Source organism: Heterodontus francisci, chromosome 25 (genome assembly GCF_036365525.1).
Source record: "Heterodontus francisci isolate sHetFra1 chromosome 25, sHetFra1.hap1, whole genome shotgun sequence".
NCBI classification, from domain to species: Eukaryota; Metazoa; Chordata; class Chondrichthyes; order Heterodontiformes; family Heterodontidae; genus Heterodontus; species Heterodontus francisci.
Genome location: NC_090395.1, coordinates 44,293,529 through 44,365,617, shown reverse-complemented (window position 1 = coordinate 44,365,617; position 72,089 = coordinate 44,293,529).

Genomic DNA, 72,089 nt, shown 5'->3' with positions numbered 1-72,089 from the left:
CTCTGACTGACAGGACATGGGGGCAAAAAGTCAGGAGTGGAAGCGCTTTGAGCAGAGTCCGCACTTCCATGTGTAAGCCCTACTACCTGGTCTAAAGATTCTAGTCTTTACTATGGGTATCAACAACACACAACTATTTGGACACCGTTCCATTAGATGTGGTACACCTTTCTTATACCACTAAGCACTAGTACATACTCGTGATAATACCAGTTGCTTAGCAGTCCTGCGAGCCTGAGTCCGTTTCAGTGGTCAATCCGCCAACGAACCTTGCGTGCGCCTCTTCCGGATGGCCGACCACGCCACCCTAACCACTGCACCAGAGATGTTCCTGTGGGGTCTTTCTTTATACCTTTTTTTTGCTATGGCTCTGTTCCATATAAGGTCAAACCTGTTTTTAACTCCTTCAGTTGGTCTGCAAGTCCCTCACTGTCCTTTGGAAAAACAAGCTATATGGCTACAGGCTTGGGCCTCATGTAGGAATTTCAAGGCCCACTGCATCACCTCCAAAGCAGTGAAAGCAAATTCTCAGAACAGGTCCTGTGAGCAAAATCCTTTCACTTAGGCAATGAAGCAGCTGTCATACCTCAACATTTAAAGGTTTTGTTGTCTGTCAATTGCTCAGACCCATCAATCTCTGCTGTCCTCTCACATTGTTCAACCCAGTGAGTTCGAGAAAGCCTGGGCTACCCATTTGCTGAGAGTTAAAGGCAGAATCTAGGTTTAAAACTCCACTTAATTGCCTTTTAACTTATTCAAATGTCAGGCTTGCCTGTGCCACAGGGGTTTCCCATGCACTAACACTTTTGTGTTAAATGCAGAAGTCAGTGGGCTCCTGCCAGCTTACTAACAAGCCAGCATTTGTTGCTCTTTTAACCTGCTGCCCATATAGACACCTACCCAGGCTGGCAAGTTCAAATTTCTCCCCAATGGGTGGGAGCCAGCAGGAAGAGCTGAGGTACATTCAAATGATTTTTTTTTTGCCCTGGCTTAAAGGATCAGACAGAATATTTGTACCACAGTCAATGACTACAATAGTAAAAATAACAGTCTATGGAAATGTGAGTCTAATAACTTTGGTAATGTAACCTAAACTGACCCAGAACCAAATTTATCTGCTTTATGTTATCTGCTGCCACTCTTGCATTCAAAACATGGCACATGCTCCTCTCTCCCCTACCAGTATGTACACACTTCTCTTAATGGCTAATGTGTTCTTCATTTAATATTTACTTCCTCTGATCTTGGTATATTTCCAAGTCTGTGAAAATTTACAGTTATTTGCAAATGACACTCATCCTTTAAATAAATATTATTGATCTTTCCTACTTACCCCAGTTGGCTCATGAGTTTACATTAGTAAAGCAATGCTCTCATTGATAATAGTGCAGGAAATTTCATAACCTTGTCATGTGCAGTAGTACATGAAATAAAAAATAACCTTGTGGAACTGACAACCCTAAGATGAGCAATGGGTAAATAGGTGCTATTAGCATTACCTAGGCATCAGTTATGATCTGTCAGTGAGTTTTGGTGCTTTGAGAGTTGTCAGAGTGCTACAATGGTTCTCAGTGATAAATATCTGTTCAGTATGATGTTCCCATTAATGTTATGAAACACTTGAAAAATTGCAAGAACTAAAAGTATGCCATGCTATTCTGCTTCGAGGCCTAAGCTGTGCTTAATTCATATCGAAACTTCTGGCTATTCCACTGCTTGTACAATTATAGAAAGTCCACTCTAGAAGGACCAGTCTGTCTATGCTCCTGCAAGCTCCACATCAGAGTTAGCAGAGATTTGGCTAACTCCTAAAAACAGGCATGGGGATCGCATTATTCAATTGACCCATGGCTATTCATTGCGATGCAGGCAGCACATCAAATTCTTGTTGCCTGTATTTTCTAAATGATTGCTGCATGAAGCCAACGTGACCCAGCCTCTGTTCATTGGCTGCACGAATCAGCAGGAGGCCTGATATCATGAGTGGCTAGTGCTACTTAAAGCTAGACTGCATCTTTTCCAGGGGAGGTGCATTGTAACTGCAAGAAATGTTGGGAGTCCTTTGAAAAATTAATCTGTGCAGCAATCTTGCAGGAGTGGCTGAACATGCAAGAAAACATTTACAGAGATTTTCTGACAATGCCCTGGAGGTCTTAGTGCAAGCTTTGTAGAGAAAGAAAGACATCCTTTATCTACCGGGGGACAGGAGGCCTTCCAGGCAAATACTCAGTATACAGTGGGAAGAAGTAGCAATGAAGGCCAATGCCAGGAATGTAGCTCCAAGAACATGGATACAATGCAGGAAGAAGTTTAATGATCTCAAATGAATTGTCAAGGTAAGTGAGTCCAATCTTCAAATAACATAGTGTAACAATTGCGCCAATAGCCTCATCCACTGCTCAAATCATGAAACCCCCATCACCCACCTACCACAATCCTTATTAATCAGTAGTCAACTCTTCAATTCATAAGCTTAGCCTCACACCCACAACTCACAGCTTCCACACACTATCTTTCAACCATGACAACCACAGGCAATGCAATCTTTGCCTTGCTTTGAAATTGCAATTGTGGCTCCAGCAGTTGGCAGATTTCAGACACGACCCTTATTGTGAAATGAAGGCATCTTATGCATTAAGCCTCACTGAAGTTGAGGCAAGAGAATTCCTCCCTGAAGACACTAAGCAGATATGGCCTCCAGCTGAGCACCCTTCTCCCCCTCTTGCTCCTCACTCTTCTAGCAGCTTGTCCTACTCTGCCTCTCTTCATTCTCCCAGTCATGTTCAATTCCCAGAAGAAGCCCGACCATGCCACCATTCTGTTGTCCAGGTCTTGCTATATGCGGGCATGGACTGCTTAAGTATCTAAGGAGTTGCGAATAGAACGGAACACTGTGCAATCATCAGTGAACATCACCACTTTGGACCTTATGCTGGAGGGAAGGTCATTGATGAAGTAGCTGAAGGTGGTTGGGCTTAGGACACTAACCTGAGGAACCCCTGCAGTGATGTGCTGGGGCTGAGATGATTGGCCTCCAAAAACCACAACCATCTTCCCTTGTGCTAGGTATGACTCCAACCAGTGGCAAGTTTTCCCCCAATTCCCATTGATTCCAGTTTTGCTAGAGCTTCTTGATGCCACACTCTGTCAAATACTGCCTTGATGTCAAGGGCAGTCACACTCACCTCACCTCTGGAGTTCACCTCTTCTGTCTATGTTTGGACCAAGGCTGTAATGAGGTCTGAAGCCGAGTGACCCTGCATCAGTGAGTAGGTTGTTGCTGAGCAAGTGCTGCTTGATAGCACTGTCACCGACACCTTCCATCCCTTTGCTGAGTTGACTGATGGAGCAGTAATTGGCCAGTACTGTAGCTGTATTAGAACAGCTTGGATAGGGGCACAGCTAGTTCTGGAGCACAGGTCTTCAGTACTACAGCCGGAATTTTTCAGGGCCCAGAGCCTTTGCTGCATCTAGCCTTCAGCTATTCCTTGATATCACGCGGAGTGAATCAAATTGGCTGAAGACTGCCATCTATATTGATGGTAACCTTAGAAGGAGGCTGAGATGGATCATTCACTCGGCACCTCTGGCTGAAGATGGTTGCAAATGCTTCAGCTTTGTCTTTGGCACTAACATGCCGGGCTCTGCTATCATTGAGGTTGGAGGTGTTTGTGGAGACTCCTCCTCCAGTTAGTTGTTTAATTAATCCATCATTCACAACTGGATGTGACAGGACTGCAGAGCTTTGATCTGATCCGTTGGATGTGGAATTGCTTTGCTGTGTCTATCACATACTGCTTCCGCTGTTTAGCATGCATGTAGTCCTGTGTTGTGGCTTTGCCAGGTTGGTCTGGTGCTGCTCATGGCACGCTCTCCTGCACTCCTCATTGAACCAGGGTTGATGTCCTGGCTCGATGGTAATTGTAGTGCAAGGGATTTCCAGGCCATGACATTAGTTTTGATTATCCATTTGCAACATCATGAGAGATTGACTAATGTGTATGTATTGTATGATAACTATTTATGGCTTCACAGATTGAAACAATTAATGAAACTGAAGTAGCCCAAAATGGAGTACCAGATGAGGCCAGTCTGATGATTTTTAGTAGTGAATTGACAAATACCAATAGGGTCATCAAATCTAATACAGCGGTATCAGCCATATTAGCTAAGTTGCTTATTACTTAATACCGTACCGCCTCAATGAGGTGAAAGTCCCTCCTAAGATCAATTAAGGGCCTGAAGACTGTAAAATCCGAACTGGATCCCCAGACCCGGTGGAGGCGGGATCGCCACCAACTTTTCGGTCAGTGTGTGGCTCTCATCCACCATGCGAAAAATTCTTGCCATAGACTACTTATTTCCTCTGAAAAGCAATAGCAGCGATATATTTGTGATTTTATTGTGCCATATGACATATGTTACAAATTGAATTTTGCCTTACCTGCCTTTTCAAGTTCAGTGGCATCATCACAACCTCGATGAGCAACTTAATTTTATGGGAGATGTGTCCTACTACCCTAAATCTACTTGTACAGTAGCATAACTTGGGGATATAAAAATCACAGCCCATTGTGATCTAGACTCAGAACTTGTTTGTTTTCCACAGGTATTTCTTTCATTTTTTCCGATAGCAAACTGAGTTAAGATGAGGCAAGGCTCAATTTTTTGCAGTAAGGTGAACATGCAGAGCAACAGTTATGATTGAATTCATTTATTTCCATCACTACAACTCGCCTTCGGGTAATATAAAAACAATAAACACATTACCGCCATTGCATTTTAGTGGGTCACCTTGCAGGTCTTCTCTCTCATGTTCTATTCTTCTTGCAGTGCTTTGCTGCTTAAACACCACATTTCCAAAAAGCCAGCATACCTTCCAGTGTCTGGGTTTCTGCTTTATTTTATGGCTGGTCAAATCCAGTAAGAGATCAGAGCCTTTCAACATATTAGGCCAGAATTTGCTGGCGAGTTTACTATGCATGCCATTATTAGTGTGTAAATCGTCCAGCAATTTGTGGTGAGGAAGAATTACCCAGTGAGTTGTGAATTGCCACAAATTGCTGGATGAGTTGCCATTAGCTTTGTGAAAGCAACAAATTGCCCTCAACTTCCCCATGAGACTCAAGGAATTGCTGTTTTTGCACATTGATTACCAATTGCACTCATTGCAGAAAATTAGAGCCGGTACTTAACAGAGTAATAACCTTTTCAATGACGAGATTTACATTCCTGCAATTTCACTTAAACTCTTTGGCCCAGAAAGGGAAAAATTGAAATCATGGTGTCTCATTCCTGCAGGTAATAGCCATTTATGGCACAGAAGGAGACTATTCAGCCCATCGAGTCTATGTCGGTCGGCTCTCCACAGTCCTATGCAGTCAGTCCCAGTCCCCAGCTTGATCCCCATAGCCCTGCAAGCCCTGCAATAAATTGTTCCTAGAGATTTTAACATTTATTTTTTTCTTATTTTTCCTTTGTCTCTCTCTTAAGTCAATCTTTCTTCCCCTCCCTTTATTTCTCTTTCACTACATTGTTATGACCAGGTGAGATAGGGGTCTAGGGGTTCCCTCTCAGCCTTTGCCTTGTCTAACTGTAACAGGGTTTACTTTTTAAAAACACCGTGTTTTAGCTCCCCCTCAGTGAATCCTTGTTCACCTCTTTCCAATTGTAAGGCAAAGAAATCAATTAATCAGGTTTTCTTAGACTTAAACAAGAAAGGTGGAAGTTTATCAATCTTAAACTGTAATTCAGTTAACGACTATGAATATGTGATGTGACCATGTTAGCAAGCATACGCGATTACCACACATGCATATAGAGACAGAAAAAGTAGAAAAGAATAAAGTGAAAATGTTTGGGGCAATAGATGGATTGTAGTCACAGTCCTTTGAATTTGATGTTGAGTCTTTGGTTGCTGGTAATTCTTGTTGTTCGTTGGGGCCCAGTGCATGCTTTAACTTGTTTTGATGTAGAAGTCTTTTCTCTATTGAGATTTACGTGTCTTCAGTGGGTCCAGAGGCTTGTGAGAAAATGAGAGAGAGCCAACCAGGCGAGAGGCTTTCTTGTTCCAGCTTCAGTTACAATCTACAGTCTGAATTCAAACTGTCTGTGAGCACAATTCAAACCTCCAAATTGGCCAGCAAGTTAATCATGTGACTAATTGTCTTAACCCACTCCTGCATTTGTGAATTTCAAAACTCTCGGAGTGGGGGTGGGGGGGGGGGGGGGAGGTGGGGAGTGGGGGGTGTAGTGCTGTCTCTCACCCCAACAAGATGTGGATCACCATTGCCCAGCCCAATCTCTGTTAATTGAATCAGTGAGCAATTGTTTTGTCTCTCCAAGCACTGTCTCTTAGTATGCAGATGTCCTCCAGCCAAGTGTCTGGTGATCTCGTGTAAAACAAGTCATTTCTTTATTCCAGCAACAGTTTAAAATTAATGTTCATATGACAAAATTAATATGCCTCATTCATATTATCAGTGCATGGGGAAACAACATCAAAATTAATATATTTGCATCTTAACTGCCCACCATCTCAGGCAGCCTGTTTTTTCTTTACAGCAGGAACGTACTCAGCTTTACAATAAAGCATTTAGAGTAATTTTTTTTCAAATCCTGTCTTTGGAAAAATGTTCAAACAATCCCTAAACAAAACAGCGCATAAAAATTGGATCTCTGTGTGATAAAGAATTGTAGCCATGTGGGCCTCTTCAATTTCTTCCTCTTTCACAGTTACAGCTCAAAAATCAATAGCTTAATAAAAAGAATTAAACAATGCCCCTTAGTTGCTTATAAATGTACAGGTGTAGTGCTTGCATTGCCGTCAAGTAAGAATTTAGTGGGCAGAACTCTATGTAAAGTATCTTGTGACTAACATTTTTATCAGTATTGCATTTAAACAAACATCAGCACCACTTTCCTTGCATTCTGCTGCCACCTTCAGCCATACATCCAGTTTTTACCATTCTTTTTCTGACTTGTCCACTTATTTGAAGTAACACCACCCTCATTTGGTTGTAAAAGTTCTTTGAGAATTTGACTCAAAGCATAGTCAAAAAATTACCCTGAAAAAAAATTCTTTCAATCCACTGATCACCATATAAACATATAAAAAAGGCGGGTAGTTTTTGATTAAATGGTACATCAAGCTCATCTCATCGTGGCATGGCGCAATTTCTGCACAATATCACACTCATTCTCAGCACCCACCACTGCAACCACACTCATGCCACTTATTTTGACAATGATCTAAGAGAGTCAAACGAGAAACACTTTAGGACAATTTAAGAATAAAATCTCTGAAGAATTCCTTTCCAACCCTTAAAGGCAATCAAGCAAGTTCCAGGAAACCACTGCAGTCAGGTGAAACCCTTGAAGGCCCACCTACTTTCTATATGTAGGCATGATAGTCACTTACAAGACCTCATCCAGCTCCCTGTAAATATTTGTAACAAATCCACACTCACTGCATTTGCCAGTAATGGTTAATAACTCCCTGTAAAAAGAAGTATCTTCCAGCATCTAATCTAGTTCATTGCTTTTATAACTTCAGTTTACGTCTCCAATTCTACCTAATCTATCTAAACTAAATAGTTTATCTTGGCCTAGGTCTAATCTTTTCATAATTTCAAAGTTTTTAGATGACACAAAACTCAGAAATACAGTAAACAATGAGGAGGATGGTAAACAACTTCAGGAGGACATAGACAGACTGCAAACCTTGAAATTATGCTCTGTATGCCAAGTCAAAGTCAGTGATGCTCACATCCAATGAACAAATTTAAAAAGAAATTAATATACATCAGAAAGAGCAGTGGTCCTAAGACTGGAGAATACCACTGTATAGTTTACTCCAGTCTGAGAAACACCTGTTCACCACAACCCTCTGCTTTCTACCCCTTAGTCAATTTTGTATCTATGCTGCTCCTGTCCCTTTAATTTCATGAACGTTAATTTTATTAACAATATGAGGTGTCACCAAATGCCTTTTGAAAGTTTATATATACATCAACTGCACTTCCCTCTTCAACCCTCTCTGTTACACAAAAAGTATTTCAATGTATTTACGGCATAGAAACAGGTCATATGGCCCAACAGCTCCATGTAGTTGTTTATGTTTCACATGAGCCTTCCGCACCTCCCCACCTCCCCCACCGCCTTCATCTAACCCCGTCAATAAATCCTTCTATTCCTTCCTCCCTCATGTCATGTACTTCAAAGAACTCGATCCAGTTAGTCAAACACAATTTGCCTTTAACAAATCCATGCCAACCTTCATTTATTTGCCCATAATTTTCCAAACGCCAATTAATTTTTTCCCAGGTTATTGTCTATAAAGGTTTTTCTATCACCAACATTAGTCCGGCTGGACTGTCCTTGCTGGGTTTATCCCTCTTCTCTTTTTTCAACTGAATTGTAACATTTGCTATCCTCCAGCCCTCTTGCACCACACCCATATCTAAGGAGGATTGGAAGATTGTGACAAGAGTTTCCACAATTTCCACCCTTAGTTCCCTCAGTAATCTAGGAAGCATCTTGTCTGGACTGGGTCACTTTTCTACCTTGAGGGCTGTCAACCTTTTAAGTCCATCCTCTTTATCTATTTTTTATTTTATTCAATATCACTACTGCTTCCTTCTTTACTGCTACATTGGCAGCATCTTCTTCTCTAGACCAGAAAGATGCAAAATACTCATTTAGTGCATTAGCCCGACCCTGTGCCTCCACAAGAAGATCATTTTGGTCTCTAATCCGCTCTACTCTTCTTTGACTACCTTTTAAAAAAGAAGTATATTATCTAAATGGTGAGAGATTGCAGAGTTCTGAGATGCAGAGGGATCTGAGTGTCCTAGTGCATGAATTGCAAAAGGTTAGTGTGAAGGTACAGCAAGTAATTAGGAAAGCTAATAGAATATTATCATTTATTGCAAGGGGAATTGAATACAAAAGGAGGAAGGTTATGCTTCATCTATACAGGGCATTAGTGAGACCACATCTAGAGTACTGTGTACAGTACTGGTCTCCTTATTTAAGGAAGGATGTAAATATGTTGGAAGCAGTTCACAGAAGGTTTACGAGATGGGTGGGTTGTCTTATGAGGAAAGGTTGGACAGGCTAAGCTTGTATCCACTGGAGTTTAGAAGAGTAAGAGGTGACTTGATTGAAACATATAGGATTCTGAGGGGGCTGGATCGGATGGATGTGGAAAGGATGTTTCCTCTTGTGGGAGAATCTAGAACTAGGGGTCACTGTTTAAAAATAAGGGGTCATCCATTTAAGACAGAGATGAGGAGAATTTTTTTCTCTCAGAGGGTCATGAGTCTTTGGAACTCTCTTCCTCAAAAGGCGGTGGAAGCAGAATCTTTGAACATTTTTAAGGCAAAGGTAGATAGATTCTTGATGAGCAAAGGGATGAAACGTTATTGGGGGTAGATGGGAATGTAGTGTTGAGATTACAATCTGATCAGTCATGATCTTATTAAAAGGCAGAGCTGGGTTGAGGGGCCGAGTGGCCTGCTCCTGCTCCTAATTCGTATGTTCATATGTTTATTATTAAGATGGTAGATTTATTGAAGGAGAACAGCGTAGAAAAGCACAGAGGTTATGCTAAAACTTTCCAAAACATTGGTGAGGCCTCAGCTAGAGTATTGTGTTCAGTTCAGGCCACCTTACTTTAGGAAGGATATCAAGGTCTTGGTTAGGGTGCAGAGGAGATTTACTAGAATGGTACTAGAATGGTACCAGGGAGAAGGGACTTCAGTTATGTGGAGCAATTGGAGAAACTAGGGTTGTTCTCCTCAGAGCAGAGAAGGTCAAGAGGAGATTTGAAGAATTCATCGAGGTGTTCAGAATCATGAACGGTTTTGATAGAGTAAATAAGCAAAAACTGTTTCCACTGGCAGTAGCCAGAGGACACAGATTTAAGGTGATTCACAAAAGAACTAGAAGCGACATGAGGAAACTTCTCTTTTTTACACAGCAGGTTGTTATGACCTGGAATATACTACCTGAAAAGGACTATGGAGCAGATTCAAACGTAATATTTAAAAGAGATTGGATAAACAATTGAAGGGAAAAGAATACAGGACTAAGGGGAAAGAGCAGGAGACTCATGGCCCTCCTGCCTTGGGCACTATGGCATTGGTAGGATGAATGAGAATGGACAGAGACTGCTGGAGTTGTGTGCCGATCACAACCTCGGCATCACCAACTCATTCTTTCATCCTGTCACCAGGTTTCTTGTAGGCACCCAAGATCATGTCATTGACACGAGCTGGACCTCATCGTCACAAGGCGAGCCTCTTTAACTAGGATTCAAATCACGCACAGCTTCCACAGTGCGGACTGCGACACCGACAACTCCCTGGTGTGCAGCAAAGTTAGACTCAAACCAAAGAAGCTGCCTCACTCCAAACAGAAGGGCCGCCCGCGCATCAACACGAACAGAATTTCTTATCCACAGCTGTTACATAAGTTTCTAAATTCACTTGAAAAAGCCCTTCAAAACACTCCTACAGGGATGCAGAGAGCAAGTGGGCCCACTTCAGAGGTGCCATCTATGACTCAGCAATGACCACCTATAGCAAACTTGTGAAGCAGAATGCAGACTGGTTTCAATCTCACTTTGAAGAACTGGAACCTATCATAGCCGCTAAGCGCATTGCACTGTTGAACTACAAGGAAGCCCCCCAGCGAGCAAATATCCGTAGCACTTAAAGTAGCCAGAAGCGCTGCACAGAGAACAGCCAGGCGCTGCAAATGACTACTGGCAACACCTATGCAGTCGTATTCAGCTGGCCTCCAACACCGGAAACATCAGAGGAATGTATGATGGCATTAAGAGAGCTTTTGGGCCAATCATCAGGAAGATCACCCCCCCTCAAGTCTAAATTAGGGGACACGATCACTGACCAACACAAGCAAATGGACCGCTGGGTGGAGCACTACCTAGAACTGTACTCCAGGGAAAATGTTGTCACTGAGACCGCCCTCAATGCAGCCCAGTCTCTGCCATTCATGGATGAGCTGGACGAACAGCAAACAAAATCAGAACTCAGTGATGCCATTGATTCTCTAGCCAGTGAAAAGCCCTTGGGAAGGACATTACCCCTGAAAAAATCAAGAGTGCCAAGCCTGCTATACTTACAGCACTCTACGAACTGCTTTGCCTGTGCTGGGATGATCATAAGAACTAGGAGCAGGAGTAGGCCGTCCGGCCCCTCGAGCCTGCTCCGCCATTCAATAAGATAAGGGCGGCACAGTGGCGCAGTGGTTAGCACCGCAGCCTCACAGATCCAGCGACCCGGGTTCAATTCTGGGTACTGCCTGTGTGGAGTTTGCAAGTTCTCCCTGTGTCTGCGTGGGTTTCCTCCGGGTGCTCCGGTTTCCTCCCACATGCCAAAGACTTGCAGGTTGATAGGTAAATTGGCCATTATAAATTGCCCCTAGTATAGGTAGGTGGTAGGGAAATATAGGGACAGGTGGGGATGTGGTAGGGATATGGGATGAGTGTAGGATTAGTATAAATGGGTGGTTGATGGTCGGCACAGACTCGGTGGGCTGAAGGGCCTGTTTCAGTGCTGTATCTCTAAACTAAACTAAACTAAACTAAACATCATGGCTGATCTTTTTGTGGACTCAGATCCATTTACCCGCGCTCTCACCGTATCCCTTAATTCCTTTATTGTTCAAAAAGATATCTACCTTAGCTTTAAAAACGTTTACTGAAGAAGCATCAACTACTTCATTGGGCAAGGAATTCCATAGATTAACAACCCTCTGGGTGAAGAAGTTCCTTCTTAATTCAGTCCTAAATCTGCTCCCTCTAATCTTGAGGCTATGCCCTCTTGTCCTAGCTTCACTTGCCAGTGGAAACATCTTCTCTTCTTGTATCTTATCTATTCCCTTCATAATTTTAGATGTTTCTATAAGATCCCCCCTCATTCTTCTGAATTCCAATGAATATAATCCCAATCTACTCAGTCTCTCCTCATAAGCCAACCCCCTCAACTCCGGAATCAACCTAGTGAACCTCCTCTGCACCCTCTCCAGTGCCAGTATATCCTTTCTCAAGTAAGGAGACCAAAACTGCACACAGTACTCCAGGTGCGACCTCACCAGTACCTTATACAGCTGCAACATAACCTCTCTGCTTTTAAACTCAATCCCTTTAGCAATGAAGGACAAAATTCCATTTGCCTTCCTAATTACTTGCTGTACCTGCAGACCAACCTTCTGCGATTCATGCACAAGGACACCCAGGTCCCTCTGCATAGCAGCATGCTGCAACTTTTTACCATTCAAGTAATTATCCTTTTTACTGTTACTCCTACCGAAATGAATGACTTCACATTTATTAACATTGTATTCCATCTGCCAGACCTTTGCCCACTCACTCAATGTATCTATGTTCCTCTGCAAAGTTTCACAGTCATCTGCACACTTTACTCTGCCACTCATCTTAGTGTCATCTGCAAACTTTGACACCCTACACGTGGTCCCCAACTCCAAATCATCTATATAAATTGTAAATAATTGCGGTCCCAACACCGATCCCTGAGGCACATCACTAGTGACTGATTGCCAGCCAGAATAGCACTCATTTATCCCCACTCTCTGCTTCCTGTTAGTCAACCAATCCTCTATCCGTGCTAATACTTTACCCCTAACGCCATGCATCCTTATCTTATGCAGCAGCCTCTTGTGCGGCACCTTGTCGAAGGCCTTTTGGAAATCTAGGTGCACCACATCCACTGGGTCCCCATTGTCCACCTTGCTCGTAATGTCATCATAGAATTCCAAAAGATTTGTCAAGCATGACCTGCCCTTCATGAACCCATGCTGCGTCTGCCCAACGGGACAATTTCTATCGAGATGCCCTGCTATTTCTTCCTTGATAATAGACTCAAGCATCTTCCCCACTGCAGAGGTTAAGCTAACTGGTCTATAATTCCCCATCTTTTGTCCACCTCCCTTTTTAAACAGTGGCGTCACATCTGCTGTTTTCCAATCAGCTGGGACTACCCCAGAGTCCAGCGAATTTTGGAAAATTACCGTCAGTGCACCTGCTATTTCTCCCGCCATCTCTTTTACTACCCTGGGATGCATTCCATCAGGGCTAGGAGACTTATCAATCCTTAGCTCCATTAGCTTGCCCAACACTAACTCTTCCGTCATAATGATTGTTTCCAGGTCCTCACCTACGTTCGTCTCTTTGTCAATTACTGGCATGTTATTAATGTCCTCCACTGTGAAGACCGATACAAAATACCTGTTCAATGCCTCGGCCATTTCATCATATCCCATAACTAAATTCCCCTTCTCATCCTCTAAAGGACCAACATTTACTTTAGCCACTCTTTTTCGTTTTATATATTTATAGAAACTTTTGCTATCTGTCTTTATATTCTGTGCTAGTTTTTTCTCATGTTCTAGCTTACGGGGCGGCACAGTGGCGCAGTGGTTAGCACCGCAGCCTCACAGCTCCAGCGACCTGGGTTCAATTCTGGGTACTGCCTGTGTGGAGTTTGCAAGTTCTCCCTGTGTCTGCGTGGGTTTCCTCCGGGTGCTCCGGTTTCCTCCCACATGCCAAAGACTTGCAGGTTGATAGGTTAATTGGCCATTAGCAATTGCCACTAGTATAGGTAGGTGGTAGGGAAATATAGGGACATGTGGGGATGTGATAGGAAAATGGAATTAGTGTAGGATTAGTATAAATGGGTGGTTGATGGTCGGCACAGACTCGGTGGGCCGAAGGGCCTGTTTCAGTGCTGTATCTCTAAACTAAACTAAACTAAACTTTTCTTTATAGCTCTTTTTGTAGCTTTCTGTTGACCTTTAAAGTTTTCCCAATCTTCTAGTTTCCTGCTGCTTTTGGCCACTTTGTATGCCTTCTCTTTCAATTTGATAGCCTCCCTTATTTCCTTAGACACCCATGGCAGATTACCCCTTTTCTTCCAGTCCTTCCTTTTCACTGGAATATACTTTTGCTGAGCACTTTGAAAAATTGCTTTGAAAGTCCTCCACTGCTCGTCAACTGTCCCACCATAAAATCTTTGTTTCCAGTCTACTTTAGCCAAGTCCTCCCTCATTCTATTGTCGTCCCCCTTGTTCAAGCGCAGGACCCTGGTATTGGATTTTATCTTCACACTCTCCATCTGTATTCTAAATTCAACCATACTGTGATCACTCCTTCCAAGAGGATCCCTAACTATGAGGTCATTAATTATTCCTGTCTCATTACACAGGACTAGATCTAGGATAGCTTGCTCCCTCGTCGGTTCCATTACATACTGTTCAAGAAAACTATCACGGATACACTCAATGAACTCCTCCTCAAGGCTACCCTGACTGAGCTGGTTCGACCAATCTACATGTGGATTAAAATCCCCCATGATAATTGCCGTACCATTTTTTCAGGCATTAGTTATTTCTTTGTTTATTATGAGGGTGCAGTACCACAGTACATGTCCGATGCCAATATTATCACCCTCTATAAGAAAAGGGTGACCGCGGTGACTGCAATAACTACCGTGGAATCTCCCTGCTCAGCACAGTGGGGAAAGTCTTCACTCGAGTCGTTTTAAATAGGCTCCAGAAGCTGGCGGAGCGTGTCTACCCTGAGGCACAGTGTGGCTTTCTAGCAGAGAGATTCACCATTGACATGCTGTTCTCCCTTCGCCAGCTACAGGAGAAATGTCGCGAACAACAGATGCCCCTCCACGTTGTTTTCATTGATCTCACCAAACCCTTTGACCTCGTCAGCAGACGTGGTCTCCGGACTACTAGCAAAGATCGGATGTCCACCAAAGCTACTAAGTATCATCACCTCATTCCATGACAATATGAAAGGTACAATTCAGCATAGCGGCGCATCATCAGACCCCTTTCCTATCCTGAGTGGTGTGAAACAGGGCTGTGTTCTCGCACCTACACTGTTTGGGATCTTCTTCTCCCTGCTGCACTCACATGCATTCAAGTCTTCAGAAAAAGGAATTTTCCTCCGCACAAGATCAGATGGCAGATGGTTCAACCTTGCCCATCTAACAGCGAAGACGGAAGGTGCTCATCAGGGAACTCCTCTTTGTTGATGATGCTGCATTAACATCCCACACAGAAGAGTGCCTGCAGAGACTCATCGACAGGATTGTGGCTGCCTGCAACGAATTTGGCCTAAACATCAGCCTCACGAAAACGAACAGGACGTCAGGAATACTCCAACCATCAATATTGGCGACCACGCTCTGGAAGTGGTTCAAGAGTTCACCTGCCTAGGTTCAACTATCACCAGTAACCTGTCTCTCGATGCAGAAATCAGCAAGCGCATGGGAAAGGCGTCCGCTGCTATGTCCAGACTGGCCAAGAGAGTGTGGGAAAATGGCGCACTGACACGGAACACAAAAGTCCGAGAGTATCAAGTCTGTGTCCTCAGTACCTTGCTCTACGGCAGTGAGGCCTGGACAACGTATGTCAGCCAAGAGCGACATCTCAATTCATTCCATCTTCGCTGCCTCCGGAGAATACTTGTCATCAGGTGGCAGGACCGTATCTCCAACACAGAAGTCCTCGTGGCGGCCAACATCCCCAGCATATACACCCTTCTGAGCAAGCAGCACATGCTTGGCCATGTGAGCCGCATGGAAGATGGCAGGATACACAAGGACACATTGTACAGCGAGCTCGTCATTGGCATCAGACCCACCGGCCGTCCATGTCTTCACTTTAAAGACGTCTGCAAATGCGACATGAAGTCCTGTGACATTGATCACAAGTCGTGGGAGTCAGTTGCTCGTGATCGCCAGAGCTGGTGGACAACCATAAAGGCGGGGCTAAAGAGTGGCGAGTCAAAGAGACATAGCAGTTGGCAGTAAAAAAGACAGAAGTGCAAGGGGAGAGCCAACTGTGTAACAGCCCCAACAACCAATTTTATCTGCAGCACCTGTGGAAGAGTCTGTCACTCGAGAATTGGCCTTTATAGCAACTCCAGGCACTGCTTCACAAACCACTGACCACCTCCAGGCGCTTACCCATTGTCTCTCAAGACAAGGAGGCCAAAGATAATGTGGAAGCAACCAAACTGGACACCATATACTAGACATGGTCTGACCAAGGCCTTATCCTTTGAAAGAATAATATTTCTTGTTTCATATTTAATTTTATTGGCATTACATCCTAACATCCTATTTGCCATTACAATAGCATTGCAAGACTGGTCATGGACCTTAATTCATGCACGAAAATCTTCAGGTCATTCTCCTGCTCAGCAGCCGAGAAATAGCAACCCAGGGAACTGTGTCAACATTTTTTTAGTAATAATATTAAAGAAAACACATTGAAGAAGTATTCCATGCTGCATCATTCTCCTATTTCTGTAATCTCCTCCCGCCCCACAACCCTCCAAGATATCTATGCTCCTCTAATTCTGGCCTCTTGTGCATCACTGATTTTAATTGCTCCACCATTGGTGGCCACGCATTCAGTTGCCTTGGCCCCAAGCTCTGGAATACACTCCCTATACCTCTCTGCCTCTCCACCTTGCCTTCCTCATTTAACACACTCCTTAAAACCTACCTCTTTGACCAAGCTTTTGGTCATCTAATTGATATCTCCTTTTGTGTCTCAGTGTCATACTTTATTTTATAATGATCCTGCAAAGTGCTGGGAGATTTTATAACGTTAAAGGTGCTATATACTTATAAGTTGTTGTTGTTTAGCTTCATAGTATTTATTCTTCGAGATTTCAAGAAATATTTTTTATAGAAATTAGGAGATGGAATTTTGACGGATGTGAAAGAAACTCAGTTTTGCAAAAGCTTACCGAGACAGATCGTACTCTTTTTGATTTAAATATCTGATTTCTTTTGTATTCATTCATGGGATGTGGGCGTCGCTGGCTATGCCAGCATTTATTGCCCATCCCTAATTGCCCTTGAGAAGATGGTGGTGAGCTGTCTTCTTGAACCGCTGCAGTCCATTTGGGGTAGGTACACCCACAGTGCTGTTAGGAAGGGAATTCCAGGATTTTGACCCAGCGATAGTGAAGGAACGGCAATATAGTTCCAAGTCAGGATGGTGTGTGACTTGGAGGGGAACTTGCAGGTGGTGGTGTTCCCATGCATTTGCTGCCCTTTTCCTTCTAGTTGGTAGAGGTCGCGGGTTTGGAAGGTGCTCTCTAAGGAGCCTTGGTGCATTGCTGTAGTGCATCTTGTAGATGGTACACACTGCTGCCACTGTGCGTCAGCGGTGGAGGGAGTGAATGTTTGTAGATGGGGTGCCAATCAAGCAGCTGCTTTGTCCTGGATGGTGTCAAGCTTCTTGAGTGTTGTTGGAGCTGCACCCATCCAGGCAAGTGGAGAGTATTCCATCACACTCCTGACTTGTGCCTTGTAAATGGTGGACAGGCTTTGGGGAGTCAGGAGGTGAGTTACTCGCCTCAGGATTCCTAGCCTCTGACCTGCTCTTGTAGCCACGGTATTTATATGGCTACTCCAGTTCAGTTTCTGATCACCCTCAGGATGTTGATAGTGGGGGATTCAACGATGGTAATGCCGTTGAATGTCAAGGGGAGATGGTTTGATTCTCTCTTGTTGGAGATGGTCATTGCCTGGCACTTGTGTGATGCGAATGTTACTTGCCACTTATCAGCCCAAGCCTGGGTATTGTCCAGGTCTTGCTGCATTTCTACACGGACTGCTTCAGTGTCTGAGGAGTCACGAATGATGCTGAACATTGTGCAATCATCAGCGAACATCTCCACTTCTGACCTTATGATTGAAGGAAGGTCATTGATGAAGCAGCTGAAGATGGTCGGGCCTAGGACACTACCCTGAGCAACTCCTGCAGTGATGTCCTGGAGCTCAGATGTTTGACCTCCAACAACCATAACCATCTTCCTTTGCGCTAGGTATGCCTCCAGCCAATGGAGGGTTTTCCCCCTGATTCCCATTGACCTCAATTTTGCTCGGGCTCCTTGATGCCATATTCGGTCAAATGCTGCCTTGATATCAAGGGCAGACACTCTCACCTCAGCTCTTGAGTTCTGCTCTTTTGTCCATGTTTGAACCAAGGCTGTAATGAGGTCAGGAGCTGAGTGGCCCTGGCGGAACCCAAACTGAGCGTCACTGAGCAGGTTATTGCGAAGCAAGTGCCGCTTGATGGCACTGTTGATGACACCTTCCATCACTTTACTGATGATTGAGAGTAGGCTGAGGGGACGGTAATTGGCCAGGTTGGACTTGTTCTTCTTTTTGTGTACACGACATACCTGAGCAATTTTCCACATTGCAGTTTAGATGCCAGTGTTGTAGCTGCACTGGAACAGCTTGGCTAGGGGCGCGGCAAGTTCTGGAGCACAGGTCTTCAGTACTATTGCCGGAATATTGTCAGGGCCCATAGCTTTTGCAGTATCCAGTGCCTTCAGTTGTTTCCTGATATCACGGGGAATGAATCGAATTGGCTAAGGTTTGGCATCTGTAATGCTGGGGACTTCAGGAGGAGGCCGAGATGGATCATCAACTCGGCACTTCTGGCTGAAGATTGTTGCAAATGTTTCAGCCTTATCTTTCGCACTGATGTGCTGGGCTCCCCCATCATTGAGGATGGGGATATTTATGGAGCCACCTCCTTCAGTTAGTTGCTTAATTGTCCACCACCATTCACGGCTGGATGTGGCAGGAGTGCAGAGCTTAGATCTGATCCATTGGTTATGGGATCACTTAGCTCTGTCTATCGCATGCTGCTTACGCAGTTTGGCACGCAGATAGTCCTGTGTTGTAGCTTCACCAGGTTGACATTTTGAGGTATGCCTGGTACTGCTCCTGGCATGCCCTCCTGCACTCTTCATTGAACCAGGGTTGGTCTCCCGGCTTGATGGTAATGGTAGACTGTCATGGACAGCTGCATCGCGGCAGGCAGATGGGTGAGGACGAGGTCAAGTTTGTTTTCCCCTCACCACCTGCCGCATACGCAGTCTAGCAGATCTGTTCTTTAGGACTCGGCCAGCTCGGTCAGTAGTGGTGCTACTGAGCCACACTTGGTGATGGACATCAAAGTCCCCCACCCAGAGTACATTTTGTGCCCTCGCCACCCTCAGTGCTTCCTCCAAGTGCTGTTCAACATGGAGGAGTACTGACTCATCAGCTGAGGGAGGGCAGTCGGTGGTAATCAGCAGGAGGTTTCCATGTCCATGTTTGATCTGATGCCATGAGACTTCATGGGGTCCAGAGTCGATGTTGAGGACTGCCAGGGTAACTCCCTCCCTACTGTATACCACTGTGCCACCACCTCTGCTGGGTCCGTCCTGCTGGTGGGACAGGACATACCTGGGGATGGTGATGGCAGTGTCTGCGACATTGTCTGTAAGGTATGATTCCGTGAGTATGACTATGTCAGGCTGTTGCTTGACTAGTCTGTGGGACAGCTCTCCCAACTTTGGCACAAGCCCCCATATGTTTGTAAGGAGGACTTTGCAGGGTCGACAGGGCTAGGTTTGCCGTTGTCATTTCGGTGCCTCGGTCGATGCCTGGTGGTCCGTCCCGTTTCATTCCTTTTTATTGACTCCGTAGCGGTTAGATACAACTGAGTGGCTGGCTAGGCCATTTCAGAGGGCATGTAAGAGTCAATCACATTGCTGTTGGTCTGGAGTCACATGAAGGCCAGACCAGGTAAGGACAGCAGATTTCCTTCCCTAAAGGACATTAGTGAACCAGATGGGTTTTTACAACAATCGACAATGGTTTCATGGCCATCATTAGACTAGCTTTTAATTCCAGATTTATTAATTGAATTAAAATTCCACCTTCTGCTGTGGTGGGATTTGAACCCATGTCCCCAGAGCAATACCGTGGGATTGCTTGCTTAGCTTCAGCGATGCATGATCCCAATTGGTCAGGCACTGTTGACTGAATAGTTTAAATCTTCATTCTAATGATACTTATATTAAGATCCATCCCTAGTGTAAGCAGTGCTCTCATTTTCATTCCCCTTTGCTACCAGATTAGGTATCTAAATACAACAGCAGGGCATTAGAACACAAGCAGAGGGTTAGATATCAAGAAACATAAATGGTTGAAATTAGTTGAAACCAGGTTACCAATTTAAAATAAAAGCAAAATACTGCGGATGCTGGAAATCTGAAATAAAAACAAGAAATGCTGGAACCACTCAGCAGGTCTGGCAGCATCTGTGGAAAGAGAAGCAGAGTTAACGTTTCGGGTCACTGACCCTTCATCGGAACTGACAAATATTAGAAAAGTCACAGGTTAAAAGCAAGTGAGGTGGGGGTGGGGCAAGAGGTAACAAAGGAAGTCTAGATTGGACCAGGCCGCATAGCTGACCAAAAGGTCACGGAGCAAAGGCAAACAATATGTTAATGGTGTGTTGAAAGACAAAGCATTAGTACAAATTAGGTGTTAATACACTGAATATTGAACAGCAGCAAGTGCAAACCTGAAAAAAACAGTGAGTAAGCAAACTGAACAAACTAAGATGAAATGAAATAAATGCAAAAAAAAGATTGTAAAAAATGTAAAAAAGAATGTAAAAAGAAAGAAGAAAAAATAACTAAAAACGAAAGTAAAATGGGGGGGCATCATGCTCTGAAATTAATGAACTCAATGTTCAGTCCGGCAGGCTGTAGTGTGCCGAATCGGTAAATGAGATGCTGTTCCTCGAGCTTGTGTTGATGTTCACTGGAACACTGCAGCAATCCCAGGACAGAGATGTGAGCATGAGAGCAGGGGGGAGTGTTGAAATGGCAGGCAACTGGAAGCTCAGGGTCCTGCTTGCGAACTGAGCGGAGATGTTCCGCAAAGCGGTCACCCAGTCTGCTCTTGGTCTCCCCAATGTAGAGGAGACCACACTGTGAGCAGCGAATACAGTATACTGCATTGAAAGAAGTACAAGTAAATCGCTGCTTCACCTGAAAGGAGTGTTTGGGGCCTGGGATAGTGAGGAGAGAGGAGGTAAATGGGCAGGTATTACACCTCCTGCGATTGCAGGGGAAGGTGCCATGGGAAGGGGACGAGGCGGTGGGGGTAATGGAGGAGTGGACCAGGGTATCGCGGAGGGAATGATCCCTTCGGAATGCTGACAGGGGAAGGGAGGGGAAGATGCGACTGGTAGTGGCATCACGCTGGAGGTGGCGGAAATGGCGGAGGATGATCCTTTGGATATGGAGGCTGGTGGGGTGAAAAGTGAGGACAAGGGGAACCCTGTCACGGTTCTGGGAGGAAGGGGAAGGGGTGAGGGTAGAGGTGCGGGGTATGGGTCGGACACGGTTGAGGGCCCTGTCAACCACAGTGGGGGGAAATCCTCGGTTGAGGAAAAAGGAGGTCATATCAGAAGCACCGTCATGGAAGGCAGCATCATCAGAGCAGATGCGTCGGAGATGGAGAAACTGGGAGAATGGAATGGAGTCCTTACAGGAGGTAGGGTGTGAAGAAGTGTAGTCGAGGGAACTTTATCAACTTTGCTTCCAATTTCCACCTTTCTCTCACCTTTACATGGTCTATCTCTGACACTTCCCTTCCCTTCCTCGACTTCTCTGTCTCCATCTCTGGGGATAGGTTGTCTACTAATATCCATTATAAGCCCACCGACTCCCACAGCTACCTCGACTACACTTCTTCACACTCCCTCCCAGGGATGCAGTTGCTTTCATAAATGTTAAACATAATTAGCAAACCCACATTACAGTAATTTTACTAGCTAACAGCACATTGGTTCATTTAGAGTCCTGGCTGGGAATGTGTTTCACACGAAAAGCTCAGTTTCTGCGGCGATCTACTGCAGTATTGCACCTTTCAGATTCTTGCATATGCACACTTTTGAGAAAAAAAAAGAATTCGAAGCTTCCTGTTTTATGATTACCATTACAATTATAGTTTGCCATCAAGTGAATTAAATATATTCATCTCATAAATGCAATTCTGATTGGATTCCTGTTCAGAATTTCTTGCCCATTATCAAAAGTCCACAGCTACAGAAATGAAAAATTTTGGATTTGAAATGTCTATTAAGGATGCGTTTGATTTTTTTAACTGCTAGTCATGATGTTGCTCATCATTTTGTTTCAGCTCCTATTCTAGTGACTTACAAAGCATAAATCTGCTATTGCTGCAGGATTGAACGAGAGCGAGAGGCAGCATGGTTTTGTGAAGGGGAGGTCGTGTCTCACTAATTTGATTGAGTTTTTTGAGGAAGTGACAAAGATGATTGATGTAGGAAGGGCAGTGGATGTTATCTATATGAACTTCAGTAAAGCCTTTGAGAAGGTCCCTCATGGCAGACTGGTACAAAAGGTGAAGTCACACGGGATCAGAGGTGAGCTGGCAAGATGGATACAAAACTGGCTCAGTCATAGAAGACAGAGGGTAGCAGTGGAAGGGTGCTTTTCTGAATGGTGGGATGTGACTAGTGGTGTTCCGCAGGGATCAGTGCTGGGACCTTTGCTCTTTGGAGTATATATAAATGATTTGGAGGAGAATGTAGCTGGTCTGATTAGCAAGTTTGCGGACGACTAAAGATTGGTGGAGTTGCGGATAGTGATGAGGATTATCAGAGGATACAGCAGGATATAGATCGGTTGGAGACTTGGGCGGAGAAATGGCAGATGGCGTTTCATCCGGACAAATGTGAGGTAATGCATTTTGGAAGGTCTAATGCAGGTGGGAGGTATACAATAAATGGCAGAACCCTTCGGAGTATTGACAGGCAGAGAGATCTGGGCGTACAGGTCCACAGGTCACTGAAAGTGGCAACGCAGGTGGATAAGGTAGTCAAGAAGGCATACGGCATGCTTGTCTTCATCGGTCAGGGCGTAGAGTATAAAAATAGGCAAGTCATGCTGCAGCTGTACAGAACCTTAGTTAGGCCACACTTAGAATATTGAGTGCAATTCTGGTCACCACACTACCAGAAGGACGTGGAGGCTTTGGAGAGGGTACAGAAGAGGTTTACCAGGATGTTGCCTGGTCTGGAGGGCATTAGCTATGAGGAGAGGTTGGATAAACTCGGATTGTTTTCACTGGAACGACGGAGCTGGAGGGGCGACATGATAGAGGTTTACAAAGCTATGAGTGGCATGGACAGAGTGGATAGTCAGAAGCTTTTTCCCAGGGTGGAAGAGTCAGTTACTAGGGGACATAGGTTTAAGGTGAGAGGGGCAAAGTTTAGAGGGGATGTGCGAGGCAGGTTCTTTACACAGAGGGTGGTGAGTGCCTGGAACTTGCTGCCGGAGGAGGTGGTGGAAGCAGGTACGATAGCGGCGTTTAAGAGGCATCTTGACAAATACATGAACAGGATGGGAATAGAGGGATACGGTCCCCGGAAATGCAGAAGGTTTTAGTTTAGGCAGGCATCAAAGTCGGCGCAGGCTTGGAGGGCCGAATGGCCTGTTCCTGTGCTGTACTGTTCTTTGTTCTTTGAACTGTTATTTACTTCAAAACTAATGACACAGCTGAATTATTTGAAGCAGGAGTATTGCAGAAGAAATCTTGGTGAAATGAAATACAAAAACAGATATGATATCTAGATATGAGCTAGCCTGTGGCTATTATATGTATGAGTAGCAGCTAGAGGTCCAAGGATCCATCAATATATACATACATACAGGTACACAGGACGAGAACTAAGCAGAAAATTAACTCCTACACTTCCAGATTTCATTATCTAGCCACCTTTTATTTTCCATATATATGTTCTTCTTCTCACTCCTCTCTGTTCTCCAAGAAAGAATTATTACAGTGAAGGTGAACCAGTGTGAAGAACAATGAATGCTTTAAAAGTGCAAACAAGATCGGATTCTAAAATCATGTACTCTGACATCAAAAAGAGTTGGATATTATAGGCCATACTAGAGAAGAAAATGGACATGATGGAGTACAGTAAAATATAGATTCTGGATTTTATAAGCAAGATAAATCGAATAACTGATGAGAGACGTTATTATGTGACTTCAAAGTGAAATTAAAGTCATATTTCACTGGTATCCATTGGCTCAATTTTACAATATTTATATGGGATTATCATTAAATAATTATGGTATCCAAATTTCTTTTCTTCTTAATGTAGTACCACAAGATCTACTACAATCACCGAAAGACCTTTACTTTCTATATATGAGGTATCTTTTGCCATTCTGAGGAGCTCAAGCTATCTTGAAACTTCCCACATAGATGAAACGTACTAGTATTTCTTTTGTTCCCTTGCTAATGAGTGGAATGATCATTTTATGATTATGCAACACAATTAGTGTCCAATACTGGTGCTCTGTGGAAAAATATGTCTTTCCTATATTCTAATTGTTTCATACTTTGCTTTCTGCTTTGTGTTCCAATCTTTTTATTCCCTCCATCTAATGCTTTTCTCATTGTAATATGTAGCTGTCTGTTTTTTTCTTAATTTTTTACTCACTCGTTCCTCAATTGCTTGCATAAATTACAATCCATTAATGTCGCTCTTCCCTATATTTCTCAAAATGGTATGGTTCTCACAAACATTCCTTTATGTATATATTCAATTTCTATCCATAACTTCTTTTAAAGCCAAGGGCTCACAGCAAGAGGATAGACACTATGTACTGAGTTCCAAGTTTGCAGCAGCACACAACTGAGAAAGGAAGTAGTTGGTTGTGACTGGATGATACTCATGGTGAACATTAGGGGTTAGGGGAACAAAGGGGAGAGCAATCTGTAAAAAGCAGTGGCCAGCATTTTACATTGTGGCAGTAGCCCCACCCACTGACTAAAAAATCAGGGGAGAGCTTGCCTCCGCCAGACCTGGAAGCCATGCAGCGATTTTGCATGGCCCAGGCTCTCAATTGGCCTCGGTCAGGACGACCGACCCCCTGAGGCAGGAAGTCCCGCCTGCAAGTGCTGCCGGCCAATCAGAAGGCCGGCAGCTCTTCAGTCCCATCAGCACCACAAGGAGAGGTGGCTACTGCTGGGACTGCATGCAGCAGGAAGAGGACGATGGACGTCGCCCTTCAGGAAGGCAAGTGGGATTTGGGCCTTGCCGGGGACAATTGGCTAGGCCTCAGTGAGGGGCTTGGGAGACAGAGGGCAAGGCAGTGGGGTAGTTTTAGTCGCAGTGGCCCATGCTGCTAGGGGGCCCTCTGTGGGTCACAAGGTGCCCAATCAGGAGGGTTCCCCCCATCAGACTGCAAGAAGGCTACCAGATTTCATTAGGTGGCCTCCTCAGGTGCTGAAGTGCCCATCTGCCACTGAAATACCAGCAGCAGCGGGAGGAGGCCCTTAAGTGACAATTAATTGGTGAGGTGAGAGTGACTGCCCAATACATCAAGGCAGCATTTGACTGAGTATGGCATCAAGGAACCCTAGCAAAACTGAGGTCAATGGAAATCAGGGGGAAAACCCTCCGCTGGCTGGGGTTATACCTAGCGCAAAGGAAGATGGTTGTGGTCGTTGGAGGTCAATCATCTGAGCTCCAGGACATCACTGCAGGAGTTCCTCAGGTAGTGTCCTAGGCCGAAACGATCTTCAGCTGCTTCATCAATGACCTTCCTTCAATCATAAGGTCAGAAGTGGGGATGTTCGTTGATGATTGCACCATGCTCAGCATCATTCGTGACTCCTCAGATACTGAAGCAGCCCATGTAGAAATGCAGCAAGACTTGGACAATATCCAGGCTTGGGCTGATAAGTGGCAAGTAACATTCGTGCCACACAAGTGCCAGGCAATGAACATCTCCAACAAAAGAGAATCTAACCATCTCCCCTTGACATTCAACGGCATTACCATCGCTGAATGCCCCACGATCAACATCCTAGGAGCTACCATTGACCAGAAACTGAACTGGAGTAGCCATATAAATACCGTGGCTACAAGAGCAGGTCAGAGGCTAGGAATCCTGCGGCGACTCACCTCCTGACTCCCCAAAGCCTGTCCACCATCTACAAGGCACAAGTCAGGAGTGTAATGAAATACTCTCCACTTGCCTGGAGGGTGCAGCTCCAACAACACTCAAGAAGCTTGACACCATCCAGGACAAAGCAGCCCGCTTGATTGGCACACCATCTACAAACATTCACTCCCTCCACTACCGACGCACAGTGGCAGCAGTGTGTACCATCTACAAGATGCACTGCAGCAACGCACTAAGACTCCTTAGACAGCACCTTCCAAACCCGCGACCTCTACCAACTAGAAGGAAAAGGGAAGCAAATGCACGGGAACACCTCCACCTGCAAGTTCCCCTCCAAGTCACACACCATCCTGACTTGGAACTACATCGCCATTCCTTCACTGTCGCTGGGTCAAAATCCTGGAACTCCCTTCCTAACAGCACTGTGGGTGTACCTACCCCAAATGGACTGCAGCGGTTCAAGAAGGCAGCTCACCACCACCTTCTCAAGGGCAATTAGGGATGGGCAATAAATGCTGGCCTGGCCACCGACGCCCTCATCCCATGAATGAATAAAAAAAAACTTAAGGGCTTCAATTGGCCTGGGGTGGGCGGGCCGTTTGCCACCTCCCATTGGGTTGGGAGGGGGGTGCAGGGGTGGATATTGGTGTAAAATTCCAGCCAATATAGTTAACATAATAGATAGTTATTTGAATCAATGAGATACTGGAATGATACCAAAACTGAAAGGTTATAACTATCAGATAAGATTGAACATGCTGAGGTTTTATTCTCTGGAAAAGATAAAGCTTAGGGGTGACCTGATTTGAGGTCTTTAAGAATATGAAAGAGTTTGATAAGATAGGCATAGAGAAGATATTTCCAATTGTTGGGGAGACCGAAACTTAGGGGCCATGATTATAAGACAGCCAATAATAAATCATGTAGGGAATTCAGGAGAAATGTCTTTATCAAGAAAATGGTTAAAATGTGGGACTGCTCAAGGAGCAGTTGAGATAAATTGCATAGATGCATTTAAGAGGAAGCTACATAAGCACAGGGAGAAAGAAATAGAAGGATATGTTGATGGGGTTAGATGAAGAAAGGTGGAAAGAGGCTCAGATGGAGCATGAACACCAACATGGACCTGTGAGGCCAAATGTACTGTTTTTGTGCTATAAATGTGTAAAGAATGATAACATTTTTATTTTTTTAGCTGTGCTCTGTGATATACATTTCCCATTCTCTACTGAAAGCACTGAATCCAAAAAATATTTATCTAGATATGCCCATCTTAACTCCAAGTATAATTTTTATAAAATAAGTTGGCTATTCTGAGATTTAATATAAGAAAAAATAAATTAACAGTATTTTTTCATTCTTAAAATTGCCCCTCATCACTTTCATTCTGGCCACCCCCTACTATGAAGAGCTTAAATATAGAAAGAAAATCCAACACATGTATCTTCAGTTGCGGGACAGCCTGCTGTGCTGAAAAATAATGAGAATGTGTTCATAGACAACATTGTGGGGTTATGTTGCAAAGCACATTATATAGATGCATCTCAATATTTAACATTTTATGAGCAGCAGCCAAGTCCAACTCAAGTCAAGTCCCCAATGAGTTTTAAAAGTCTTTGTGCTGAACTTTACACCACTCCAGTGGGTCGGATGGTGGTGTGCGGGTGGTGTAAAATTGAGCGGGAGGCTCCAGGAAGCCTACCCACCCCGCTTCCGCCTCAGGCCAAATTTACGACGTCGGGTGGGGTGTGTGAAACGGCCTGCCCGCCCGAAGCCAATCAAGGGCCTTAAGTAGCCACTTAACAGCCACTGAAGGGCTCTCTCCCACCTTCACGAGTATTTTACCCGTGGCAAGCTGGCATGCTGGGGACATGAAAGGCTGCCCAGCAATAGCTGCCGGCCTTTCCGCGCCCCGGGGCAGGGAGGGGGGGTGGTTAGCGGTGCATGGCTGTCAGGCACAGGGTGCCCGATTGAGGACCACCCACTCCTCCCAACCCACTCCCGGGATCCAAGACGCACCCCCCCTCCCCCCAAACGAAGGATTGATCCGTCTGCTGAGGCAACCGCAATTTACCTTCCCTCCAGGCTCCCTGGCGTCGGCTGGGCTGCAGTCCCAGCAGTGGCCACCACTCCTGTTGGCGCTGCTGGGACTAAGAGCGGCTGGCCCGCTGATTGTCCGGCAGCTCACTGAGGCGGGACCTCCTCCCTCAAGTGGTTGGAAGTCCCGCCTCAGGACAATTAAAGCCCAGGGACCCGTAAAATGTGAGACGGCTCCCAGGCTAGACAGAAACGTATTTGCCATCGACTTACACATCGGTGGCAATTTCCCGTCCGCCGAAGGTAAAATCCAACTCTTTGTCAGCTTCCCAGGTTGGTATTGGTTGGACACTGATGTCTATTTTTAATTCTCCCAATTAAAACGATCACAGTGTTTAAACACAACTTTCTCACAGCTCCTTTAGAGACCAGATGGAATTTATGTAGTTGATATCATCGTAACAAGAGCAGTGTTTAAACCCTGACGATTATCTAATTCAGGCCTTGGCAATTAATTAAGTCAAAGATATTCTCATTATATTTCCCCCTTATTGGTTACTTTAAATTCAGCATGTCCTTTTGTTTCTGCCTCCAATTTCTCATGCTTTCACTCATACCTTTGATATTCTCCCATGCTTCTGGTGACTCTTCAAAACCCTGTACCTATAAAACAGCATCATGACACTGATACTCCTATTCTTCTGAAGTTCATGTCTTGTCATCATTTTCATGCATCACGTACTTTCTCACTCATTCAGATGAATTTTCATCTTCTGGTGTAAGCCAGTTTCAATCTGATTTCACTGTCTTAGCACCCCACCTTAATCTCAAGTACAAATAATACTCAATTTGCAAGTCTAAGTTCATTTTTATAAGTTTTCACAACTTCAGGTGAAAACACAGATGGATCTAGACATGACAACAGTAGGAGAGGAGAGTTACACACAAACGAAATAGAAAGAGACGGAAGTTAAAGGGATGTATCAAAATGTGGAATAGAAATTTTAAATAGTTTTGGAGAACCTTTGGCAAAGGTTGCTGATGGGCATCTTAATCCATCAGAATCTGATGTACCAGGGGATTAAGAGGTGTCAGACCTGGAGGAAAGGAAAGGGAGCTGTTGATATAGGCAAACACACAGGCTCTATCTAATAGTTGCTGAAGTCAAGCTGGTGCTGCATGATCTGCTTGTGCAGGGGATTGCCCCTGTGCGACTCCATGTCACCGTTTCATAGATTAACACTGCAACATGCCTGCAAGGAGTCCTGTAAGTATCAGGCCACTATTGGCTATTATTCGCCCTACATGTGCAAACATGTTCCTTATAGCAGATGGCACAGCTTTGCAGCTGCCTCTCTGCTGGCCTAGACTCCAAGAAGAAATGTTTCCCACAGGCATATGTTGCAACGGTCTCCAGAAATTATTAGTGGCACTTTAGTCCCGGAATGTTCCCTTTGACTTGTATACTCTCTTGGAGGGAATCCGTAAGCAAGCCTTCTACATGTTGATGCACAACCTGTGTGCCTGTGGACAACCCTTTCCAGTAGGCCAAATATAGTAGCTGAAGTATGACCCCCATGGCTACCTGCTGGAATTTAAGCTGAATATTCTGCCTACACCCACTTTATTGGCATAGCATAAACAGAATGACACTTGCAGAATCTTTGTTCACGGCTTTCCAAATATAAGGCAAAGAAACCAGCACAAACAGGTTTTCTTAGATTTAAAGAAGAAAAGTTGAAATTTATTAAACTTGAACTTAAACTCTAATTTGGTTGACGTGACGCATGACGCACCCACGCTAGTGTGCGTATGCGATACACACATGCAAATAGAGACAGGAAAGAGAAGAAGAAAAATAAAGGGGAAAAGTTTGAGGCAATATCTGAAGAGTTTTTGTTACGGTTCTTTGAGCTCACTGTAGAGTACTTGATTGTAGGTAGATCTTGCTTTTTGCTGGGGCCCAGTATTCTTCTTAAACCTTGTTGGCTATAGAAGACTTTTCTCTCTTGGGGTTCATGTATCTTCAGTGGATTCAGAGGCTTGTGAGAAGGAGATGGAAGCAGATAGGGGAGATCTTCTCAGTCCAGGAGCAAACAGTCTTTCTGACTTCAAACTCTCTGTGGCCAGTTCAAAAGGAAACCCTGGAACAGCCAGTTAGTCATGTGACCAGCTGGTCTAAGCAGTTCTGGCCCTTGTGGATTATATCCTCCTAAGCAGGCCCTGGAATGCACTTCCTCACCTTTGATGTCTGTTCGTATGTAAATGTCTGTTAGTATGTCAAAAAATTTTTCCAGCCATGGCTGATCTGTTTAACAAGTCATTGCCTCACTCCAACAACAATTAAAAATCAACGTTCATGACAAAATTGATGTGCCTCATTCTTGGCATGTGGGGGCCTAGCATGACATTATTTTAATCTAATTTCAACAATGACAATATGGTAATTGATAGGGATTAGCTGCAGAAGGTAAGGTGTAGAATAAGAGTTTAAAACTGTACAGAGATTATATATTCCATCAAATGCTTCCTGACAATTTAACATGTGTATGCATCATGGTGTGATGAACCCATCAAAGAACAACCTGAAGGAAGTTCGGTCTACCATCGTCTCTCGCTTCAATATATAATTGATGGAAGGTATTATTGTCTGAGTGAGGTTTGGAACAACATAGGAACAGGAGTGGGCCGTATAGCTCCTTGAATCTGCTCCTCCATTCAATTAAATCATGGCTGATCGGTATAACTCCATTTTCCCACCTTAGCATCATATCCCTTGATACCTTTACCAAACAAAAATCTATCTACTTCAGTCTAGAAAGCAACAGTTGTCCTATCATCCACCGACTTTTGGAGGAGAGATTTCCAAATTTCTACTACATTTTGTGTGAAAAAGTGCTTCCTGATTTCGCTCCTAAATGGACTGACTCTAATTTTAAGATTGTATCCGAGTGTTCTTGATACCTCCATCAAAGTAAATTGTTTCTCTCAATCTACCCTGTCGAATCCTTTCAACATTTCAAATGCCTCTATGCGATCACCCCTCAATCTTCTCTATTCAAGAGAATACAAGCCAAGTTTATGTAACCTGTCCTCATAATTTAACCCTCTAAGTCCTTTTATCGTTCTTGCAAATCTGGACTGCACCCTCTCCAAGGCCAATATATCCTTCTTGAGGTGCAGTACCCATAGCTGAATGTAATACTCCAGATGGAGTCTGACCAAGGTTCTGTACAACCGAAGAATAACTCCTCCTGCCTTTGTAATCCTTGAGATAAAGGACAACATCGTATTAGCCTTTTTAATTGCTTAATTGAAGAACATTTGTTTTTGCTGCTCTTTACAAATGTGGGGCGTTCATTATTAGTTCACTAGAAGTGTCATGTAAATATCTTCAGTTACCTCCAATAAATCAATTTACTCTTGAGGGTAATCTGGGACAGTAGCTATTGCTTCAAATGCTTCAGTCCTATTAATTTCCAAGTTTCATACAGTTTTCTGACTACCAAATATATATGATGCTGATTTCCTTTAAAGGTTTCTTTAGAGCTTGCAACCTATCCTACTGGTGCAACATGAAGGATCACTTGCACACCTGCACCAATTATATGAGTTCACATGAGTACAGATATCATCAACTAGCTACACAGCAGAAGAGATTTTGCATTAAATCTGAAGTGGATTTGTTTACTCTGCACAGCATGTGCTACAGTTATTACCCTTCGTGCAGCTGTAAATCACTATCAAATACGAATTAAAGTCTGGAGTATAAACAGGATGTTTATTGTTTTATTCTGTTTGAGCACAAACACTGCTACTCATTATTCGCTTTACATTAACATGTTTACATAGAGTAACCATGCAAATGCATTGTAAACACCTGTTTTTGACATTTAAGCACTGTATTTATTCCTAAAATGTTTATTTCACATCAGATGCTAATCCTAATGGTCTACATGGAATTTTAAATTTATTTTGGAAGCTGAAGCCCTGAATACCGGCTCCAAGACAATATACATTTTATTAAGGATACTTCAGCTGATTAATTTGTGTGAAGCTATTCTCCAGCTAAACTCACAGTAAGCAGGGAAAGATGCTATTGAATGTGGGGAGCATCTGTTCATGTGATAGTTATTAAGCATTGAAAGTGGCACATGCTCCTCTATTTCAAAGCAACACCAACTGTCACATTGGAGCCAATAAACATCTGCCATTGCTTTTTTTTTGCTTACATTTGAAAGTCCTCTTACATATTTGGCTTCATTCTTGATCATTTTTACAGCAAACAAAATAAATAACTTCTTGCAGTTATGCAAAAAATGCTTTTACTTAAATGGAACAGTCTCCAATATCCCGTTGCTACGTGCTTAATTATAACGTGATTCTGCCATAGAACACTGAAGAACCAGTCTAACTGTAGCCACAGTACCTATTGAGTGGGTTATATTTGCTACAATTACCCACTGGCACAATTGGGCGATTGCCGGATGCAGTATTTTTTTTTAATCACATTCAACACAGCATTCATCTAATTTATTAAAATGCACAATGCATGAGGAGCTTCTGCTGGTATTTAGCATACTCAGTACCAAATTCATTTTAGCTTTCATTGTTATTGATAAAAGAAACTGCCATGGACCGGGGAACCCAAAAGATTTCACAAAGCCAAACATATTGGGTGAAATTTTCCCAGCCCCTTGGTGGTGGGTTTGGAGGAAGTGGGACGGGTAAAATAGTGGGGGGGACCCACATCGGATCGGCTCCCCTGCTCATTTTCGCCACACGGGAACTTGTCTGGAGAAGTATGGGAACAGGATCTGCTACCCACTCCATGGAGGTGGGCAGCCAATTAGGCTGGTTTTGGCCCCAATTAGGGATGATTTTGCAGCCTCGTTGGCATTTTGCCTCCAGCAGAGTGATTCCACCGCCACATGTGGAGGCTGCCAACTCAATGGATGTGGCCGCCCTGCGGTGGTTTGGGTGCGTGATGGGAGCCAGAAGCTCCATGCCACAATGATGGAGCTGCAGGCAGGAAAGGCCGCACTCGTGGCCCAAATGATTCCTCCAGAGGGATTACCCCTCTGCTACAGGGGACCTAACAGCCTCCATGTTGAGGCACCCTCAAGGTCCCTGACCTGCCTCAGAGGTGTCCACCTTCAAGATATTTTAACTTAAGCAAGGAGTCAGAAGGGCTAAAAGGGGTTATGAGAAGTCATTGGCAAACAGGATTAAGGATAATCCCAAGGCTTTTTATACGTATATAAAGAGCAAGAGGGTAACCAGGGAAAGGGTTGGCCCACTCAAGGACAGAGAAGGGAATCTATGTGTGGAGCCAGAGGAAATGGGCAGGGTACTAAATGAGTACTTTGCATCAGTATTCACCAAGGAGAAGGACTTGGTGGATGATGAGCCTAGGGAAGGGAGTGTAGATAGTCTCAGTCATCTCATTATCAAAAAGGAGGAGGTGTTGGGTGTCTTGCAAAGCATTAAGGTAGATAAGTCCCCAGGGCCTGATGGGATCTACCCCAGAATACTGAGGGAGGCAAGGGAAGAAATTGCTGGGGCCTTGACAGAAATCTTTGCATCCTCATTGGCTACAGGTGAGGTCCCAGAGGACTGGAGAATAGTCAATGTTGTTCCTTTGTTTAAGAAGGGTAGCAAGGATAATCCAGGAAATTATAGGCCGGTGAGCCTTACATCAGTGGTAGGGAAATTATTAGAGAGGATTCTTCGGGACAGGATTTACTCCCATTTGGAAACAAACAAACTTCTTAGCGAGAGGCAGCATGGTTTTGTGAAGGAGAGGTCATGTCTCACTAATTTGATTGAGTTTTTTGAGGAAGTGACAAAGATGATTGATGTAGGAAGGGCAGTGGATGTTATCTATATGGACTTCAGTAAAGCCTTTGAGAAGGTCCCTCATGGCAGACTGATCCAAAAGGTGAAGTCACATGGGATCAGAGGGGAGCTGGCAAGATGGATACAGAACTGGCTCTGTCATAGAAGACAGAGAGTAGCAGTGGAATGGTGCTTTTCTGAATGGAGGGATGTGACTAGTGGTGTTCCGCAGGGATCAGTGCTGGGACCTTTTTTCTTTGTAGTATATGTAAATGATTTGGAGGAAAATGTAGCTGGTCTGATTAGTAAGTTTGCGGACGACACAAAGGTTGGTGGAGTTGCGGACAGTGATGAGGATTGTCAGAGGATACAGCAGGATATAGATTGGTTGGAGACTTGGGCGGAGAAATGGCAGATGGAGTTTAATCCGGACAAATGTGAGGTAGTGCATTTTGGAAGCTCTAATGCAGGTGGGAGGTATACAGTAAATGGCAGAACCCTTCGGAGTATTGACAGACAGAGAGATCTGGGCGTACAGGTCCATAGGTCACTGAAAGTGGCAACGCAGGTGGATAAGGTAGTCAAGAAGGCATACGGCATGCTTGCCTTCATCGGTCGGGGCGTAGAGTATAAAAATAGGCAAGTCATGCTGCAGCTGTACAGAACCTTAGTTAGGCCACACTTAGAATATTGCGTGCAATTCTGGTCGCCACACTACCAGAAGGACGTGGAGGCTTTGGAGAGGGTACAGGAGAAGTTTACCAGGATGTTGCTTGGTCTGGAGGGCATTAGCTATGAGGAGAGGTTGGATGAACTCGGATTGTTTTCACTGGAACGACGGAGGTGGAGGGGCGACATGATAGAGGTTTACAAAGTTATAAGCGGCATGGACAGAGTGGATAGTCAGAAGCTTTTTCCCAGGGTGGAAGAGTCAGTTACTAGGGGACATAGGTTTAAGGTGAGAGGAGCAAAGTTTAGAGGGGATGTGCAAGGCAAGTTCTTTACACAGAGGGTGGTGAGTGCCTGGAACTTGTTGCCGGGGGAGGTGGTGGAAGCAGGTACCCTAGAGACGTTTAAGAGGCACCTTGACAAATACATGAATAGGATGGGAATTGAGGGATATGGACCCCGGATGTGCTGATGGTTTTAGTTTAGGTAGGCATCAAGATCTGCGCAGGCTTGAAGGGCTGAATGGCCTGTTCCTGTGCTGTACTATTCTTTGTTCTTTGTTCTTTGTATACCAATGCTATGTTTGATAACACTTGTTGTAGACAAGGTTAGTTGCATTTGTTCTCTATGTCTGTGCATGGCCTGAGTATCATGAACTGTAGCTGCATAGGATAGCTTTGATCCCTCCAGAGCTGCCAGTGCCTCTTCATTCTCCTTCAAATAAAGTAGCACAGATAAAAAAACCTTGAAATGAAGGCATCATGAGAGCTACCAGGTAAACAGGTAGTGCTGTACAGGAATCAATTTCTGGTGGCTGTATTTTACTAGTGCACTGCATTTGCGGAGCCACGCTTTGAAGTGGGCGGCCTCCTCGCACTGAATGGCTGCGGCCGCGGCCCCGTGATATTTCGCGCAGGGGCTCATCAACATCACTGCAAAGCGCCACCTGCACCTGCTTCCTGACAGCTACCAAAGAAATACCTACCTCACTGTTGAAGAGTGGGGCTGCTGTCAATCTCGCAGCAAAGCAGAACGTGCTGGAGAAACTCAATAGTTCGGGCAGCATCTGTGGAGAGAGGGCAGAGTTAACTTTCAGGTCCGAGTTCACAAACCTGAAAGTTAACTCTGCTTCTCTTTCTACAGATACTGCCAGACCTGCTGAGTTTCCCTAGCACTTTCTGCTTTGCTGCCACATAATTACCCTGCTGTGTCCCAGTGTCCTGTGACGTTGCGATCCTCTTCTTCCACTCAAGTGTAATATTCCTTCTTATAGGCGTGCTGCACCTGGGTGAATAATCTTAATTTTGCACATACCAGGACGTGAGACTTAAATGTACCATAAAAGGCAAATACACAACAGAAATAAAACCATAACTGAACAATATCTACACACTATGGGCTTCTAATCATCTGACTGTGAAAAGCCACAGGCAAATATGCATTTGGATTCTGTATTCATTTCTCTGCTAACTGTTGTGTGAAAAGACATGTAACCACAATTAAACCATCTTTGTAAAGAACCAGGAAAATATGTTCATATCATAGATGCATTACCAACTAGAAATATTATATCAATAATTATTATCAGCTGCTGCAGAAGCAAAGTGTACGTGAACATGTGTCAATCTGTCTTAGATAAAAAACCATGATAACAGCACAGATTTCCTCACTAATCCTGTATTGATTTTCAAACATGTGCAAGAAAAATCTTGCAACCAGAAGTTAGAGCAGTTACACTGTGGAGTCACCTTTGCATTTAAAGGACCAGACTAAAAACCGAGGATGGCAGAGGGGTGCTCTAGAGTGGCCCCACAGTTCAGTGATGCCTCCTTGCTCACTCTCCTCCAGGCTGTGTGGGAAAGGCAGGAGGTCCTTTTCCCCAGCAATGGTAAGAAGAGGCCCTCCTGCCTGACCAAGGCAGCCTGGCTGGAGGTGGAAAAGGAGGTGAGTAACTGTGGGGCCATCCGGCATCAAGGGTCCAATGTCAGAAGAGGATGAATGATCATTCCCCCAGCCAACCAGGGTCCTCCAGGCCTCGTGCATGCAGAGGACAACCGCCAAAGTCATACACGGCCAAAGGGCAATCAGATCAGCAGCCTTCCTCCAGTTAGTTTGCGAGCACAGAGATTGCACCAAAAAGGGGCACTCACAAACATTTAAAGAGAACACACTGACACAAATGAGAATGCACGGATGTCACAGCAATGTAAATACACAGGGATGCTGCAGATGTTGGCTGTTGCAGAGCAGGTGAGCAGGGGTGATGTGTGGCTTGCAGAGCTCATGTTGGTTCCTATGGAGCAGACAGCCTTTGTCTGATAAGCCACTGCTGTACATCCCTAGCTCACTGCTAGCCCTGTGTGCAGAGCCTGGGTGCTATCTGCCCTCCCATGCCCCTTTCCTGTTGTAAGTCGTCAGCGTCCTCATAGTCCAAAGAGGAATCCTGTTGACGTGTCTCCTCATCATGCTACGCCTGCCCTCTATTGGGTGCGTGGTTGTGCAGAGCACAGCGAGCAGCAAAGAAAGGAGCTGGCCTTTTTGGCCCGCAGTACAGGGCATCACCCTATCTATCCAGGCATTGGAAGCACGTTCGCGATCACCTGCTCAATGGCGGCTCCTGTAGTTCAGTGGCTGAATTTGTATCTCTCCTCTGCGGCAGTGGTGGGTTCTCTCACTGGTATCAGGAGCCATGTCTGCAAGGGATAGCCCTTGTCTCCAAGAAGCCACCCCTCCATCTGAGCCAGTTCAGTGAACGGCAATGGCAGCTGGGACTGGTGCAGTTCCCAGGTGTCATGGCAGCTGCCTGTGAAACGAGCATAGATTTGCATGAAGCATCTCCGGTGATCACATACCAGCTTCACCTAGATTGAGAGGATTCCTTTAATGGTGATATCTGCAGATGGTTGCCTGGCGGGAGACCTGATGGCCAAATGGGTGCAGTCTATGAACCCTAAAATCTTTGGTTATCCGGAAATGGTGCAGAAACTTTTGACCCTCTGTGGCTGTGAGAGTCCGTCCTGAAGTGGACACACTCACTGGCCCTCTGGTGCAGGGCATCGGTGACCTCCCTGATGCAGCGGTGCACTGCTGACTGTGTGACCCCACAAAGGTCTCCGGTTGGCCCCTGAAATGATACATCGGTGTCAAGCGTAAGAGCCGCTGCCCCTATGGCATAGGATGTCCACCGAAGCCCATGGGCTGCAGGTCATCATTGCGCAGGTCACAGAGACGTGTCACCACCTTCACTACACGTGCAATCGCGTCTGACACTGGTGCTCTGACATCTGCTGGCATGTTGTATAGTTGCACGGCAATCTGTAATGGCGAGCTCCCCTTGGGGCTGCTGCTCATGACCAGGAGCCTCTACGTGGACTTCGCCTGCCTGTTGATTTTGCCTCTGGCACATATGGATTCTCAGGAGAAGCAGATCACACAATCTAGGATGAGTCATACCCATTTCCATGTGATAAAGTTGTTTCCTTCACTTAATCGAAGGCTCCTAACAGGGCAGGCATTGTTGTTGACAGGTACATCAGATGCTTTCATGGATCAACTATGTGGCATGGCATGGCATCGCCCATCTTTGCTGTGATTAATCGTGGCACAGCATGACCACATGAAGATTCTACCAGCTGCATTGATTGCCTGCACCAGGCAGTTAACCTTTCCCACTGCCGGTTCTGGCACCCTCCCCACACATAGTGTGACTAGAGTGCCATTGCTCCTTCACACACACAAACGTACAATGGCGCAGAGCAGACACCATTCATGGAGGGAGGGTATGCAATACCTCCCTTCATTCCTGCAGAGCTTTGCCTCCAGTAGTCCCACCGCACCCTCATCCCCAACCTCCCTTCAAGTGTGTAGAGTTCAGACCTCTATATATCTGGAATTACTTTCACTGTCAAGTACTCCTGCTTCTGATGTTCCGCCAGCTTCTCAGGTTCGTGAATGGGATGGCACATGACAGCTGCCTGTTCAACATAAAATGCGGAAGTGTGGAGCGAGAGGCGGTGGGATGCATAATCAGGAGAGGTAAGTAGCATTTTACATATGATAATTGGGGTGCCACCACCGAGCGGCAGGGCAAGCCACACCGAGGTCCTGCTGCCACCAGTAATATGTGACGGGACCTGCTCGGCATCATGGGTCAAGGCAGGCAGAACTTTACGGGCCTCCCCGCCGTGATCCACAATGCCAAGGGACTGGTAAAATTCAGCCCCACATCCCCATTGAGAGTTTTCTTTTATTCCAAGTGCTTTAGGGCCCTGATGACAACATAGATGATATTCTGGATCTCTGAAAAAAACAGAGGTTCTGTAGAGTTGTGCTGTCCTATCACATTTCTGCTGTTGGTCAGTGTTACGACCAGGTGAGAAAGGTGTCTAGGGTCTCTTACTATCTTCACCTGGTCTTATCGTAACAGGGTTTAATTTTAAACACACTGCATTTTGAGCTCCCCTTTTTGTGAATCCTCATTCACAACTTTCCTATTATAAGACAAAGAAACCAATTCACACAGGCTTTCTGAGGTTTAAAGAAGAAAGATAACATTTTATTAAACCTTAAACTTAAAGTCCAATATGGTTCACGCCTATGGATATACGGCGCGCCCACGCTAGCATGCACACACAATATACACATGCAGATAGGAATATAAAAGAGAAGAGGAAAATATAGTAGAGAGGGATTTGAGGCAATATCCTTTTACGGTGCTTTGAGTTCGCTATAGTCCTTTTGTAAGTAGTCTTGCTTTTCGTTGGGGCCCAGTAGTCTTCATAAAGCCTTGTTCACGTAGGAAACTTTTCTCTCTTTGAGTTTCACATGTTTTCACAAGATTCAGTTCCATGGGAAGGAGATAGAAGCAGGCAGACAGGAGAGGCTGTAATTCTTGCTTTAGTTCCAGGAGAGATCTTTAGTCCATGAGCACTCAGCTTTATCTGTGTTCAAATCTTTTGTTGGAAGTTCAAATTGAAAAAAACTCCAGCCAGCTGGTCTCGTGACTAAAACTGGTTTGACCACTTCTTCTGTGTATTGGAGAAGCAATGACTGGGTCCCTTTTGTTCTTACATTACTAGTTACGATACAAAAATGTCTTTCCAGTCAGAGGCTTGCAATTTTAAGTGTTTTAATGTTCATGTGGCAAAATAATGGGTCCTCAGTCTTGGTAGGTGGGGGGCTTGCCTGACAGTCAGTGACAAAAGTAAGAAAGGCATTCGGCTTGAAAAATAATTCACTTGTCGACTCTTCAGCAATTCTGTGGCCAGAAAATTGGCTACTACTACAGATGGCCACTGTGTTGGCTTGGAAGGAGTTACAGATATAAGAGTTGAGGGCTGTGATCACCTTGACAGTAACTGGCAGTGCCACCTTTATGTATCCATCTTGTAGCAGATAGCACAATTCTAATTACCCTGCTAAACTTAGGCTCCAGAAGCAGTGCTCCTGAAATACTGCAAGGTATCTTTGCTTAGGACTATAGATGTGATGGGTTTCATAGCGGCAGGTGTGGGCAGTGTACCTCTAAAACCCTCTGATGATATTTCTGGCAGTCGTTTCTTTGCTCTTGCTCTAATCAATCAAGTGACAGAGGAACACTGAAAGCAATTATCATTACTGAGGCTACAAAAAATTAATCAGCACTAGTGCTATTACTTTCTGATTCAGATGTAAGTACTATAAAACTCATTATTATGAATGAGGCTATGCAACATGCTTAAGGTGCCATGCTTAAAGACAACAATTTAATGTGGACCCCCTTAACAAGCAATAATCCCCCAAAGGTCATGCTGAACAAGCCTAACGTACAATCTGCACACTATAGTGTCACTATAGCTCAAAAGTCCTACAGCAATTTTATGCAGGCGTTTAGTGGGCAGGAATTATATAAATCCTTGAACTCATAAAATTGGCAACCAGTAGCAAAACATTGCTATTTGCTAATAGCAATTTCTATAGTCTGCTAATCAGTAAAATGTGTTGGACTTAAAGTAATGGAAACACATATGTCTCTAGGCCCCATTAAAATAACAATTATGTCCTAAACTTAGTTATTTAAGTAGTACAAAGTCTTTACTAAACTTAAAATGAACATGACTAAATCCTCCCTGGAGTCCTTCTGACCTCAAGTCTCTTGCAGAATTACCTGTAAAACCACTTGCAGGAGCTGTGAAAATTAAACAGATAGCATCACATGATATAAAATAGCCCCAGTAAGACAGAGTTGAGACAGACAGTGAATTTCTTAATCCCACAAAATTGTAGTTTAATTGTTAGGCCGATGGCCATAAAAGTTATCCAAAGAATCAGTTTATTTGGGTCATTGTTAGCAAAATAAAAGTATGCGACACAGTTGGGAAAACACATTTCCTCACATCTCCAGCCATGGTTGGACATTATCCTAGAGAAAAAAACATTATTTGGCTGCCAGTATTGGCGACCAGCACTAGCCCAAACCGAGAGGCCCAAAGACCATTGGAAATTGGTACTTCAGCCTCATCAGCATACTCAGGCAGCTCACACAAGTTGGACTGCCTGCTTCACCAGTGAGAAAGATGTCCTGTGAGAAGTTAGTGATTTTGTGAAGGCTAGCAAGTGAGAGCAGGATGGTGTTAGTGCTGGTGTGAAGGGAGCAAGCAAAAGGTGAGCATGCGTTTGCAATGAGAATCAGAATTGGTGTAGTGTGGCCTTGTGCTGGGTGGTGAAGGAAGTGATGAAGAAATGGCAATTGTGAATGGTGGGAAGAGGGTTGAAAGACTGTCGAGTATTGTAGAGAGAGAAGGATAAATGAAGATTATTACTCACCTTGCTAATCTAATGAGATCATTGAAGTACTTCCTGCACTAAATCCAGGTCCTGGAAGTGGCAATCCTAGAGCGGACTATCTGCAATCTCTCCATGGCTGATGGACAGCATATTTGGCAACCCTCCTGGCACTACTGGGCATCTGGCCTAACATCCTTACCCTCACATCTTCTCCAAGCACATCCAGGGAGGATCACTACAATCTTGGAGTTGCTTGAATTTAATTTCATAGACGATTTTTCTTTAGCACCTCAGAAACAAAAAATGCCAAAAGGCAATGCAATCTCCTTTTAAGAGGTGCATTTTCACTTTGAATGAGTTTCTGGCTAACTGCCAGAAGCTTTCCAGACTCATTAGTTCTGGTACAGTAACGTAAGTATTGGATTCTTATTAGGAATATTAGCATGTAGCTTTCCATTCTAGTGATGCATATATGAACAAACAGAATTAGGCCATTCAGTTCCTTGACCCTTTTCCAGCAATTCAATTCAACTGATCTGTAGATCAACTCAATTTGCCTGCCCTTGTTCCATATCCCTCATACCCTTACTTCGCAAAAACCTATTATCAATTTCAATATAGTTATTAATACCGGTGTATGCAATTGTTCATACTAGTGAGGCAAGTAACTGTTAATAAAAGTGATTCTGTTATTATTGCTGACAATGGTATATGCAGCTCCTTTTTCCTGCTGGGTTATATAGTTCCTTATTCTAGTTGTACAACAGTTGTGGGCAGGATTTAAATTGGAGGAGAAATATCTATTATTTTCTAAATCAAATCCACTGATGTGTTATTCGAGATGATCTTTTGGAGTATATTTATGGATTATCCTAGCTTAATCTACTTTGGAGCAGTTAGAAATAGAGAAGAAAAACTGTTAGTCTCATACTGACTATCAGTCAATAAAAGTGTGCCGATGCACAGAAATTAGATTATATGTCACCCATAGTATTGACGTTCACATTTGCATTCAGCATTACTGATCTATAGCAACATCACACCAAGCTTCCCTAAAGGCCATATTGACATCATTGATTCTAAAGTGAGATGAGCCAAATAAACTTATAATTTTCTATTGAGGATTTCAAATGACACAAAATAATATTCATAGTCTACAGCTTGCAGTTTCACAGTGGATTCTGCTACACACAATGCAGCTTTAAAATAAAATGGATTTAATTCACAAGGTAAGGAATTTACCTGAATGCAGAGCAGTGCTCCTCCCAACCACACATTAAAGGAACTGATCGCTGCTCACGACCGCCCCCCGTTACCAACAATAACTGTCCAATCCCCGGCACCGATCTCCACTCTGTTCTCTAACAGGTGTTGGCATTGTTTGAATGTCTTCAATCTTCCCAGTGTCCAGGTGGATACCCATGCCAGAGTAAATGGAGCTGAAAAAATTAATGTGATCTACCTTAAGGGAGCACTTTATACTGTTGAACACCAAACCTTCATGCCTGGTGTCCTCCATGAGCATGTGTAGGTTTCTGTCATGCTCTTCTTTGGTGCATCCTATCACAGCGATGTTGTCTGCGATGCACACACAGCCTGGGACTCATTCTGTTATTTGGTCCAAGTGTTGCAGAAAAGTGTCTTTGGTGACCAATAGCCCAAAATATAATCGGAGAAAACAGTACCTGCCAAAACGGGTTCTGAATTTTGTCAGCTCTTGTGACTCTTTTGACGGATGTATGAACTATTATCCGTCCTTGGCGTCGAGCTTAGAGAAGTGTTTTGCTCCTGGAAATGTTGGGTTAAGCTCTTCCAGTGTTGGTACCTTGTGAAGACATCTCTTCAAGGCTTTGTTTAACCTCCTCAAGTCCAAACATAACCGAATGGAACCATCTTTTTTGACTGTGGTGGTCATGGTACCATGGTACATGGCATTAGTCCATGTGGTGCTGCACTCCGCAGATGATGCCATGTCTCTCCATGCCATTGAGTTCAATCCTCAGCTTCTCCCAAATGTGCACGTTGCATTTCCACTGCAGATCGATAGATGGCATTGCACTTTCTCTGTGATGGAGGACTGCGTCACTGTGGAAGTTACCAACTGTGTCAAAACCATCCAGGTACAATTTCTCGAGATTGAGAATCGATTCTATAGCTGTGAACGCACTTTGATTGTTGCAGTCTTTTGACTGGGTTAGCTCATGGATGGTGATTATTTTGAGCTTGTTGCGTGCTGATAATCCTGCTACTGGGGGTCCTGACACATCCACTACATAATATGTCTGCCCAGACCAGGTTGAATTTTTGTACCTGCATTGCAGGTTTAGGAAACCTACGCACCTTATCGGCAATCCATTGTAAGCCGTGAGCTTTATGCCAGTGGGCTTAACCATCGATAGCCATGCCTCATAGTACATATCTTTAAGAGTGCAGAAAGGTAGAGTGTTGGCACTTGCACCTTCATCAACCTTCACTTGCAATCGATGTCTCCCAGCTTTATTTAGGCAAATGATCTGCAGTATTGCAAAAGCTTGTGTTTTGGTGACGGAATTAACCTGTTCCACGAGGGTGATTGTGTGAAACAGCTGCTCATCCGTAGTATCTTCACTTGAGCCACCTCATCTGGTGAGGTCAGGAATCCTCCCACTTCATGGATGGGTCAGTCCTCATGGCAATGCCTAGAAATATCTCACCTGCCTTCGCCACTGGGCGACGTGCTTCTGCGGTTGGATCTCTGCCTGTTCTGGCTTCTCGCTATGTTTCTGCTGCTGGTCCTTCTGCAAAGCCTGGCCCAGTGTTCTCTAACTCCACGGGACTTGCATGTGTCTGCGTATGCTGGGCATCTACACAGTTTGTGGGAGAGCCCGCAGTTACTGCACACCTCATTTTGCTTGCGTGCCTTGGATATTGCATCAACAGACGTTTCAGACCCGAAAGCTTGCAAACACTGTCTTCCAGCCACAATGACCTGATATCTGCATCAGTCCTGTAACACGCTCTTTACACCTTGCCCTTTTGGCTTTTACAGCAGACCGTCCTGGAACGTTTCCATGGGAGTAGAGGCAATGGCCAACTCCATAATGCGTTCCAAGAGTTCTGCATCCTTAAAGTTGCATTCTTTTACTTTCTCCCTACATCTTATGACAAAATCATCAATGCACTTGTTGGTTTTCTGTCTATATTGCATGAGTTCCAAGCAGTGTATTCTAAAAATTACTTTCACTTTGAGCTAGGCTTCTAATGCTGACCATAGTTTTGTGGAATCCTTCTGGTCAGAATCCAACAAATCAGTGGTATTTACTCTGCGTAGCCCTTCCTACTGCAATCCTGATTGTTATGGCTTGCTTTTCAGCATCCACAACTTCATGGTCCAGGAAACATAACTCCAGCGTCTGTTTTAATAATTTGAACTCAGGGAATCTGGCTGCCATGATCTCAGCCTTCTAACACTTTTCCCCCGAAGAAGCAAGTCTCAGTATCGGCGCTGCAGCTAACCACGATGTGCCACAGCCTGAGCTGTGTTGCTGCAGTGCAGACTTCGAGCTTGCAGGCGGGGTTGCTAGTGGAGCAAAAGTATGGTGACGGCAGGAAGAAATCCACGCCCAACTGGGACGTTGCCCTGGGCACTCCAGCTAAAGCTCTGGTTAATTTGCTATGTTGGGTCAGGGCAAACACAGGGTGCGCTCAAGCCACTCTGAATCTCACTACTCACACCTTGCTTTCCCGATGTGAGAGTTATTGACTGGTCGCACCGCTTCTGGCAAGGCTTCTCATTCTAACTGTTGATTCAGCTGCTGATTAATGCTGCTGAGTCACCACCGCTGCCACCATATTATATTATCTGGGGCTTTAGACTAATACAAAACACAGTTAAAAGGCTGACATAGAGATTGAACACAAAGCTTTATTGGGATGCTTCTTCTTGCTTCTGCTGACATGTGCTACTGACTGAGCAATATGGCTGCAACATGTGATGTTACATCACTTCTCATGTTACATATATATTTGCATAAACATCTAAATAATTGCACTTATTCTATCAAAAATATTATCTTAATATACTAACCAATGTATTATCACAACAACAGGTGCATTGGAAGAAGGTAGAAAAGAAAAGCACAAAACTTTAATAAGGATGAACTACAAACCTCCTTCACAAGGGAAATTCGGGATGGGCAACAAATGCTGGCCTTATCAGCATGCTCAGAACCCATGAAAGAATGAAAAAAAAAGAGATGCTGCAACAGAAAGAAAGACCAATATATGCTCAAAGATGGAAGCTGCAAAAAAGTATTTCACCTGCCATGTGGAGGGAAGTAACAGGGACATGAACACCTCTCATCCCTAGAAGAACAGACCAGTGCCAGTAAAAAACAAAGAACAGTACAGCTCAGGAACAGGCCATTCGGCCCTCCAAGCCTGCACCGATCTTGATGCCTGCCTAAACTAAAACCTTCTGCACTTCCGGGGACCGTATCCCTCTATTCCCATCCTAGTCATGTATTTGTCAAGATGCCTCTTAAACGTCATTATCGTACCTGCTTCCACCATCTTCCCCGGCAGCAAGTTCCAGGCACTCACCACCCTCTGTGGAAAGAACTTGCCTTGCACATCCCCTCTAAACTTTGCCCCTCTCACCTTAACCCTATGTCCCCTAGTAACTGACTCTTCCACCCTGGGAAAAAGCTTCTGACTATCCACTCTGTCCATGCCGCTCATAACTTTGTAAACCTCTATCATGTCACCCCTCCACCTCCGTCGTTCCAGTGAAAACAATCCGAGTTTATCCAACCTCTCCCCATAGCTAATGCCCTCCAGACCAGGCAACATCCTGGTAAACCTCTTCTGTACCCTCTTCAAAGCTTCCACGTCCTTCTGGTAGTGTGGCGACCAGAATTGCATGCAATACTCTAAGTGTGGCCTAACTAAAGTTCTGTACAGCTGTAGCATGACTTGCCTATTTTTATACTCTATGCCCCGACCGATGAAGGCAAGCATGCCGTATGCCTTCTTGACTACCTTATCCACCTGCGTTGCCACTTTCAGTGACCTGTGGACCTGTACGCCCAGATCTCTCTGCCTGTCAATACTCCGAAGGGTTCTGCCATTTACTGTATACTTCCCACCTGCATTAGATCTTCCAAAATGCATTACCTCACATTTGTCCGGATTAAACTCCATCTGCCATTTCTCCGCCCAAGTCTCCAACCGATCTATATCCTGCTGTATCCTCTGACAATCCTCATCACTATCCGCAACTCCACCAACCTTTGTGTCGTCCGCAAACTTACTAATCAGACCAGCTACATTTTCCTCCAAATCATTTATATATACTACAAAGAAAAAAGGTCCCAGCACTGATCCCTGCGGAACACCACTAGTCACATCCCTCCATTCAGAAAAGCACCCTTCCACTGCTACCCTCTGTCTTCTATGACTGAGCCAGTTCTGTATCCATCTTGCCAGCTCACCTCTGATCCCGTGTGACTTTACCTTTTGTACCAGTCTGCCATGAGGGACCTTCTCAAAGGCTTTACTGAAGTCCATATAGATAACCTCCACTGCCCTTCCTACATCAATCATCTTTGTCACATCCTCAAAAAACTCAATCAAATTAGTGGGATATGACCTCCCCTTCACAAAACCATGCTGCCTCTCGCTAAGAAGTTTGTTTGTTTCCAAATGGGAGTAAATCCTATCCCGAAGAATCCTCTCTAATAATTTCCCTACCACTGATGTAAGGCTCACCGGCCTATAATTTCCTGGATTATCCTTGCTACCCTCTTAAACAAAGGAACAACATTGGCTATTCTCCAGTCCTCTGGGACCTCACCTGTAGCCAATGAGGATGCAAAGATTTCTGTCAAGGCCCCAGCAATTTCCTCCCTTGCCTCCCTCAGTATTCTGGGGTAGGTCCCATCAGGCCCTGGGGATTTACCTACCTTAATGCTTTGCAAGACACCCAACATCTCCTCCTTTTTGATAATGAGATGACTGAAACTATCTACACTCCCTTCCCTAGGCTCATCATCCACCAAGTCCTTCTCTTTGGTGAATACTGATGCAAAGTACTCATTTAGCACCTCGCCCATTTCCTCTGGCTCCACACATAGATTCCCTTCTCTGTCCTTGAGCGGGCCAACCATTTCCCTGGTTACCCTCTTGCTCTTTATATATGTATAAAACGCCTTGGGATTATCCTTAATCCTGTTTGCCAATGACTTTTCATGACCCCTTTTAGCCCTCCTGACTCCTTGCTTAAGTTCCTTTCTACTGGCTTTATATTCCTCAAGGGATTTGTCTGTTCCTAGCCTTCCAGCCCTTATGAATGCTTCCTTTTTCTTTTTGACTAAGCTCACAATATCCCGCGTTATCCAAGGTTCCCGAAACTTGCCAAACTTATCCTTCTTCATCACAGGAACATGCTGGTCCTGGATTCTAATCAATTGACATTTGAAGGACTCCCACATGTCAGATGTTGATTCACCCTCAAACAGCCGTCCCCCCAATCTAAATTCTTCAGTTCCTGCCTAATATTGTCATAATTAGACTTCCCCCAATTTAACACCTTCACCCGAGGACTACTCTTATCCTTATCCACAAGTACCTTAAAACATACGGAATTATGGTCACTGTGCCCGAAATGCTCCTCTACTGAGACTTCGACCACTTGGCCGGGCTCATTCCCCAATACCCGGTCCAGTACGGCCCCTTCCCTAGTTGGACTATCTACATATTGTTTCATGAAGCTCTCCTGGATGCTCCTTACAAATTCTGCCCCATCCAAGCCCCTAGCACTAAGTGAGTCCCAGTCAATATAGGGGAAGTTAAAATCATCCACCACTACAACACTGTTACCTTTACATCTTTCCAAAATCTGTCTACATATCTGCTCCTCTACCTCCCGCTGGCTGTTGAGAGGCCTGTAGAAAACCCCCAACATCGTGACTGCACCCTTCCTATTCCTGAGCTCCACCCATATTGCCTCGCTGCACGACCCCTCCAAGGTGTCCTCCCGCAGTAGAGCTGTGATATTCTCCTTAACAAGTAATGCAACTCCCCCACCCCTTTTACATCCCCCTCTATCCCACCTGAAGCTTCAAAATCCTGGAACATTTAGCTGCCAATCCTGTCCTTCCCTCAACCAAGTCTCTGTAATAGCAACAACATCATAATTCCAAGGTTCAATACTTGATCAGGGCAGGTAAGCTTGCACACCAGTCACTTTGGCTTTTCTTCCTTGATCGCCATGGGCATCCATTATTCAATCTGGAATACCTGATAGGTAAGCCTTCACACTGGTTAAGGAGTTCACTAAATCTAGATCTGGCAATATACATTTCATCATCTCCCCTATCAGTGACATCTTACAAGCAGAACCTTAAGAGTCTTTGATGGGATGATATCTGCAGAACAATTACATCAGATAAGTAATGCCACCTGGGAGAAGATATGCAAATGCTAGGCTTCACCTAGTTCACTAAATCTCGTTACGGGAGAAACTCGCACACAATTCCCATGCAACACAGGGGAACTGAGGGTGAATTCCAGATATTAGCGAGCTGACCTCCTGTGAAGAGCGGGGCATAGAGCTGCTAGAGAGGCACTCAGCTCCAGCCATGAGAGATGGTGAGATCATTGGGGCAGTACAGGTGATATGTTTCTGGGAGCTGATTAAGTCAGTTGCCATGGCAACTCTGGGTCGCAGCAGGCACCCAAAGGATTGCATACATATCAAATATGGGGCAGAAGCCCAGCTCAGAATCTACCCAGAAAATTGCCAGTGCACTGCTCCTTGATTAACACTTTTCCTACAAGTAGCAATCATATTTGAAGGCAGCAGCAGCCTTGAAATATAATATTCCAACACCAAAAAAAGTAAGTAGCATTGATCACTATTGGTGCAGATATACTAAAGATTTGATGACTGGTATCCTTAGAGTGCGATGCTCAGTTGGTCGATTCTAGTTATGCTGTCATCTGCTTAGTAACACTGAAAAACTGCATAGACACATGAAGCCCTACTTCCCAGGCAACTTATTGTTAGCAAATTGGAGGCAGGTCCATTCAGTTCCTCCTAATATTAAGTACAAGTTGTGAAGGAAAAAAAGCATGCAGTTCTCAGGAGGTCAAATGGATTGCTTGGCACATTTGGAAAGCAAGCTTGCACTGGTCTGTTGTTGTACTACAGGCATTGGGAAGTCCAAGTGCTATCAGACTACCTATTGGAGGTGATCTTACATACTCACTTTAATACACTCAGGAGCCAGATCCCCAACCTAACTCCTGACTTATACTGCCACAATTCATGACACTGCATACCCAAAACTGCTTGGCATTGATATGCTTGGTAGTATGAATGCAGCATAAGTGACGCTAGAGATGAGAAACAATGATATCAGCGATGTAGGTATGAGGGAGGAACATTAAATGCTGGAAACACTCAACAAGTCAGGCATCATCTGACATTTCAAGTCAATGGCCTTTCATCAGAACTCCCCACAGCTGTTGCCTGACCTGCTCGATGTTTATAGCATTTTCATTTTTTATTTCAGATTTCCACTAGTTCCAGTATTTTGATTTTGTTTTATGTATGAGGTAACATTCTTTAATTAAGATCAGTTGCAATTCTGCTTCCCTTTTGAGGCCAAGCTTGTTATTTTAATGTTTCATTAAATCAGTCTATAATTATTTAAGTTCTCCTTGAAAACAGATAACAAGCGGATTTTGTGGTCAGCAACGAAGTAATGGAGCTTGCTGACAGTTGTCCACAGAGTTTGTGCAGGCTTCTTAGCGTAGATATCCTATAATCCGGCATCTTTTTCCACAGCAACGCCCTCTACAAGGAATCTGTGGACACGGCAAGAAACAACAAGGCTCTTCAACTAATCAGATTGACGCATCCTCATTGAGACAAGCAGAGTCTAAACCAGGAAGAATAAAGCAGGAAATATACATTAATTTAAATGATATACAGAAATAGAAATAAAAAGATTGGGAAATCAGATGTGATTATGGAGAGAGATACAAACAAGAGGCAGAAAAGGTAAAAAAAAAAAGTTTTTTCAAATCTCCAACTCTAATTCACTTCTGAGCAAATGGGACTCCACAGCTGTAAAATTAATTTTTCAGGGCCAGAGATATTCTTCAGCAGCAATTACCACACCATTAAAAACTCACTCCAGAATGCACCAGCCCTACCTTTTCAGCCATTTTTAGTGCAAATGGGCAAGTATCGTGTATTACCAGTACAGGTAAGTCTCAATCCCAAATACTGATGCTAGTCAGTTTCAGCACTCGTTATAAGAGACCTCCATGAACATTAATTGATCAATTGCCAACAAAGTACTGAAAATGACAAGTGTATGGTCCTCGTTACTGGAATCTATTCATTGGTTTCTCTTTTATACACTGCACCCAGATCTCATTGCTGATCAATACCCTTCACATATCCAAATACAGAAAGAAAACGATATTCCAGTTAAATGCTTGGACCTGAATGGCATTTGTGCCTGAGGTACTTTACTGATAACATTCATTAATAATGATCAACTGTAAATAGCACTTTGGAGTGGCACGCAGGCAATCAGTTATTGTAATTAACTACCCAATCTGACATCAGTAGCACAACAGCAACCTTCAAGTTATATTAACACAATTACTGTAGCATTATTGCAGCATAAAATAATCTGACTGCAATGGTCCACTGAGTTTAAGGGTGCCATAATACTAGTCATTAACTTCAGATGATGCCTGCTTAGTATGACACACATGTAGCAGATCTGAGTTATACTGTCAGCTGCAACATTATTCTCTGATCAGGGAAGCTGAGCTCTGTGCACATGCACTGACTGCATACAGAAAGGTGTAGTCAAATAGCAAAAAAGAATTTCAAAAAATGATATCCAGTTGATAGGGGGGACTGCAGAGAAAGTCTATATGGTTGATGACAGAATTTAAGGAATGACACAATGAGAAAGATGGACCATCCTGATTATTTTCTTTGCTGAAAAGGGAAGACTGAGAGGGAATATGAGACAAGTGTTTAAAATTATAAATGGTTGGGAGAAATGGGACCCAAATAGCCTTTGTTTGGTCACATGCAGTACTTAAACAGATGGGTTCAAAATTCAGTGGTGCCCAATTTGTATGTATTTTTAATTTGTTCTTGGGATGTGAGTGTCGCTGATAAGGCCAGCATTTATTGTCCATCCCTAATTTCCCTTGAGCAGGTGGTGGTGGGCTGCCTACAACTGAGTGGCTTGCAAGGCCATTTCAGAGGGCAGTTAATATTGGTGTGGGTCTAGAGTCACATGTAGGCCAGACTGGGTAAGAACAGCAGATTACCTCCTTTGAAGGACATTAGTGAACCAGATTGGTTTTTACACCTGGTACTTTAATTATGATTATTAATGAGACTAGCATTTTATTCCAGATTTATTAATTGAATTTAAATTCCTCCAGCTGCTGTGGTGGGATTTCAACTTATGTCACTGGAGCATTCAACCAGGCTTCTAGATTACTAGTCTAGTAACATTGCCACCATGCCATCAATTAAGACTGAGATGCGCGGCAACATGTGCCTAAACCTGAATGGCCCAAGGCCAGCCCGGAATTGAGCTGCGAGTCTCTTAATATGCATCTGTCGCACCTTCACAGGCAGCTATCCCATTGAGGAAAATTAATATCAGGCAGCTTGCTTCAAGGTAAGGTAAGACTTCTTTCAGGTGTTTGGGGGCACAGGATGTTGGCCCCTGAAATTGGCCCTCATTGCCCCCATTTTATGTCCCTATAATGGGCGCAACAAGTCCAATTGAGAAGCCAAAGGTGCATGTGTACTTATTAATGACAACAAAAGGAAATAACAAATGAAGACTGAACTTTTTTTACTAATAGGGTGATAAGTATGTGCAAAAGACTATCGACGTAGGTGGTGGAGTAAGAAACCTTAATTGCCTGAATTTTGCAGTGATAATGACGGTGAAGCTGTCAGTGTTCACCGTTGTTACTCCACTGAAATTGACAGCAACTAGGGGAGTCTGCACATACACAGAAGAATGCGGAAGTTGCTATCAGTGATTCTATGCTTCTCCAGAGGGTGTGCTGTTGAGACACCACCTACCCCCCTGCAAACAATGGGAAATTTATGAAGTGGCACAGTTAGTCTCACTGTAAAACCCCTGGAAAAAGTTACACCTTATTGGATGAGGTGTAAATGGGTTTTTAACAGTATATTGACTTCCTAACTACTCCTAAACAGCCTCAATATTTTATATTTGTGGAATGTCAATTGTCTCATTATGATACAAAAATTCCACATATTTTTTACAAATAGTTTTTTTTTAATTTCACTTCTGATATTTTACCTTCTATCTTAATCCAGTCACAAATCTTTATTTTGCAATCTGAAATGTTTAAATTAAAAATGAAGGAATTCAGTGCTTTTAACTTCCTGGTTTGCTCTCTGTGAGAACACTTCAATGTGATTGGCTGCCTACCCTGCTTGCTGACAACACTGCTGCTGATGCCTGGACTTGGAACTAGATTTAAACTGTCATGGGGAAAGGTGGAATCCTTATGACAGAGATCGCTAGATCTTTATAGGCAGCTTTCTTCCAAGTCAGCGGCGAGTGTCATTGCTTTTCCACTAACTGCAAAATCCAGCCCAATGTGTTTCAAGAAGGAAACATGTTCCACCCAGTGTTCCTAGGGAGGAAGTCATGCAGAACTCATCAGATGCCTTATTCCTCTCATTTGTGCATTCTTTGAAAATACCCGCACATAACTGGGCAGATATATTCTACATCTTCATTCCAGTGGAAAAGCTCAGAAGTGACAAAGCAGAGTGAGGAGCTAGTAAAGAGGCTCCCAGAAAATTTCCTGCCTAGATCCATTAGGTACAGTGGAAAATTCCCTTTGCTAATTTCAAAAGTTATACAATTTACCACTGACTATAACTGGAAGAGATTAATTTATTCCTTTTTTACAATACATGCCAATATAATTCCATTGGAAATAAAAATCGGGAGAGATGTAAAACAGGCTGCTGGTTTGCTATCAATCATTTTACATTATTGCACAAAGTCAAACTTACCCCAACATGTTGTTTTACAATAGAATGACCTCTATCAACCAAAGTATTTTTCACACAACTATAGTAATTAGGTCCTTTCTTGTCCTGCGATTGGGACAGCAACTATTGATTTAGGTTTATAAATTGGACAAGTGTATAAGTAATTCTCTTATAAACCTGACAGAGGTAGAACTCGTACAAGAATTAAAATAAATATTTTAATTAAAGGCCTGGTAACTTAAGTAATGAAAAAAATTAAGCACATTCTTGGTGAGGGAGGATAGAAGATCTGTTCGTTGTATACCATGACAACTTTAAAGGACACGAACAATGCAGAAAAGATCATAGTAGTTGCTAAAGGATTAGATAATTTGCAAAATGATTGTGTAATTTAATTTAACTGTAAAGTTGCCTGTATCTAAGGTAGGACCGAGAACAGATCCAGAAATTGTACATCGGAAATGAATTACCGAATAAAGTTATAAAATAATATAAGCAATGAGCCAACAGTATAATGTGAGGCTTCCAGCCTTAACTGCTCCTAACATTGAAACAATTACTTTCAATATGAAAACTCCCTAAAGCATACACTATATTGTCAGCTAGCAACACACATGTCTTCTTATCTATAACTGTTTATATTGTCTGCACTACAGCAAATAGACTGTAATTTACAAAAATGACCAATTTTACAATAAGACATTGAAAGTCCTGACAACTGCTGTAATGGAACAATTCAAGCACATTCTTGATGGAGAAGGACAGTTCTAAAAAGGCAAACGAAGTGCCAAGAATGGTTAATATAACACTGACAATGCAAGCGACTTAGATAACCTGGCTCGGGGCCCAAAAATGTTACATTACTTAAAGAACATTAAATTAAGACATTAATAATACTTTAAAATAGCAGTGCAGGGAATATGGAAAAAGCAAAGTCGTAACTAAAAAATGTATGCAATAAAACTGCAATAACACAGAAGAATGCTAAAAATAGCACTGCCATCCTGCGTGCCAGTTCCCTGGCTCTATATTGCCTCTAGACCATTTTCACAGTGGCAGGATGGGGGAACGCAGAGCTACCCACCTGCATGCAGCAGCTAGCTGATCCAAGTAATTAAGGCCCACATAAACAATTGAAGGAGGCTGACTGGGATTTTCCAATTTGGCATCCAAGTTCCCGGAGGTGGCAGGGGCCAGATTAGCTGTCTGGAGGCGGATTCCCAGCACTAGACTGGAAGGACTGGAAAAACTCTCCCTGCCTGCCTGGGTGCAGCCACAGACTGCCCTGTAGAAGGGCTTTCCCCTATCCCCATCCCCTGCCCAACCCCCACAATTGGTGGCCTGACTGCAAATGCCATTTATTAATTTAAATTCAAAAAATTTGGAGAAAGGGCTTCTCTATTTTGAAGTACCCTCTCCCTTACTTACCTTCCATTGCAGCCTGCTGCACCTTTTAAGCTGGAAGGCTTCTGATTGGCCCAACCTCTGTTCATTAATTGACTGGCCCAGGGAAATCACAGTAAGTGACTATTTACCATACAGTGCAGGCTTCTGACTCACATTTGAGCATGAAGGCGGGATTCAGAAGCCCGCAGAGAAAATCCAGTCCTTACCGTCCATTGGCAGCCATGAGGCCTTGAGGAGTCCTGGCCCAGTGACCCCCAGTACCTACCCATTCATCACTGACTAATTTTGAAAAGGGTCCTTTTGGTAACACCAATGCTACATATGGTGGAGATGTCAGTTGTGCAGATCTCGGGTACCGCAGGAGCAGCTCTCAGTACTGTTATAAACAGCCAAATTCCAAGGTGCCATTATAGGTGCCTTCAACTCACTTGAAGAACACTTACAGATTACCATAACAGAGGAATTCTGAGATGCTTTAGATGCCCACTGTTCTATATTTACACAGATTAATAGGTAACGTAAGAAAATGTCCTCCAGAAGTGGCACATGTGCACTAGTAGAGAAGCAGTCAGTTGGTGCTTACTGTTACCAGCATGTCACCCTGCGCAGTAGGAAGCTCCTTTTACAATAATGATCCCAAAGTAAATACAGTGCTCATATACTCATAGCACTCCACCGTGTCCCTCTTAGTTAGTTCACAGATACAGATAGTGAGCCTTCTGGCTGCGGCTCATCAGTTGGCTGTGTAAATATCCATCAGTAATACTTCTTTAGTGAGGGGATGCTTCACATTAACAAACCAAAATGGAGCCATCCACGAGACTCAAGAAGAAAACCTGGCAGCAAAACACATTAAACACACAAACACCGTTAGCACTCCATAATTCAGCATAATGAATGCATTTTTAATATAATCTTGCAGCCTGCCATTTTTTCACTGTACAGAAAACCAGTTGTCTGTAAATTCAACAAAGCAGCAGTGGCTAACTCCTGTGGTGTACTGTTAGGTGCCTGACAGGTCTCTGTGGCATAAAGGTTGAAAGTACTGATGTACTGCTACTGAATGACAGAATGCATTTTCCCTTTACAGTCTTCCTGGTGATCCAAAACTCATCATTTACTTTCCTCAACCATGGCCTAGCAGCTAACTCCTTCATGGTAATATCTCCTGTGAGATAATCACCTTCTTTGCATGCTTCATTTCAAGTTCATCATCTTGTTCTCCTTTTGCACTGTGGTCTCAGGCAAACAAACTCCTCGGCTCTGTTCACTTCTGTCACTTCCAAAGTAATATTTAGCAATCTTCCCATCTTTAAGCTCACAAGGCCTATGTCTAGGCCTGCAGTGGGAGAATTGTTCAATTTGACCACATGAGGTCTTTGCTAATTATCATTAATTAGGCCATAACTAGCAAAATAAAAATTGTAATTTTTTTACCACTCACAGTTTTGTAGTAATGGGGTGAAAAATACTATAGCCTAGAAATTTATTCAGGAACATTCCCTGCATTCACAGACAGCAGGTTGAGGATCACAAGAAGTTGATCCTCAGGCCTCATCTAAATAATAGGAGCAAACTATCGATGCCTGTTGTGCTTTCACCAGCAGCTCACCTGACTGGAGAGGTGAATTTTGGGATCTCAAGTAAGTTCTGTGTGTGAACTGGAGCCAATCACGACTGGCAGTGACCAGCAGGAGTGCTATGGAGACAAAAGGAGCAATCCTGCTGCCCGCAGCTGCACACCAATTTTTTTTTAATCGCACTTATCTTTTCAGTTGTGGCCGCTGTCTAGACCACATTTTGGTCTAGGATCCCTGAGTAGAGCAAACTCACTTTCACTGAGGGGTCCTAAAACGGATGCTAAGTCCCTCGTTGGCCTATATAAGGACTACAATACCTGTTACAGGTGGCCACCCCGGATGTCTGAAAAATAGCCCAATCCAATTTGGATCAAACAATTTTCAGACACACTTCGTGCTGAATGTTAGTCTCAAAATTATGCCCATTCTACGCTGATAAAAAAGGCAGGATGTCCAATTTCTGTCATATATCACTGAATAGTTAACACTGTTGATATAATTTATTACTCATATCTATGTTTTTACTGAGAAATATAGCTTAGAAAATGTTTCCCCCCAGAGCAGTAAGCATGCGGAATAGAGGGGCCAATATTACTGTCTTTTCTAATGTTAGCCCTTATTTCAAAAGCAGGCTCCTTAATGTGTTTGTCCAATAAACTCAATTGGGGCATTCAGCATGCAGAGCCTCTGACCTACCTAAACTTATTTATCTGGTGCTACTACAACTCGTTTCTTGCCAGTGCTTGGTACTTCATCCTGACCAGCCCAATCTACCTCTCCTCAAAGGTGTCTGCTTGTTACTGTTTCAAGTTAGGGTTGTGACAGATGGTGCTTTGGTGCATTCAGATTCAGCTAGAGGTTCACTTGTTTTCCTTGTTCTCTGAAGTGAGAAGATGGTGTATTATCAGTAAATGAACACATTGATCCATAAAGGAGCTTCATTATCTTCACACATTGTATATTATCCTATTGTTAAGACCAAGACAGGAGGAGTGCACTGTTAATTCAGTCCCACTTCTCCACAAGTCATAACATATTCTTTAAAGTTTTCCACTTGTTGAAACAGTCAATCGGATACACTTTTTTTCCCAGAATTGAACACACTAAACCAGGTTTCTTTACTGAATAACAAAATTAACAGTTTATTATAAAACAAGTCTCAACTAGTAACGAAATAAAATAATAGTACATAGATCAAATGATTAAATATCCAACATTAATTTTTTAAAAGTCCTCTTTTCAACCTTAGACCCTTCATACTCACACACCACACACACACACATATATATATATTCCTATACCCAAATTGGTTAACTGGAAAAAGTAAAAAAACAGGATTTTTATATCAGAGCTCTGTTACAGAGAAAAAAAACACACAAATAGATCACTTGCTCATTTCTTCAAGTAAACAGCAGATGCAAATGGTTGTTGCAAACTGGTATTCAGTCCAACCTTCTGAGCACGTAGATAGGTCTTTAAAAAAAGTTATTTTACAGGCGGCGTTGAAAGGCAATTTAGCAGACCTTCTTGAAATACAAGTCTTTTAGGGATTTGCGAGAAAACGAGATGGGTTATAATCTTCTGCTCTTCCTTGGAATTCTTTCCTTTTCCTGTCCTTCTTTGGCACTTTAGCAGCACTTGACTTTTATCTCCTTCCAGACTTGACGCATGCACACTCTGACTAACAGCCAAACAGCTTGGCAGTTTTCCACCCAGGTGTTCTGTGCCTGCCACTAGGCTTGTCCAATCAAAGGCGAGTTGTCAATTTTTCTGCTCCTTTTGCCATGGTTTATGCCTTCAGCTTAGCCCGAACCAGATGACAAACAGTAACACTGTTGCAAATCAGCCCTCAATGTCCCCTTGATTAAACATTTATTTAACTTACTAAAAATCACTTTTTTTAAAAATTATTTTTTTAACTGAATAGAATCACTTTCATAACGCTATGTAAGGAATGCCGTATAAATGGAAATTGTTGTATTTTGTGCTTGGACATACAATCACTGTATCTAGATATGTTCATATAAGCCGAGTGAATCTCCCACGACATTGTTCACAATAAGTCAGAGGATATTTATAAGAGCATGAACATTCCACCAAGTGTAAAATGCATCATTCTACTGCTATGGTACAGTTATGTGTGTCAAGTTATATTGCTTTAAGCCCACAAAATTTAATTGCATTGATGGCTTGTAGTTATTTAGAGGTTAATTTTATGGAATCAGATCTTGAGATCAGTTAGGCATCAGAGCAAAGCAACAATAAATGATTGATTTCCCATCTCTTTCTTTAATAAAATATGTGAAATTTGCAAGGGTACCAATGTTTGGCATCCAATCTGTCATGGATGCACCAGGAAACCTTTTGATATCCCACATACAACATGCAAAGCATGGAATATTAAATAACATGGCATATAACATGTATTCAGTGCTATTGGCTAACCTCCAAACATAGGGCTAGATTTTGTGCTGGAGGTGGGGCTCCCGGCACTGAGCCGAAAAAGGTGGGGGGAACCCAGCCTCTGTTTTTTCATGCTCCACCCAGAGCGATCCTCCGGTCTTTTTAAATCAAAGTTTCAGGAGGCACAATCCGCGTGCCTTTAAAGACGAAGATCCTGCCTCCAAGAGCTGCTGGCCAACCAGAGTGCTGGCAACTCAGCAGTATCGGCAGCTCCACTGGGAATGGTTGCCACTACCAGTACTGCAGAGGCCTCAGACCCAGGCCCAGTGCTGCTACCCCAGACCAGAGATGGGTGAAGTGGGGTCGCCTGGGCCAGACCAAAAGGCCCTGGCAAGGGGGAGTGGGGGGCTAGCTGTGCAGTTCAGGGAAAGGGGAGTTTCCAGAGGGTAAAGTTGCTCCTGGTGGGGGTCCTCCGTGGGCCACAAATTGGCAACAGAGGAGGGACCCACTCCCAAGCCACAGGGAGGGCACCTTGTGTTACAAGGCATCCTTCCTGCATGATGGAGTCACCTGCCCCCTACCCCCTCCACTGGTAAGATCCCAGCAGTGGTGGGAAGAGGCCTTTAATTGGCCTTAATAGACCACTTAAGGGCTTCAATTGGCCTCTGGATGGGAAGGCTGTTGTCCGCATATCCTGCCCTGATATATAAGACAAAATTATGAGGGGCATTGATAGGATAGATAGGAAGAAACTTTTCCCCTTAGTGGAGGGATCAATAACCAGGGGGCATAGATTTAAAGTAAGGGGCAGGAGGCTTAGAGGGTATTTGAGGAAAAATGTTTTCACCCAGAGGGTGGTTGGAATCTGGAACACGCTATCTGAAGGAATGGTAAAGGCAGGAACCCTCACAACATTCAAGAAGTATTTAGATGAGCACTGAAACACCATAGTGCACAAGGCGACGGGCCCAGTGCTGTAAAATGGGATTAGAATAGATAGGTACTTAATGGTCAGTGTAGACACGATGGGCCGAAGGGTCTGTTTCTGTGCTGTATGACTCTATGACTCTAATTGAAAGACAGTCATTTGGCCCATGGAAAATACTTCTTGTAGTAATCTCTCCCATCACTATATATATATTGTAATCTGGATAGCCCTGTTTTCATTTCTAGTATGTTAAGTATTATTTTATATTTCTGCATCAGTAGCTTTTTGCTGATAACTTTCATCCTACGTCTTTCCAACATCTGCAAATATGTCCTTTGCTACAATTTTACAGTAATATTCATGCTCTATCTTCATGCTTTTTCATATTGCATAATCTGATTTGAGCTAGCAAACTTTCTGGCATTTATACAAGTTCAAAGGCTCGTTACCTGCATTAAAAGCATTAAAGAATTATTATTGCAGGTACTCTGAAACTTCACTTCACAACTTCATTCTCGATCTGATAATTTCCACAGAAATCAGCAGCTTGACTATTTAAAAAAATAGAAATGTCAGCTCTAAAGTTCCATCAAAAAAATTGTTGCATTTATCAAAAAGCACATGGACAATTACACAGTTAAGAAATTAATTCAAGGATGTGATGATAGGTTCAGGCATAGATGACAAAATACTCTATCAAAACTACAGCTCCAGTTATATTAGGACACTAAGAATACAATCGATAAAGACTGAGTAATGTTAGATTGTTATCCTGGAGCGTTTCAATTTTCTCATCTCATAATTGTCACCTTTAGTTATGTGCATCCCTCAGGAGATTACATAAGTTATGGAGCATCCGTTACAGTATAAATTGTGGATAGTGCATTAAAAGAAGCAACATCAACAAACCAAATGGACTTTACTCATCCCCTTTTTTGAACCGTTCTTATTTCTTAACTAAATATGTGAATTGAAAGTGCTTTTTTTCTGTTTCTAGTGACTTACATCCTGTTTGCAGCTTTCAACACAGTTGACCACATCATTTTCCTTCAACGCCTCTCCACCGTCATCCAACTGGCTGGGACAGCACTCGTCTGGTTTCATTTTTATCTATCCAGTCGTAGCCAGAGAATCACCCGCAATGGCTTCTCTTCCTGCTACTGCTCCCACATCATTAGCTCTGGTGTCCCCTAGGAATCTATCCTTGGCCCCCTCCTGTTCTCATCTACATGCTTCCCCTCAGTGACATCATCCAAAAGCGCAGAACCAGTTTCCACATGTACGCTGACAATACCCAGCTTTACCTCATCACCACTTCTCTTGACCCCTCCACTGTCTCTGAATTTTCAGACTGCTTGTCTGAAAGCCATTACTGGATGAGCAGAAATTTCCTTCAACTAAATATTGGAAGATGGCAGCTATTGTCTTCGGTACCCGCAACCAACTCTATTCCCTATCCACCAACTCCATTCCTCACCCTAACAACTATCTGAGGCTAAATCAGACTGTTCACAACATGAGTGTCATATTTGACCCAAGTTGAGCTTCCAACCACATGTCTGTGCCATCATTAAGACCATATACTTCCACCTCTGTAACATTGCCCGATTCTGCCCTGCCTCAACTCATCTGCTGTTGAAACCTTCATCTGTGCCTTTTATACATTCAGACTTGACTATTTTTTATTGTTCGTTCATGGGATGTGGGCATCGCTCGAAAGGCCAACATTTATTGCCCAGCCCTACTTGCGCTTGAGTAGGTGATTGTGAGCCTCCTTCTTCAGCTGCTGCAGTCTATGTGGTGTGGTATACCCACTGTGCTGTTAGGTAGGGAATTCCATGATTTTGACCCAGTGACAATGAAGGAAAAAAAGAGATACTTTCAAGTCAGGATGGTGCATGGCATGGAAGGGAAGTTGCAGGTGGGTGGTGTTCCCATGTGTCTGCTGCCCTTCTCCTTCTAAATGGGAGAGGTCATGTGTTTGGAAGGTGCTGTCAAAGAAGTATTGGTGAGTTGCTGCAGTGCATCTTGTAGATGAGACACACTGCAGCCATGGTGTGCTGGTGGTGGGGGGAGTGAACGCTTGAGGTGGTGGCTGGGGTCCTCATCAAGCGGACTGCTTTATCCTGGATGGGTCAAGCATCTTAAGTGTTGTTGGAGCTGCATTCATCCAGGCAAGTGTGGAGTAATCCATCACAGTCCTGACTTGTGCCTTATAGATGGTGGAAAGGTCAGGATGTTGATGGTGAGGGAATTCAATGTTGGTAATGGAGTTAAATGTCAAGGGGAGGTTTTTAGACCTTCTCGTGTTGGAGATTATAATTACCTAGCACTTGTGTGGTACAAATGTTACTTGCCACTTATTAGCCCAAGCCTGAATGTTGTCCAGGTCTTGCTACTTATGGGCAGGGACTGTTTCATTTTCTGAGGAGTTGCAAATAGAACTGAACACTGTGTATTAGCAAACATTCCCACATCTGAACTTATGATGGAGGGAAGGTCATTGATGAAGCAACTGAAGACGGTTGGGCCTAGGAAACTGCCCTGAGGAACTCCTGCAGTGATGTCCTAGCGATGAGATAATTGGCCTGCCACATCCGCAACTATCTTCCTTTGTGCTAGGTATAACCCCAGCCTGTGGTGAGCTATACCCTGATTTCCAGTGACTTCAATTTTACTGGGGCTATTTCATGCCACAATCAGTCAAATGCTGCCTTGATGTCAAGGGCAGTCGCTCGCAGGTCACCTCTAGAATTCAGATCTTTTGTCCATGTTTGAACCAAGGCTGTAATGAGGTCTGAACCCAAATGGAGCTGGTAGAACATAAACTGAGTATTTGTGAGTAGGTGAGTAAATGCCACTGGCTAGCACTGTCAATGACAACTTCCATCACTTTGCTGATGATTGAGAGTAAACTGATGGGGCAGTAATTGGCCGCATTGGATTTGGCCTGCTTTTTGTGGACAGGACTTACCTGGGCAATTTTCCACATTGTTGAGTAAGATTTCAATGTTGTAGCTGTACTGGAACAGCTTGGCTGAAGGCATGGCTAGTTGTGGAATACAAATCTTCAGCACTACAGCTGGGATATTGTCATGGCTCATTTCCTTTGATATATCCAGTACATTCTACTGTTTCTTGATATCATATGGAATGAATCTAATTGGCTGAAATTTGACATCTGTGATGCTGACAACCTCTGGAGGAGACCGAAATGGATCATCTACTCAGCATTTCTAGCTGAAGATGGTTGCAAACACTTCAGCCTTGTCTTTTCCACTGATGTGCTAGGCTCCACCATCATTGAGAGTTGGGATGTCCATGCAGCCACCTCCTCCCATTAATTGTTTAATTGTCCACCACCATTCATGACTGGTCATGGCAAATTGGAGATCTGATCCATTGGTTGTAAGATTGCTTAGCTCTGCCTATACCATGCTGCTTCTGCTGTTTAGCATGCATATAATCCTGTGTTGTAGTTTCACCAGTTTGGCAACTTTTTAAAGCAAAACCTGATGCTCCTCCTGGCATGCTCTGCTACACTCCTCATTGAAGCTGTTTTGATCCCCTGGCTTGATGATAACAGTAAAGTGAGGGATATATTGTACCAAAAAGTTAGAGATTTTGGTGGAATACAATTCTGCTGCTACTGATGGCCTGCAGTACCTTATAGATGCCCAGTTTTGAGCTGTTGAGTCTGTCCCATTTAGCACGGTGATAGTGCTACATAACACGATGGAGGATGTCTTCAATGTGAAGACGGGACTTTATCTCCACAAAGACTGTGCAGTGATCACTCCTCCCAATACTGTTATGGACAAATGCATCTGCAACAGGTAGGTTGGTGAGGATGAGGTCAAGTAGGTTTTTCCTTCATGTTAGTTCTCTCACCACCTGCTGTAGGCCAGGTCTGGCAGCCCTGTCCTTCATGATTCAGCCATCTTGGTCAGTAAGGTATTACTGAGCCACTCTTGGTAATGGACATTGAAGTTCCCCACCCAGAGTACATTCTGTGCCCTTGCTACGCTCAATGCCTCTTCCAAATGATGTTCAACATGGAGGAGTATTGATTCATCAGCTGAGGGAAGGTGGTAGATGGGAATTAGTAGGATGTTTCCATGCCTATATTTGTCCTGATGCCAGGAAATTCATGAGGTCTGGAGTCAATGTTGAGGATTTCCAAGACGACTCCCTCCGGATTATATACTACTGTGCTGCCACCTCTGGTGGCTCTGTCCTGCTGGTGGGACAGGACATACCCAAGTATGGTGATGGAGGAGTCTGGGACATTGACTGAAAGGTGAGGATGACTATGTCAGGATGTTGCTTGACAAGTCAGTGGGATTAACACTCCGAATTTTGGCACAAGTCCCTAGATGTTACTGTAGAGATTGCAATGCCCTTCTGTGTGGCCTCCTACGTTCTACCTTCTTTAAACTTGATGTTATCCAAAACTCTGCCGCCCGTGTCCTAACTTGCACCAATTCCTGTTCACCCATGATCACTAGGCTCACTGACCTACATTGGCTCCCGATTAAGCAACGCCTAGATTTTAAAATTCTCATCCTTGTTTTCCAATCCTTCCAGGGCCTCACCCCTCCCTATCTCTGTAATTTCCTTCAGCCCAACACCCCTCTGAAATATCTATGCTCCTCCAATTCTGGCCTTTTGAGAATCCCCAATTTTAATCGCTCCGTATTGGCAGTTGTGCCTTTAGCTGCCTAGGTCCTAAGCACTGGAATTTCCACCCGAAACCTCCTCTCTCCTTTCCTCTCCTCCGTTCTTTATGATGTTCCTTCAAAACTACATCTTTGACCAAGCTTATGATCATCTACCTTAATATCGCCATGTATGGTTCGGTGCTAAATTTTATTTGATATCACTCCTGTGAAATACCTTAGGAAGTTTTACTACGTTAAAGGCCCTGTATAAATACAAGCTGTTGGTGATCCTTTTTTACCAATAACATGCTTCTCAGCAGTATTTTATTGACCCAATTGCAAGCAAACGTGTTGAGAAATTAATATTATTTCACCTGGCTTTAGTGTGGTACAGAAAAAACAGCTTGTGTAATGCAGTGTAATGAAGGAATAAAATGTACTTCCTATTTGCTTGTAATCTCTTTTGCACATCTGCTTACAACTGCACAACTTGCCTATGGCCATAAAAAGCCATCAGCAATACTTTAAAACACATTCAACTTTTTTTAAACATCTTCCAGTCCATTGATATGGTTTGAAATCAATACCAGACTTTTGTTTCACGTACGTTCCACATTGATGAGGTATCATTTCATTCTCTCAAGTACCACATCCATTATCAGATTCAATTACAAACACATTGACATATAGATGGATAGGGACATTTTCTCACCTATAACTTAAAAGTCCAAGACAAAGTATATTTTGCTTTTTTTTCATCAATGTTTCCCGAGTATTCAGCAGCCCTCATCTTATTCCACTATTACATTCTTCAGTGAATGGCTTGCTGTAAAGGAAGACTTAGTTTAAGATGGTTATATGATTCCCATTAAAACAATTCACTTTCATAAAGCTTTAAATATTTGTTATTTAAATTATTCCTACTGATTTCATCAGAGGAGCAGTAAGATGAATTTACATTGAGTGATGTTAGTGCATCAATGCTTAATCCAATGAAGTTCATTGTATATTTTAATGAAGGTGTTAACTTCTGTAAAATTTGGATTAATGTCCCTGTCAAAATAGAGGTCAAATACATTTCATGCAAATGTGTTAAGCACTCAAACACTGATATTACACAGCACAATTTTCATCTACAACTTCAATAATTCAATGAGTACAAAGCTAGAAGAGTTTGTTTTACCAAGTCAGCTGTTATGTTTGAAGATTCTCTTTAGGTGAGGGATCTTTGTATTGGGAGATGGAATAGAAAAGAGGAATAAGTTGAAAAAGGTGAGAGTGTTAGCTGGTACTAGAGAAGGGAGTAGTTCTGCATTAGATAGGAGTGGATTGAGAAGGAATGCAAAGACAGGATTACAATGCATGTGTGTAAATACATGAAGTGTGGTGAATAAGGTTGGTGAGCTACAAGCACAAATAGCTGTGTGGGAATATAATGTATAACATAATAACGAAAATGTGGCTTAAAAATTGAGAGGACTGGGTGCTTAAAAGACAAAAATATAAAGTGTTCAGAAAAGATAGTGAAGGAAAAAAGGAAGGTGGGGTGGCAGTATTGATTAGCGAAGACATTGCAGTGTTGGAAAGAGAGGATGTTCTTGAAGGGGCAAGGACAGAATCCATTTGGTTAGAGTTGAGAAGCAAAACAGGTATGATCATGTTACTAGGAGTATTCTATAGGCCTCCAAATAGTGAGAGAAAGATAAAGGAACAAATCTGCAGGGAAATCACCAAGATGTGCAAGAACTATAGAATGGTGATATTGGGGGACTTTAATTACCCAAATATCGATTGGGATAATTCTAGAGTAAAGGGTAAGGAGGGGGAGGAATTTTTGAAATGTTTTCAGCAGAACTTCCTTGATCGGTTTGTCCTCAACCCAACCAGAAAGGAGGCATTGCTGGATCTGGTGCTGGGAAATTAGGTGGGCCATGTAGACCAAGGGTCACTGTCCTGACAGGTTAACTCTGCTTCTCTCTCCACAGATGCTGCCAGACCTGCTGAGTATTTCCAGCATTTCTTGTTTTTGTTTTGGATTTCCAGCATCTGCAGTATTTTGCTTTTATATTAGGCCAAGTGTCTGTCAGGGAGCACTTGAGTAAGAGTGATCATCGCATCATAAGGTCGAGACTCGTAATACAGAAAAGCAAGGAACAAAACAAGGTAGAATATCGAGGTTGGAGAGGGCTAATTTCAATGCGATGAGAAGGGATCTAGCCAGGGTAGAACGAAACCAAAGACTGACAGGAAGAGTTGTCTCGGAACAATGGATTATCTTTAAGGAAGAGATGCTTCAGGTACAGGCTATGTACATTCCAATGAGGGTGAAAGTTAAGGGAACCAATAACAGGGCTCCTTGGATGATGAGGGAGATAGAGATTATGGTGAAACAAAAAAAGTGGGTGTATGACGTCAGGTGAATTCCTCAAGTGAGAACCAGGCCATATACGATAAGTTGAGAGGGGAGGTGAAGAGGAAAATTAGACTGGCAAAGAGAGAATATGAGAATAGAATGGCAGTAAACATAAAAGGGAACCCAAAATCTTCTACCAACTTCAGTCTGGAGGCGGTGGTCACTTTCAGTTCTCTGCTATGAATGTCAAAGGGTAGAATTCGCAGCGGGGCTCCTTCTTTTGTTTTTGCTGAATCTCTCACAGCTCTCAGCTGGCCAGGCTTTTGTGATGGTGTTGTGATCTCTTCTCTCTTTCCAGGGAGCTACCTTCTAAGGTAAATATCTCTCACATGTTCACTCTGTTAGGAGACACAGGACCCCCTCCCTGTGGTGACCAACAAGGGACCAGGATGTGGCTACTTCACACCGTTTTTTCAGAAGAACCCATACAATTCAGGAATGTCTCTTGATGGGTTCAAGATGGGTTTAATTGACACCTCTTATCTTGGAATGTATCCATTTGTCATTAACAGAGATCAGGACAGTTTGAATATACAAGACAAAGTCTTTTGACCTACGGTGGCCATTTTTCAGTACATAGTCCACTTTTTTTAAGGAAAAATCAATTTTTATAACTCTTCAGTTTGGGTTTTGTATTTTCATTTCTACACTTCTCATGAGCGTGACATTATGTTGTTTACTCACCACGTTTTTTAAAATTTGTTTCTGGGATGTGGGCATCACTGGCTCGGCCTGCATTTATTGCCCATCTCCACTTGCCCTTGAGAAGGTGGTGATGAGCTGCCTTCTTGAACCGCTGCAGTCCTTGGTGTGCTGTTAGGAAGGGAGTTCCAGGATTTTGACCCAGCAACAGTGAAGTTCCAAGTCAGGATGGTGTGTGGCTTGGAGGGGAACTTGCAGGTGGTGGTGTTCCCATGCATCTGCTGCCCTTGTCCTTCTAGCTGGTAGAGGTCGTAGGTTTGGAAGGTGCTGAATAAGGAACCTTGGTGAGTTACTGCAGTGCATCTTGTAGATGGTGCACGCTGCTGCCACTGTGCATCGGTGGTGAAGAGAGTGAATGTTGAAGGTGGTAGATGGGGTGCCAATAAAGCAGGCTGCTTTGTTATGGATGGTGTCGAGCTTCTTGAGTGTTGTTGGAGCTGCACCCATCCAGGCAAGTGGAGAGTATTCCATCACACTCCTGACCTGTGCCTTGTAGATGGTGGGCAGGTACTGGGGAGATCGAAGGTGAGTTACTCGCCGCAGAATTCCGAGGCTCTGACCCGCCCTTGTAGCCACGGCATTTATGTGGCTAGTCCAGTTCAGTTTTTGGTCAATGGTGACCTCCAGGATGTTGATAGTGGGGGATTCAACGATGGTAATGCCATTGAAGTCAAGGAGAGATGGTTATATTCTCTCTTATTTGAAATACTCATTGCCTGGCACTTGTGTGCTACGAATGTTACTTGCCACTTATTAGCCCAGGCATGGATGTTGTCCAGGTCTTGCTGCATATGGACATGGGCTGCTTCAGTATCTGAGGAGTCATGAATGGTGCTGAACACTGTGCAATCATCAGTGAACATTCCCACTTCTGACCTTATGATGGTGGGAAAGTCATTGATGAAGCAGCTGAAGATGGTTGGGCCTAGGACACTATCCTGAGGAACTCCTGCAGTGATGTCCTGGGAATGAGATGTTTGACCTCCAACAAGCACAGCCGTCTTTCTTTGTGCTAGGTATGACTCCAACCAACGGAGAATTTTCCCCTGATTCCCATTGACTCCAATTTTGCTAGCGCTCCTTGATGCCATACTCAGTCAACTGCTGCCTTGACGTCAAGGGCAGTCACTCTCACCTCACCTCTGGAGTTCAACTCTTTTGTCCATGTTTGGACCAAGGCTGTAATGAGGTCAGGAACTGAGTGACTCTGGCAGAACCAAACCTGAGCGTCAGTGAGCAGGTTATTGCTGCATAAATACCACTTGATAGCACTGTCGATAACCCCTTCCATCACTTTGCTGATGATTGGAAGTAGACTGATAGGGCGGTAATTGGCCAGGTTGGATTTGCCCTGCTTTTTGTGCACAGGACATACCTGGGCAATTTTCAACATTGCTGTACTGCAACAGCTTGGCTAGGGGCATGGCTAGTTCTGGAGCACAAATCTTCAGTACTATTGCCGGAATGTTGTCAAGGCCCATAGTCTTTGCAATATCCAGTGACTTCAGCCTTTTCTTGATATTATGTGGAGTGAATCAGGTTGGCTGAACACTGGCATCTGTGATGCTGGGGACCTCAGGAGGAGGCTGAGGTGTATCATCTACCCAGCACTTCTGGCTGAAGATGGATGAAAATGCTTAAGCCTTGTCTTTTGCACTGATGTGCTGGGCTCCCCCATGGCTGAGGATGGGCATATTTGTGGAGCCTCCTCCTCCTGTTAGTTGTTTAATTGTCCACCACTATTCATGACTGGATGTGGCAGGATTGCAGAGCTTAGATCTGATCCGTTGGTTGTGGGATCACTTAGCCCTGTCTATTGCATGCTGCTTCTGCTGTTTGGCACGTAAGTAGTCCCGTGTTGTAGCTTCACCAGGCTGATACCTCATTTTGAGGTATGCCTGGTGCTGCTCTTGGCATGCCTTCTGTTGTCTCCTTTCTGTTGTTGATGACCTTTGGGACTTCCTTTGAAACTTTCCTCCCAATGGGCTGGAAGTCAGGGAGCAAGACCCAAGCACTCAAAGCTTCAGCCTTATCATTGTGTGAAATGCACCAGGGTGCTGCAGTACAGAAGGAAAGAGGTGACAACAAGGCTGCTTAAAGATAAGGCTTTATTGTTGCGGTTCTAGAAGATGGTCAGGGCCAAACGAAACATGAATGTATAAAGGTGTCCCGTGCCTCCCTTGCATGTATCTCATGGCATCTTTCATGCTGTGCCTATGGACCTTCACCTGGCACTGCTTCAGCAGAATCCTCCTCTGCATCCTCATATCAGGCATCTCACAGCATAATATCCTCACTGGTCAAAGCCTCGACCCTCTATAGTGCTAGGTTGTGCAGTACACAGCACGCCACCAGGATACATGAGACCCTCTCCGGGGCATACTGAAGGGCTCCATCGGATCGATCTTATCTCCTGAATCTCACCTTGAGCTGACCAATGGCCTGCTCGATGGTCACACAGGTTGACTCATGGCAAGTGGTGTACCTCTCCTTTGCATCCGTGCGTGAGTTCCTCACAGGCGTCAGTAACCATGTGCTCAGTGGGTAGCCCTTGTCTCCAAGGATCCATCCCTGAAGGCACATGGGAGAATGGAAAAAGTCTGACTCCTGGGACTGCCTTAGTGTGTATGCATCGTGGCTGCTTCCCGGGACTCATGCACACACGTAAGATCCATTTGTGGTGGTCGTAGACCATTTGTACATTGACAGAGTGGAAGCCCTTCCAGTTGATGAATGCAGTCCGTGGGAGCCTTGAAGGGCAAATGCGTGCAGTCGATGACACCCTGCACATGGGAGAATCCAGCGATGGCCCAGAATCCTATAGACTTCTCAGCTTGACTGTTTGGATCAGTGCAGAAGCGCGCATAGTCACCAGCCCTCCTGAACATGGCATTGGTGACCTCCTTGATGCAGCAATGAGCCACAGACTGGGAGATTCCACATGTATCTCCAATGGATCTCTGGAATGATCCAGTGGTGTAAAAGTTTAGTGCCACAGCGACCTTCAGTGCCACTGGCATCCGGTGCACACCAAGTCCCATGGGCCTCAGCTCATCCTGCTTCATGGCACATAGATCATTCATGGCCTCCCTGGAGGGGCACAGTCTTCGGACATTTGCAGGCAGTTGAGCTGCAGCCGGTAGACCATCACTGGAGAGTAGTTTCTTCTGTGAGATGGAGGTGGTTGGCATGCCCTTCTGTAACCTTCTGCAGCCTTCTGTGCCTGAGGCTGGATCTCCTATGGCCACCCGAGATGCTGGTGTTCCCTTATCTGTGCCTGAATCTCCCCCCCTTTCTGCTGTTCCTCCTCCTCCATGGGGGCCTCGAAACCAGGGTGAATGAAGACCATGAAAGGTTGCCTCTCCCTGAGTGCATGGCCTCCAGGCCAAACAGACCTTCCCCCACCCCATTACTCGTGCCCTCAGTGAGGTGGCACTGCCCCGATACCAAGCTGGTATGGCTCCTCTGCAGTGCTGCCTAACCCGATGGCTTCTCAGTGAAGCCAAGGCTGAGCTCCCACCTCCTTGTCGCCTCCTTTCACCAGGAAAGGCCCTGAAGCCCCATGGCACCTGTGCACCATCAGGAAATTTCAAAAACTGAGGATAAAATTGCTGTCAGTTGGGTTGTTAAGTACCTTAATTGGCTTCCCGCCTCATGAATTTGCGAAGCCCACCCTCCATGTCAGCCGCTGACTAGAAAATCCTGAAGGGATGTCATAACATCAGGCTTCTTGGCTGACATCTTCTGTCCCAATTTTATGCTCCCCCCCACCAACATCTTCTGTTGCTGTCTCAAAAGGCCCCATAAAATTCAGCCCTTTGTGTCTGTAGCATGTTGTGATCTTTACCTATAAGGCCTGGAAGGGATTTTGTTTAGTTTTAAGATATGTATTAAGCTTATAAAGGATTAACATTCAGGCATACCTAAGCCATTTAGAATCTTAATTAGCAATAATGGGAAATCTTGTATACGTCCCATAGCAGTAGTCAGCTAGTGATCGTAAGGTTTCCAGGGTGAGCTATCAAACAGGCCAACCTATATCCAAATTAATCAGATTGTTTACACTCATATGTCATACTAGCTTTAACACAATGAGGTTTGTTAAAGTTTAACCTGATATATCTTGGCATTATGATAGAATGGATTTGATTAAATATGCCCAGCAGGAGGCTTAGCTAATTAAGACAAGCTGATACTACTGGCTCTCACAAATGAGTCGCTTAACTGAAGGTTGTAAACCATGAGTGGGCCCCTTCACACCCCCTCCCCACCATTAGGATCCCCGCCTTGTGATCAGGACCCATCCCACCCCACCCTCACAGTGATCAGCTCCTGACCCACCTGCCAATCAGTACCCCGCTGAGAACAGGACCGCTTCCACAGCTAGACTTACCTATCTCTTCAGCTTTGGCCTTGTGAAGTAATCTTCCTATCCAAAAGACTTCTAGCCTATCTATCAGACTGCCTTTGGGTGGGAACTCGACAGAAAAAAAAATAAAGGAGCCTTGCACTTAAAAACTGCAGGAATCCAGGAAACCCATTTACAGAATCACAGAAATGTTACAGTGCAGGAGGCCATTCAGCCCATCATGTCTGCACCGGCTCTCCGAAAGAGCAGTTCACTCAGTTTCATTCCTCTGCCTTCTTCCCATATCCCTGCACATTCTTCCTTTTCATATAACAGTCTAATTCCCTTTTGAATGCTTCAATTGAACCTGCCTCCATCAC